A 72,089-nucleotide genomic window follows, 5' to 3' on the forward strand; every position below is an offset into this window, starting at 1 on the left:
TATAGCAAGAAACAATAATTTATATCAACTTTTACAGCAGAGGCTGAATACATAGCTACAGGAAGTTGTTGTGCTCAAGTGCTTTGGATTAGAAATCAACTAATGGACTATGGCCTAATATTACATAAAATTCCTTCATGTGTGACAATACTAGTGCTATATCTATAGTAGTTAATCCAGTGAACCATTCTAGAACAAAGCACATTGATTTAAGGTACCATTTTATTAGAGAACATGATACAAATGGTACCATTGAGCTCATTTTTGTTCCAACAGAAAAACAATTAGCTGACATTTTTACTAAACCTTTGGATGAAGCAAATTTCACTTGAATTATAAGTGAAATTGGAATGCTTAATTCTTCATCCTAAGGCAAGAACTCAGCTAATGTGTTGCAGCAGATTAATTTCTAGTAAATCAAAATTAATTTGATTTAATTTGAAATTAACTAAAATATGAATTATAAATATTTCAGAAATCTCTGCATATTTATTTTTTTAAATAAAATTTTAACTTGGAATTTTTCAAATTCTAAGTAAACTTCTTAGTTGTTAAATTACATCATTAATACGTAAAATTAACACAAGACAGACTTAAAATTGATCAAAGTATATAGAGAACTGAGTTCTCGATAAGTCTAACTGACTTATCAACAAGTCATTTTAAGACTTCTCTAGTGAGTTCTCGATAAGTCAATTTACTGACTTCTCGAGTGACTTCTCGATAAGCATTATTATGACTTCTCGATAAGTCGTTATAGAGTTCTCTAGTAGTGTAAACTTACAGAGTTCTCTACAAGTATATTTATAGACTTATAAATATCTCAGAACTAAAAATAATTTAATTCAATAAATTATTTTGGTAAAATACTTTTGGCAAAATTTTTCTAATTTTATTTGAATTTATTCAAATAAAAATTGGAAACAAATTCAGTCCATTTTGGACAAACTGGGTATTTATTTTACATCTCGATAAGCTTATTTTTTAGTTCTCTAAAGAATAAATAAAATGACTTATCGATATGTTTTTCATTTCCTAAAATGACTTTTCGATAGACTAATTCCAAACGTCTATTTTTGAGTTCTCAACAAGTCATTTGCTTTTACTATAAATACCCAGACATTTCAATACATATACATACTTACAACTTTTGAGATCTCAAGTGACCTAGCTTTTCAATCCAAAACCGATTTCTCTCTCGTTTTCACTTCTTTCTCACTAATTTCTTTTACCCACTAAACTTCATACTCATATCAATGGCAGCCAACAATATTGTACCCTTCATCCCCAAGGAGACTAACTTTCTTGCATTTCTGGATGCAAACCAAGCACCTGAGATTTTCCAATGATTTGTTAAGTTCCTCTCTGAGACCTACTTTGTAGGTGCTCTTACTGCTAATCATTTGTTGTATTTGGATGTGTTAGGGGATTTTTGGAATACAACAACAACAAGGACAGTTGTGCATGAGAATCAAGCTACAACCATTGTGATAAACTGCCCAATCAAGGGATAATAGGTGGAGATTCTTGAGGATGGTGTCAATAAGGCTTTGGGCATTCTATTGACAAACTGGTGGAGGCTCAAACTCAGGATGAGTTATATAAATTCATGGACTTCATCAATTATTCTGAGAAGATCAACCTGGACAACATGAACAAGAAACATTTATGGAGTGAATGATCATTTTTGTTTGACTATGTGATAAGGGCATTCACCTTTAGGAAGTCAGGGTTTGACAACATATCAAGTGTTGTCTAGAAGCTGCTCTACTCAATGGCCCTAAACAAACAGATAAATGTAGGACACTACATACTAGAGGAGTTGAGCACCAGGCTAGCTATGCCATTGGAGTCAAGAGGTAAGGAAATTTTTCTACCTAGATTTATTATGTCAGCTTTAAATTATAAAGTTAATGACATACATATGCTAGAAGGAGTAAATTGGTCACTAATTGGCAACTGTAAGCAAGTATCCAAAATTTTATTTGGATCACTTCTTACTAAGAATGAGGTTTTAGTAAGTCTTAAGTTAACACCTTTCATGATTGAAAGATTTAAGACTTACCCTTATTATATGCCAGACATGAGAACTAGTACAAGTCAACTTAGTGCAACAATGGTTCCTGAGCCTATGGAAGCACAAACACAGGCACACCCACATGAACCTACCCATGTTGAGCCTGTTCCTTCAAAACCATTAGTAGCTAGGAAACCAACCACCTCATCTTCTCAAAAGGATAAGGTGAGTAAAAGGAAGAGAAAGGAGCTAACCTTAACTGTTTTGACTGAGAGTGGTGAAGACCAAACAGAACCTGAGTCACCATTGGTCAAGAGATCAAAGAAGAGTAAGAAATCTGAGCTGGCCACTCAAGCCACCTATGTATCCCCCTAACAGGATGCAGTTGTAAAAATGGGGACTAAACAGACTCTAGATACATTCTCTCAACAGGGTGTGTCTATTAAAAAGAGCATTCACCCCAATGCACCATGTATAGAGTCTGCACAGCCTGCACCTGAAGCAATTCAAGTGTATGGTAGGAGAAATAAAGATGGCACACACAGTGAGGGCACATCTTTTGAAGCTCCCTCATCCATTCACGGAGAGCTACCAACACTCACTACTGACCAACAACTTCTAATCTCACAAATTTCTTCTCTACCTAAAGCACTTGAATCCAATTCTCAAGTGCAAACTAACTCAAGTGACTTGGTTCAAGCAACCTTGCTCACCACCCAGACACTATATTCAGATGGTGAAAGGCTACTAGCTGGGGTAGACCTTGATGACACCATCAAAATCATGGGGGATTCATCAGTTTTTACTGAAGACCCCATGGAGATACTAAATGCACCTTCATGTTAAAATCAGTCTTCACGGACTATAAGGTTTGAGGGTAGTACTCCTGAGGGGGAGCTATATAAATCCTCTCCAATTCAATTGGAGATTCCTCGTGTAGGGACAACTCCCCTCAAAACCCTAGCAGAAATTGCATTTACAGTTTATGCTAGGAGTACAATTGTCAATGATCCTGCTATGGGGGAGGCAAGTTTATCGCATTCAAGTGACAGTGCTTTGTAAGAAGCATAAGGGTTTGAGACTGGTGCACATGATAGTAACCCGATTAAATCCCCTCCACTTCAATTGGAGGTTCCCACTACAAGTGGAGGACAACACATTGTCATAAACACAGAGCAATCTGTGAGTAAAACTGTGACTTCAGTCACTGGTGGTTCTGATCCCTTAACAGCTCAACCCTCAACTTCACAACCTCAACAACAACACATTCTATCTCAATGGCTGCAAGAATCTGGTTCTCAACCTGCATCTATAGATGATCTTCTAGTTGAACAGATTTCTAGACTGGAAAATATCTCACAGCATCTCCTAACTTCTGATATGAGCAATCAAGACTATCAAGCCATCATGCCCACATACAATGAAGATGTTGAAAAATAGAAGGAGAAGATTGTGAATGATACAGAGCAGGATGGGAATATAAATGTCTGGCTATCTTAGGATTTTATGTTGGAGATGGATCAAGTCTTGGCTAGATTAGGGATGAGTATGTTACAATTTTTGGGAGCAATGCCAAGGCCTTGACTCCACAGGATGTCTATGATGCAGTCACTGAGGTCTACAAAGCTCAACTCAAAGTTTTTCACCTATTTGGTAAAGCCCTAGAACTCAAGTTGACTGGTCATGAGGACAAAATAAGGAAGCTAGTAAAGGAAAAAATAGATGAGATCATCCCATCTCAAGTACAGATCACTTCCAAGTTTAAGCATTTTGATGATCAAATGTCAAGGATGGATCTTGCTACAATTGAAAAGGAAGTCAAAAATCTCAAAAAATCCTTCATCTCTCTTCATACAGTGCTCCAACAACAAATCATTCATTCAAATGATACAAAATTCAAGCTGGAGCAACTTCATCAAATCAGATATGAGCCTTCAGCTTTGCTTATGGATGGCATCAAACAGGCTGTAGAAGCAACCTTTGGCTCCTCAACATCTACTAGCTCTTATCAGCATGGGTCCACTTCTCCAAATCTGTAAATCCAATCTCTCCAAAACCAAGTCTCAGAATTGCAGACTTCAAATTCCACTCTCAATGCACATGTCCAAGCCTTGACTTCTCTAGTCAATAGTCAACAAACAGTCATTCAGACCCTGGTGGACTCTCATAAGCACCTTCCAATGCAGAATTGTGTTGCTTTGGGGGACATCATGGGGAAGCTCAACATTTCACTGCCTGCTTTACCTGAACAAATAAGGCCAAAGTTACCAACTCCCCTCCTCATGCCTGTCACCAAGACTAAGGGGGAGATTGAGGCTAGGATTTAACAGTCCAGGGATGCAAAATCAAAATCTAAAGAGTCCGTTCAGGTGGGACAAAGCTCAAGTGCTCAAGTTGATATTAGGAAAGAAAGACTACTAAGGGCTGCAGAAGGACCCAATCAAGATCAAAAATTAAATGACCTTATTGTAGCACTAAAGGTATCTCTACAATACAACTATATGGCTTGCATATCTTCAAACACAACTGTAGCAACAGGTGTCTCCAGGTGACTCTTCCATATCTTCAAACTTTAAGAGCATCTGAACTGGATATAATGATTGACAGGGTAAATCCATTTATTCAAGAAGATACTCAACTTCTCCAAGAGCTCAAAAAGGCACAGATAGCAGCTTTTCCAGAAGCCTATTTATATCCACACAAAGGAGTAGTTTATGTCTGTCCAACAACCAATCAAGCAAGACATCTAACTGTTCCTAAATATTGTGTTAAATAAAATATGCGGCTGATTTTGACATTGCAGTCTGATCTAAAGCATAAAAAGAACAAGAAGCAAGAGGATGTGCAGATTATAAGAATCTTGAATAGATACCTTGTCAACGCTGACACCATGCTGTCAAATACTCAATATAATTTAAGGAAAGATGGGGATGATGATGAGCAGAAGGATGAAAAACAAAAGCCTTCTTGCTCAAATCCAAGTCAAGCCTCTAAAGCAGCTGGTAGAAAAGACAAGAGTCAAGGAGAGAAGAAGGAAGATGAAAAGAAGGATGATGAAAAGAAGAGAAGAAGTGAGAGGAGAAGAAAGAAAAATCATGATGGCTCAGAACCACAAAAAACCCTAAAAATCCAAACACAACTAGCTCAACCTTCAGCTCAACCTTCAAAATCAACAATCTCAAACATCAAACCACCCCAAGCCTCTGTAACACCCCCAAATCCGGGGTCGGGGATCCGGGTTGTCACGAGTTCCACTTCCCTTAACAACACCCAATCTTATTAAACAATCAACTACTCTTTACTGTGACCCCACAATATACACACACACACCACAAGTTATAGTCTCAGAGATGAATATCCAAAAATAATCACAAGTCATTTTATTCCACAATTATATGTCAATACACCTTAAAAGGTTTTCTGGATAATTTACATTTCTTTGCCATTATTACAATTCATAATATACATAAGTCTGGTACATTATTAGTTGAAAACTTAGCCTATTGGTAATTTCTACCTCAGCTACAGCGGCCTCAATGCTTCCAGAAAGCTGCGGAACGTTTCATATCCGCTTGCGAATTGGGAGCTTGGTCATGTTCATCTTATCTATCTGATGTTGTGTGATGAAAGAAGAAAGCAAGGGTGAGCAGCAAGCCCACCAAAATAATATGTATAATGATTAACAATATATGAGCCTACTCATAATACTCATGAAAGTCTTGGTCAAAAGAAATGACCCAAGTTTGATATCTTAATGCGATGAAGTCGCAAAATATTCAGTATATATACATATATACTTTTCAAAATATTGGAAGTCCTCTTCCATGCATAATATACACAAAGTCCCAGTGTATAACTGTATATAAAAAAAATATCGTTGCAAGGTGATCTCATATATCTAACCTTGTCTCAACGTTTTTCTGAAAATCTTTGTCATTCATAAGACAATTATTAACTAGATATAAGCTTAAAAGATGAAGTTACCAAATACTTGACTACACTTATATCATTTATAAAGCTACTTGAACTACCACTGTTCAAAGTATAATGAGCTTTTACCAGTTCATCACATAGATGAGACTACAAGACAAGATTTGAATAGATTAAATCTTTAAAATATTATTAAAGGAAATGAAGTTATGACATACTTCATTAAGTTCTGATATATATATATATATATATATATATATATATATCCACATATACATCTTCCTTTATACATTTCCTGAAAACCTCTGTCATGTAAAGTATGAACAGAATTGCAATATCCAATAATTTTGGAAAGGAAAAGAATTTTGGCATAAACCAGATATCTTGCTGATCAGGCAAAGATACCCATAAGTAACTTTTTCTACTAGTAGATGGACGAATTCCCCACTGGTCATCACCCTGGTCGTAATAGGACCTTATGCTGGACTGCCACTCAGCCACTTATGCATTTGATGGACTCCCACTAAGCCACTTACACTATCATGGACGCCCACTGAGCCCATGTTGCTTATGCCGACTCAATAGATGGACTTACTTCCCGAACGTTGGGTAAGTAATCAATTCATTTACCAAAACTGCAACCGTGTTGCGAATATAAAATACACCACAGAGCCGGATCCCTCAGGTTTTGAGCGAGTATTTAAATCCCCTTAAAAGAAAGATCTTAAATATAAAAATGAGTTTTGGGATTCGCTCTAACTTTTAAAAATCATTTTGAAGACTCGAAAACACTTTATAGAGTGTTTGGAGTAAAGCTGATTTAATGAAGTAAATCAGTCCCCAGAATATTTAGAAAATGACTGAATATTATTATTTAAATAATATTCCCATAAAGAATAATCTTTATAAAAATAATTGAAGTAGAAGTATTAAAACTTATACTTGAAACGAGTATTAAATAACCAAAGATATACTTATATGAAAGTACTATCTTTATTTGAATAATCAAAAATAAGTTTGATTATTGACACCTTATTCTTTAATAAAATAAAGAATATATCTCAGCAAATAATCGGAGTCATAGATCCCCAAATGAATATTCAAATAATATTCATTAAATAATATAAAAGAGTCATAAGCCCTCGGATGAATATTCAAATAATATTCAGATAATAAAATAAAAGGAGTCATAAGTCCTCGAATGAATATTCAAATAATATTCAATAAATAATATAAAAGAGTTATACGCCCTCGAATGAATATTCAAATAATATTCAGATAATAAAATAAAAGGAGTCATAAGTCCTCGAATGAATATTCAAAATAATATTCATTTAATAAAATAAAGAAGTCATAAGCCCTCGAATGAATATTCGAATAAATATTCAATTAAGTAAAATAAAGGTATCGAATAAACCTTATTCGATCAATAGTTTTAAAACTATATCCATATATATATAAATATATATATATATATATATAATATACTCGGGAACATCGACTCCCGGTTTAGAAATATGTTCACCTTTGGGTCCCTGTACTAAGGGTATATGCAAATTACCGCTATCCACTAGCATATGTATTATCAACTGAATCAACAGATATATATGGAAAGAATACGAAACAGGCATGCATATATATATACCATAGCAGCATGCTTCAATATATTGCAACATTTGCTAATTAACCAACATGCATCCATCGCAAGATAATGCAAATACATATACACATCACAACAACAGTTATAACTGGTAGAAAACTTGCCTGAGCGACTGGGGGTTACGAATGGCTCGGGACGAGTCTGGTAACCTATAAGCAACAAGTAAGTTGGAATTAAACCAAAGTCACTTGTAAATCTATACTCTAACCAACTCAGACTCTAACGCTCGTTTTGCGCTTACTGATTCACTTAAGTCACTCGAGTACCCTCGGCTCCACCATTTTTAATAATTTAACCTTTACGAGTTTTAAGGCGATTCCTTTGCGAGTGTCTTACCAACTGCCTAACACACTTACCTTAAATGTTTCATACTTCAATTAGTCCTTTTTGGTCTTTAACCTATGTTTCAAAGTAAGGCGAGGGGAAAAGTTTCGTTCGCGAAACGCCGTTACTTGAAACGGTCGTTTCTCCTAAACCGTGCATCGGAATCGAACGAACTACATATCAAAATGAAGCTCGTAAAATGAGCTATCTAGACATGGAAATGGTCATAATATAGCAGGGGGTTCTCGGGTCCTAATGTTATGCACAAAAACAGTCTAAAGAAAATCGGACGTTACGACGGCTATGTTTACGCGATTTCCCAATTTTAAACCATTCAAAACCAACCCAATTCAACCTCAAATCCAACATACAACCAACATCCATCCTTATCACATCACAACAACCCCAACCAATTCAATTTTAACATTCATACTTATGTCTAAGCTTAACTTTAACCATACTTAAGTTCTTTTAATCAAAACAACAACATTTACCATTCCATTTCACTACCATTTCAAATCCCAAACTCTAAATCACAACATCAAGCTACAATATCACCCTACTAATCAAAATCATCTTATAATACATAGGAATCTAGGGTTTGGAGATGATATACCTTCCTTGAAGTGGTGGGAGTAGCTAGGAAGCCTTAAGAAGCTTTGAGAAGTCTTAGGAATGCTTGGATCTTCAAGGAAAACAAGAAAAATATCAAGTTAAAAACTTGAAAACACTATTCATTGTCTTCTTCTTTGATTAAATGAAGAAGATTGAGAAGGAATTGATGGCTTAAACTCATGATATAGCCCTAACTAAGCATAAAGATGATTAGGGAATTATCTTACCAATTTAGGAGGCTTGGATCTTGAGTTTTGAATTCTTGCCCATTTGCAATAGTAAAAAGCCGAGAGCAAAGATGAACAATACCTTGGTTGCTTTTTGATTTTGATGAAGAATGAATTTGCTTGGCTTGGTTGATTTGTTTTTGTGTTTGATTTAGTTAATTACCTTGTTGCCCTTGATTTTGTGTGGTTAAAAAGCCACCACATCTCCTTCCTTCCCATGTCATGCCCATGTCATGTTGTGATGTCATCCTTCCCTCTTTGTCCTCCTCTCATTGGTTGGGTGACATCACTCACTCTAATCCCTTTGATTAACTTCCTAATTGTTTGCCTAATGACCGCTGATCTGTTATACGGTTCGCTTAACTTTCGTTCTCGTTTTTCGTTTGAAGGATCATACCCGGGATCTTATTACTTAGGTTCCCTTAACCTTTCTCAATACATTATATTCCTTTTTATGATCCTCTATTATAATCCTTTAATTTAAATCCTTTTTATCCTGTTACCTTATACTCAATTCTCTCCGTATCTAGTGGGTTTCCGGGAAAAATCCAAGTGTTCGGATTTGGATTCTGACGATCTTTACATACACTTATATCCCATATAAAGTACTAATAAAATCTCAGAATATCCATATCAGAACCCCTACATAGTGTGACATTAAAAGTTTTCTCATTCAGCAAAAACACTATTCCTAAGGGTTTCAAAATTTCCCAAAAATTGGGGTTATTACAGCCTCTAAGCCTAAATTTCTATACAAACAAACAGCTAACTCTTTCCTAAAAATTCCAATCACCACAATCCAAACATTTCTCAAGAAAATCACAAACTTACCTTTAGCTAAGCCTTCACTAAAAGTCAATCACAAAAATATTGGGAGAAAGACTAAGAAAGCCAATCCTATAGAAAAAGTAGAAGTCACTGAAAGGGTCATCTGGAATTGTTTCAAGCAAACTAACTTTCTACCCTTGAATTGGTGCATCTCAGAGGCAGATTATTTTCAAAAACTAGCTGAGGAAATAGTTATAGTCTGGGTTATATCTTTAAAGGAAGTCAGAATTTATTATACAAATGGGTCATTTAATTTTTTTGGATGTGCTTTAATGGATTCTCTCTCTCCCACATAAATCAAGAGAGTGATAAATTTGCTAAAAGACAAGGATACTGCTACAAGAGCATAGAGATCAGTTTTGGCTGAGTGGTTGATTGAAAGGGAAGAAAGAAGAAAAAGAAATGAGGCTAAATATGAGGAAAGAAAAAGAAAGTATGATGAAGAAATTGAAATGTTCATGAAAAGATCAGAAGAACTCAAGGCTAAAGGAATGAGCAGAATTTCAAAAGATGGAAAGTTTCTAAACATCAAAGCTGGAAAATTCTCAAGATTTGGAATTGATTTACTAGACAATGGTTATCCCAAGGCAGACATGATCAAACTAGTAGAAGCTCTAAGTGGGACACCTATTGTAGAAGAACTTGAAATTCTTATTTTCTTAAAGAATCTCATTAGGGAATAAACAAAAGCAAAAATAGTTTTTACCTAATGCTTGTAACCATTTAGACTTTGTAAATCTTCTAATGTATAAAAGGTGTAATTATGTCATCTTATGTATTAATCTTATTTTCCATCACAGCTTGGGTTTAGTCTTGTTAACAGGCATGAATTTGTGTTAAGCAATCTTCCCACAAATTGGGGGAGATTATTGTGCAAGACATGCTTGTACAATAACAAGACTAAGTCAAATTGACAACCTAAAGTAAGTTGTTTTGTAATCTTAGTTTGTATTTTATACTTGTAACATATAAAGTCTGTAAAAATGTCAAAGGAGCAGACTGGTTCTTTTTCTTTAAACAGTATCAAGCCTAAGAATTCTATCTGGAAGAAGATCTAGAAGATCATGCCTCAGAAGAATTATGAAGAAGATTGGAGTTGAATAAATCTATTTTGGGAAAAATGTTCTAAGTTAAGATCTCTACAAGTCACAGATTTAGTGTTATAGAGAAGTCATTCGAGAACTCTAGAATGACTTATAGAACTAGAGAACTCAGAGATATCGACAAGCCAAATTGAAGACATGAAGGTTGGAGATATCGACAAGTCATTTCTTCACTCGAGAAATCAGAGTTATCGACAAGTCAAAATTCATTAGAGAACTTTGAGTTATCGATAAGTCAAATTTCACTAGAGAACTCAGAGATATCGACAAGTCAAATTTGACTAGAGAACTCTGAGTTATCGACAAGTCAATAAGTCACTAGAGAACTTAGAGATATCGATAAGTCAAAGTGAAGATATGAAGATTAAAGATCTCGATAAACCAAATCCTCTTATAGAGAATTCAAAGACCTCTACAAGTCAAATCATCTATGGAGTATTAGAGATCTCGATAAGTCATTATACTTATCGAGATGTCAAGACCTCTATATGCCTAATTGGAGATCTCGAGGTAAAACCTCAAAGTACAATTTGCAGACCAGTTCAATATCCAAGATTTACAATCAACAAACAATTCAACCAGTTGGATTGACAAGTCTATAAAAAGCAGCTTGAAGAGTGTGCAAGATCAAGGATGAAGATTAACTGACAAAGAAAGATCAAGATTAACATAGTATGCAAAGATATGCTAAGCCAGAAATTGAAGATATACTTTTCCTAAAATGGAAATGAATAGTGACAGTTTACTAAAGTGAATAGCATCTCTTATTATACACTGTGTACACCAGGAGTTAACTAAAATATAAAGTTAACATTGATCCTTTATTAGAAAGTAACAATTAGATCAGAAATTCTTGTATTTTCTCTCTAGTAGAAGCTAAGCTCTTTATCAACAAAGAGCCTAGAAATTTTGTAGCAAAACATTCTTAATTTTAATATGAAATTAAGTGAGTTTTGAAAGATCTGTGTTATTCATAGCTGCATGTTTAATTTCTGTTATAACACATCTTAGTACAAGAATTATTTTACTTTGTTCAAAACCAAAATAACAGTTTAAGAAAAGCATAAAAATACTAAAACACATTCACCCCCCCCCCCCCTCTATGTGTAATTTATTACCTAACACTATACATTTCTGTAAAAGAGAATGAAGGCCATTATCGGCGATTATCAATAAACTAGACTGGACACAAGTTCGCACCTATATCCTGCTGATCGGTCAGGATACAGTGCAGATCTACACCTCTATGTATAGATCCATTTGGGTACCCAGGATCTACGGCCCAACACAAGGATCCAGTTAATTACCGGTCCTTAGGATATACCTGATCCTAATCGTCACTATCTAGTCCACGGGTGAGCAACCGGAATAATCGGTATGCTTTGATGTATCCCAACATCGGAATATATTAGGATATATATATAATATATTAGAATATTAATAGAGTATTCAAGGAATCAAGAGAAATCAGGAATCGAAATGAAATATGAACAAAGGAATAATAATTGTGTATCAATGTATATGAACAGGAATTATCGGTGTTTAAATGTGATGAGAATCTGAAAGTAATCCACTATTCTGAATTTTAGAATAGGGGAAAAACTTGCATGTCACGTGATCTACCGCAAGTATACCACAACTCTCTAGCACTGGCTCAGTCCGCCTTGTAGGCTTCGTATCTATCAGAGAAAGATACTTATTTAGTCAACTCGTATTTCAATCGCGTCTCGAACCGACTTCACGTAGCCCTTATCGTCTACCCATACGTTTACAATTGATTCGCATAATAATTACTAACAAATAAAACTCGATTAACCACATAATTCACTATACACAGAAGTCACATAACCCTTTTTAGGTTTGAAAATAATTTTTGGAATCAAAATCGACTTGCTATTCGCATTATTGAACAGTATCTTGCTCGTATTCTAATTTACAGAATTTATTGGACTCGTCTCTATAAGTAATAGGGTCTCTAAATGAATAAATATCGAAATCCGACTTGTTTCCAAAATAAATTAAGGTTTGAAACTATTTTTAATGAAAACAAATCATTTTTCTGAGGCATAGGGCTTTCATTTCGTTTAAATCGGATAAATGGTTCAATTTATTATTAAATATAATTATTTATTCAAAATAATTGAACCTCAAAAATATTTTTAAATAATTATTTAGGAAAAATCAGAATTAAAAATGATTTTTCCATAATTTTTGGAATTAAAATGAATTTATTATGATTTATTGAAAATAATTTGATTAATTATCAAAATAATTAATCATTTTCTAATATTTAATAATTAATAAATAATTAATAATTAATTAATCTCAAATTTTAGAAAATATTTTAGAATTATTTATAAAATAAATCAATTAATTAAATAATTAATTAATCAATTTAAAAATAAATGAAACTGATTTTATAACTAATAAAAATAAAATAAAAATTAAAAATATAGAAACATTTGTCAAAAATTGAACTTCTAACAAAATGGATCAAAGACGGGTCAAATTAACGGGTCAAACGGGTCAAATCCGGGTCATGAAGAACATGACCGGAAAATTCCCTGAATCCGGCGACTAGCCAGGATTCCAGTAGCTCGTTTTCAGGCCAATAACAACATCGTTTGATGTGGTTTTTACAGGGTTTTCATTCCAAATCATCCTAGCAATCCAATTTCGGCCACAACATCACAGAATCACCCCTTCATCAACTTCTCCGTCCAAATCAAACCAAACTCCGGCCAACAATTGTTTTTCTTCATCTGTACATGAAACTTTGATTTTAATAGCTCAAATCAAAACTTATAAATTGTATAATCACATCCCTAACATCTAAGGAATCAAAGATTCTTCAAAATCAAAATCGTATAAATCAAAAATTGGTATAAACCCTAATAATCGAACTTACATAAACATGAATCGTTTGTTCAATTAACTACTATAAATCGACTGTAAACATTTAAACAAAGCTATATCAATCATCAAATCACTCTAATAACCCTAGCTACAAAATCCCCCAAATCAGACATGAACCCTAGAATTTGAAATTGAAAAATAACGAATCAAAACATAAAATTGATACCATAAATCAAAAGAATAGATCAAAACATTCGACTTGAGTACTTACACGACTTGATTTGGTGTGGAAAATTGATCAAAATTACTGGTTAATTCTTCGACCCGATTCTGGAAAACCGAACCGGAAAATAGAGAATATCTGATTTTTCTGTATTTTTAATAATTAATTATAAATAATTAAATAAAATTAGGCTATTTATAGTAAGTAAAATAATACTCCTAATTAAAATTAAGGCCCTAATTATACATCTAATAAAATTAATTGGCCCTTAATTTTATAATTTTTGAGTATTAATTTCTAATTTTTAAATATTTAATATATACAATATATATGCCGAAAATTCCCAAAAATTGTGAATAAATCAAAAATACAAAGAAATGGTATAATTGAAAGTCCCAAAATTTTATAAAAATAAAAATATGATTTTTGTGGGGGTTTTAACACTCAAAGGGGCTCAGAAAAGTCATTTTTCACAAAACAAGAAAATTTATAAAATAACTGGATGTTCAGAATAACGCAATTGAACAAGCCATTCTAGGAAAAATTAGGCCAATTATTTCATTTGAAATATCAGCGATTAAAACAAAGTTCGGGTCGTATAACTTTTGATACGAAAGTTTTTAACACGAAACAAAATACATGATAAATACCCGAAAATACCCTGACAATACGAAACACACTTAGCATATAGCAGTTAGGGTTTTATGACTAAATACACATAATAACATAATAAAACATATAGTTTAGCTTTATTATGATATAATATGAGCGTAATTTCCCAGTCGTTACAACAGATGTCTACATGTGTCTCTCTCCAATCTTCAAAATTTGAGAGCATCTGAGATGGATGTAATGATTGATAAAGTACATACATTAATTCCAGAGGACACCCAACTGCTAAAGGAACTCAAGAATGCTCAGATAGCTACTTTTTCTGAATCTTATCTTTTTCCAATCAAAGGGATTTCCTACATCTGTTCACAATCCATAAAATACAGATACTTCACAGTTCTAAAGAATTGTGTAAGAAATAATGTGAGATTGATAATGACCCTTGAATCTGATCTCAAGACCAAGATAAACAAGAAACCTGAAGATGAGTAAATGATCAGAATCTTGGGGAGATACCTTCAAAATGCAGAGACCATGTTTCCAACTCACAATTCAACTTAAAGGATGACAAGGATGATGATGAGCAGAAGCAAGATGATCAACCACCTTCTAGCTCAAATCCAAGTCAAACTTCTAGAGCAACTGGTAGCAAAGAGAAAAAAGAAGATGGGAAAAAGGGAGATGATAAGACGAAGAGTGAAGAGAGAAGAAAGAAGAAGGAAGACAGTTCAGAACCACAGAAGAAAACCCTACAAATCCAAATCAATCACGCTCAATCCTCTAAGCCAACAAACTCAAACACTGTACCACCTCAAACCTCTAAGCCCAAATTTCTGTACAAGCAAACTGCTAACACCTTACTGAAAATCCCAATCACCTCAAGTCAAACCTCTCTAAAGAAAATCTCAAACCTACCTTCTTTTAAACAGCCAACCAAAACTCAATACAAATCTGTTGGAAGAAAATCAAAGAAAATGCAAGCTACTGAGAGGGCCAACTGGAACTGCTTTAATCCAAAAGATTTTCTACCTCTGAACTGGTGCATCACAGAAGAAGACTGCTTTCAACAATTAGCTGAAGAAATGGTCAAAGTTTGGGTTGTATCTTTGAGGGAAGTAAGAATCTACTATCAAGATGGATCATATACCTTACTTGGCAGAAACTTAATGGATATATTTTCAACCACGGAGATAAACAGGGTGATAAGCAAAGGCATGAAGGTCTGTATTGGTTATATGGTTGGTAGTAAGGGAAGAAAGAAGAGCAAGAGAAAAGGCTGAAAGAGAGGAGAGGAAAAGAAAGTATATTTAGGAGATGGGAAAAGAAGGTTGGCAGATTTTGTTTATTGAATGGTTATCCATTAGATGATAAGCTCAAACTTGTAGAAGCTCTAAGAGGGACACCAATCATAGAGGAACTGGAAGTACTTGTAGAGTTAAAGGACCTCATTAGAAAAGAAACAGGAGATGAAAAATTTGTCTGATGAATGTATCTTTCAAAATCAAGAAATCACTTAATGTATAAAAGTTATATTTCTGTCAATTCTTATGTAATGTTCTATTGTTCATTATAACTTGGGGTTAGTCTTGTTACCAGGCATGAATTTGTGATAAGCAATTTTCTCACAAATTGGGGGAGATTGTTGTACAAGACATGCCTGTACAATAACAAGACTAAGTCAAATTGACAACCCTAAGAATTAGTTGTATGATAATCTTAATTTGTATTTTGTATTGTATTTCTTGAGTCTGTAAAAATGTCAAATATTAGAGTGGAGTATTTTTCCAGTAAACAGTCTCAAGCCTAAGAATAAACTCTGGAAGAAGATCAAGAAGATCATGCCTCAGAGAAATTGTGAAGAAGCTTGAAGTTGAATAAATCTGTTTTAAGAAAAATATTCTAAGTCAGGATATCTACAAGTCACAGATCAAGTCATATAGAGAAGTCATTCAAGAACTCCAGAAAGACATATCGAGAAGTCCAAAATAGCTTATAGAGAAGTCTCAGAGATATCGACAAGTCATTTCTGTATTTGATAACTCAGAGATATCGACAACTCAAAATGAGGATATGAAGATTGGAGATATCGACAAGTCAATTTTCTCATTAGAGATCTCAGAGATATCAACAAGTCAAAATGCCTATAGAGATCTCAGAGATATCGACAAGTCAATTCCACATGCAGAAATTTGGAGACCTCGACAAGTCAAGTTCAGTTATAGAGAACTCACAGACCTCAACAAGTCAAAGAACTTATAGAGAACTAAGAGATCTCGATAAGCCATTATACTTATCGAGATGCCAGCTCTCTATTGTTCAAACTGGAGATCTCGATATAAACCTCAAGTACAGAATGCAGACCGGTTAAAGATCCAAGATCATTAATCAACAAACAAATCAATCACTGATTTAAAAAGTCTACAAAAGCAACTTGAAGAGTAAAAGATCAAAGGCCAAGATTAATTGACAAAGAAAAGTCACAGACATGCATGATTTGCAAAGATATACTAAGCCAGAAATGGAAAGCTTTAGATAACTTAAAGTAGGGTTTAGTACATGCTATTGCATGTTGTGTAAAACCTGTGTTTAATGATCTATAAAGTAAACACTGGTCCTTTTTTTTTAGTTGTAACAAATAGATCTAGATTTTCTTATAACTCTCTCAAGAAAGAAGCTGAGTTTTTTATCAACAAAGAACCCATAAATTTGTAGCAAGACATACTTGATTATAATATAAAATTAAGTGAGTTTTGAAGATACAGTGTTTATGTGCATGTTTATTAATTTTGTTTAAACACTATATCTCTAAAAGTTAAACTACTTTGTTCACCATATCCAAAATAGTTTTAAAAAGCTTAAAAATCCAAAACACATTCACCCCCCTATGTGTTGTATTTATTACCTAACATCCGGTACACTCAAACTTATTAGAGGTATATGTGTTGGATTAACAGCAAAAGGCTAAGCAACCAAATGATTTCATATCTTCATATGTTGGTGCTTTCTTGTATAACAGTTCATAAGGAGATTTTTTATTCAGAACAGATGATGGAAGTCTATGAATACTATAGACTGAAGTTAGAACACACTCCCCCAATACAGGATTGATACTCCTGACTGGAACTTCAATGCCCTTGCCATATTTAAAATATATCTATTCCTTCTCTCAACCCGGGAATTTTGTTACGGGTTATAGGGGCATGATGTTTGATGCAGTATACCAATGGCAGCATAAAATTCAGAACATGATTTATCTTTAAATTCTAATGCATTATCAGTTCTCATCATTTTAACAGCAACATTGAAGTTAGTATGCACATAAGCATGAAAAGCCTTAAAACTAGTCAAGAACTCAGATTTGTATTGTAGAAGATAAACCCATATCATTCTGGAGTAATCATCAACTAATGTCAAAAAATATTTATACTTGCCTTTTGTAGGCACCTTGTATGGCCCATCCACACATCAGCATGCACTAAATCAAACTCTTTGAAAGCATGTGATTTACTTAAAGAAAAAGGCAGTTTGGTAAATCTTGCTAGAGGACAGGTTATAGATATATAAGAAGGAACTGAATTTACCAGCTCTTTTATTTGTGCAATTCCCATAATCTTTGACTCTAGAGCATATCCCAATATGTTATGCCAGATTTGATATTTAGACTTCACAAACTGTTGTACAGCATTACATTTAGCTTCACTGTAGGAATTTACCAGATAGTATAATCCTTTCTTTAGAACTCCCATGCCTTGCACAACATCAGTTGCTTGATTCATTATCAAACACTTGTCTGAATAGAACATTACTTGGGAACTATTGTCTTGAGCTATGAATTGACAACAAATTATGATTGAACTCAGGCACACATAGCACTCCAAGTAACATTAGTCCACTCTCCATTCCAACATCTCCAACATGAGAAATGGCTGCAGTATCTTTAGTGGGCAGTTTTATAGTTAACCTTGAGGTTACTATTGTGACATTGCTTAACAAATGCAAATTAGATGTCATGTGATCTGTATCCCCAGAATCCATGATCCATTCCTCCTTATTATAGCAGTCATAATTTCCAATGGTCATGCCAGAAAAAGGACTATCCAACTCATTTGCATCCTCTCTTTTTTCTGATGTACATGTAATAACATCAGCAATTGTTCTAATTATTTGGCTGACAGAATTACCTGATCATCACCAAAATTTTCATCTCCATCCAGAGTAGTAATAGAATTTTCCATTCTAGCACTAGAACCACCATAATTCCTATTTGCCTGCCATTTACCCGTGTTACCACTCTTTGAAGTCTTTGAAGTTCCTGAGTTTCAAGGTCCTTGATTCTCTTTCTTATATCTGCTATGCCATTTAGGATAGCCAACAATACTCCAGCAATTTTCTTTTGTGTGACCTCTTCCTCCACATTCTGAACACCTCTCTATATGACTATGTAAAGCACTCGATGAACTATATGAATTTTGAGATTTACTGTACATAGCAACAATCTTATTTCCTGCACTAGATTTACTATTTTCTCTCTGTGACTCCTCTTGTTGAATCACAGAGCAGGGTATCTCTACTGTAGGAAATGGTATCATCGTCAATATTTGACTCTTCTGTGGTCCATATTCATCATCCAAGCCATTTAAGAAGTGAAATAACTTGTCTTCTTGTTTCTGATTAACTATTATCTTAATTAATGCATTCATCTCAGCAGTAACATCAGTGATTACAGGTAAACTATTCATATCATCTAGTTCTTCTCAAAGCATACTTAGTGCGGTATAGTACTCAACCAAAGTTATGCCATTTTGTTTGATGCTAAACAGATCTTTACTTATTTTATACTTTCTTGAACCGTTTGTTACATGAAAATGACTCTCTAACAATTTCCAGATCTGACTCGCAGAATTAACAAATAATATCGATTTCTTGATCGCATCAGATACATTATTATGAAGCCAAGAGATTACCGTCGTATTACACGTATCCCATTGCACAGCCTCAGTTGCATCAGTCGCACTCTTGATCTCTGTTCCAGTCACAAACCCTAGCTTTCGCTTTGAAGCTAATTGAATCTCCATTGACCTCTTACAAGTTTGATAATCACCTGATCCTTGCAGTTTTATAACACTAACTGAAGTCGGTCCATCACTTGGATGAAGAAATAATGGATTCTGCAAATGAAAATCGACTCGCCACCATTATCAACAACTTCGATCTTATAATATACACTCAATTAATCACAAATCTACTCTCATTTGATATTCTTACACAAAGATTATAACGATTTCACAAGCTTTTTAACATGTCTTATGACTTTAGTGGAGTAATCTCACATTCTCAATGACTCGCTCTGATACCATAAAGAAAAAGATGAAGTCACAGAAACGAGAAATACACAATTAGTCATTCATGATCTTAAGCTGTATTTATCAATCTCAATCCTAAAAAATGTTGCTTTCACTACTTTTATACAACCAGCCTCCTAAAAGAATCGATAGCCGACTTTTTTATATGAAGTGACTATTTACCTAAACACCCTTTGACCAAATAACTACTTGACTAACATGGACTTAGTAAGAGTAGTGTAGCAGTAGTAGCATTTCATGTCCCATTAGCCAGGTGCATATTTTTATAGACTGGAATGGAACTAAATTTGTGAAATATATAAATCAAATTTCACCAGTCTAATTGAACTCTAGCAACTCTTTCATTATGGACTATTTGAATAAATTCAGACAGGTATAGATAAACAAATCACAATTTTCAAAAAAAACAATGAATGTACAGAATTAGTCGTACTACATGGATCTTGACACTTCTCCAAGCAAATAAATGTAGTAATTAAATCTAAAATTGTGACCGCATCACAGGGATCAACTTTTTATCAACTTGGAAAGCCTTTTCCAAAAGGTCACTAGGAATCGAAGGGTTTGACCCAAACAATGCATTAGCAATTGTAATAACACCAGGGTTCTGGCTGTTTAGAGCTCCAATCGCAACTGCATGAGACTTTTCAACATTTTTCTGGTAATGGATAAGACCCTCGGGGAACACAAACACATCTCCCTTATTAAGTATCTTGGTAATGAGCCGATAATCAGGGTTGGAGGTGATAAATCCAACTTCGAGAGTACCTTCAATAACTGTAAGAATTTCAGTAGCACGTGGGTGTGTGTGGAGAGGGTTTATGCCTGATGGTGCTATGTCAAGGCGCACCATTGAAATGCCAAGGGTGTTAAGTCCTGGTATATGTGCAGCAAATGCAAATGCAGGTGTCGCCTTTGAGCCAACAGCATTCGAGGTGTCACCAAGATGAAGTCCAGTTAAAGAAAAATCACGGGCTGTGATAAGCTTAGGATCCTTGCTTAGAGTTGTAATCAAATTAAATTTGTTAAACTATACGCTAGAGATATTTTCATACATAACGATATAAACCATCCATGGAAAATCACTATATAAATATGTACATTGTGCACTTCAATTTGTATGACTAATTAAAACTGTTTAACCTCATGTGATAAATTGTGATTATAATCTTACCGGAACTCTTAAGATCAGCAACACAAAAATCTTGTAGAGAACTACCATCACTGGACAAAGCAATAACGAACATCATTGCCAACAAGCCTAGGTAAATAAATTTTATAGCCATTAAGAATGAATAAAAATATGGAGTACAGATTAAAGAGAAAGGTTTTATTGAGTTGTGAGTGTTTTAAAAGAGTTAAGTAGTTCAACTTTGTGCCAAAATTTCGATAATGAACAAAAGGAAAAGATACAACATGAAAATTTAAAATTGCATGCCGGCCGCTGACAGATTTTGTGTGAAAGTGTTATTTTCATAGTTATGGAGTAGTTATGGAGACCAAGTATTGCAGTTACTTGACCTTGTCCACCTTTAATTAAAAACCATGAACTTGTCTATATTCAAGAACAACTCAGAAGAAGCTGTGTAGCTAAGCTATATGCAGGCAGACCATTATTCCCCTTGTTTCATTAGTGACTGCAAACACGGCATTTTCTCCCTTTAGTCTAACTTAACTAGCATAACGGTGTTAAATTTTTATTTTACTACATTTGCCAGAGAAGTCCGGTCGATTTTAAATTTTTTGGCACAATGGAGTAGTTCTACGACAGGTAGCTAGTCAAGAACAATTTTCTCTTCCTCTATAAGTAATAATCTTTCCATGGCAGTCGGACATACTTTTACTCACCAAGAACTCTATTTACTTCAATTATAAAATTATATCAACATTGATGTTACACACATAATATTAGGAGGTATCTGATAACATTTTCTTTATAAAATAAGTGACGCGGCGTTAACCAGCAAGAACCCTCGTAAGTAATTAATTTGCAAAAGGGTTTCAAAGGGTAAGAGCAATCAAGTGGAATCAAATTTGTAATCTCAAAACGTGGTCACTTTCAAATGGCATTTGTATCATGTGGAAATGATATAACTGCATCCATTGTCTGGTTTACAGCTACTTAATTTGCACAAACATCTTAAACAAAAGTTTTGTGAAGTGTTACAGTCACAAACACATGTATATAAGACCTTAAAATCTCTAACTTCTCAAGCAACTAGTACCCTCTAAACAAGTAACCTCAAGAGTGACTTAAGATTGGCCTCAACACCGGGTTTTCTTAGTGACTGGCCGTGGAAGCCATTGGGAAACTTCAAGGTATTATACATTTATACATAAATAGCATTTTGTCATCTAATTTTGTACATTATAATTTGAGTTAATTGTTCTTGTTTTCTTTTGATAGTATGCACTTTTGGTGCCATTCGTAGCACATAGCATCTAAGTTTTCGCTACAAATGAAGCAGGAGACATAAACCTCTTCAATGTTCTTGTTTTTCCATTTATGTTGTGGAGAATGATTCATAGCCAGATTTGGATTTCGTATTCTCGTTATCGAACAGCAAAGCTCAGAATTGTTGACAAGAACATTGAGTTCGAACAAGTTGATAGAGAAAGAGATTGGTATTCCACTTTTGCACGCTTATATTTTTTCCAACAAGTTGAATGAGATTTTTTTATCTATTGATGTCACAGGGATGATATTATCTTGATGGTCTCGTTTGTTTACTACATAAATAGTTTCGTTGATCCAGCCATTGCGAAAGTGCCATTGTGAAAGTGCCATTGTGGAGGGCTGATGGTGCAATACTTACTTTTTTGCTTCATGTTGGTCCAATTGAGTTTCTTTACTATTGGTTCCACCGATCACTTCATCATCATTATCTATACTCTCGCTACCACTCTCAGCATCACTCTTCAATTGTAACAGAGCCTATTACATGCAAGATTATGCAACATTACTCTTTTTTACGTGTTTTCTATGTGTGCTACACATGCTCAATGGAAGGTGGCTTATGAAAGTCGGTTACTAATTTCGTGGAACTTACTAAAAATTTGCAGCTATTGTTCATCCATTTGCAGAGCATTTAGCATATATCACACTCTTTGGAGCACCAATGGTGCTTCTAAATCTCACAGGGGACTGCATCAATTATTGCTATATTCGGCTACATTGGAATATTTGATTTCCCAAACAACTTGGGACAATATAATTTCGAATTTGTTCCTTACTGGATATTCAATGTCTTCCTCCCCTTAAGTACTTATTGTACACACCTTCATTCCATTCTCTTCATCACACTCAATTCAGAACAAATCTCTCACTTTTCATGCCTATTTATGATCACATCTACGAAACAATGGATATTTGTAGTGAAACTTTACATCAAACATCTCTAGAGAAATAAAAAGACAAACCCGATGTTGTTCACTTAACTAATTAAACTACTGCAGAATCTATTTATCATCTACGCTTAGGATTTGCTTCTGTTTCGTCTGAGCCACAGAAGTTGAAATGGTAACTAAAGCTAATGTCTCCAGTGACATAGTGGTCAATGATCATCACTTTTTTTATGGAAAAACAGTCATTACTTAGAGGAATCAGTTCGGAAAGCTCAGACTTCAGTCATGGACAATTCCTAGATTCAATGTCCAAGTATGTTTAATTTATCTAGAGACTGATTATTACTATATATTCTTTTTATAAGTCTAATTGCGTAACACGATGATGCTAAATTGTTGATTTGTATATGCAGTACTTTCCGAAACGCCAGTTAACTGGCAAAGAAAAGTGATGACCCCAAATATGAGCCATGTTTATGTGAGAAACAATACTCTTTATTGATACTTATTTTTGCAACCATTTACAAGTGAGACCATTGACCTATATTTATAAGGAGCCTTTTTGGGCTTTTTGCTGTCTTTTATTGGGTTTTTTATTACAAACTCCTATTCTTCTAAGGTTCTAATTTCCTATTTTGAGTCATTCCTCTTTCTTTGGCCCAACATTTGTCCCACACGAACATTGTTGCAATATCTTTAGATTTGCTATTTGTTCTCTAATTACAACCTACACATCCAAATTAAAATAAAGCAAAAGAGAAAATAATAATTAAAGATTTATTTAATTATTGTTTATATTTTATTTTTTGTTATTTGTTTTTGTTCCTTTTCTTATTTCTTCTCTTCTCTCTTATTATTATTATTATTATTATTTTTATATGAGCGGGATGGGGGGAATAGTAGGATGAGTAATATATTCTAATTTGAATATAGGGAGTCTCTTCAACTTCCCTTTCATTTAATCAAAAGGCAGACTGCGGTATTTGAAGGGCATATCTTCTCTCCATCTCCTCCATTTCTCCTGTAAGTTCATCTTTCTTCTAAATTTCCTTGCTTTTTTGTTTAATTAGCGGCTCGTGTCTAATAGTTTCTCAGTTCAAACATAGTTCTTTAGATAATCTATTTCTTGTTTTACTAGTTATTGGTCTGGTTCTTGAATTAAATCTTCCATGGCCGATTTAGGATCTTCTTCTTCGAAAACCAACCCTTTTCGTAACCCTGAAAAACGTCCCCTAGAGGAGGGAGACGAGAAATCTGTTATAAACTTAGATAATTTAGAAATTCCGAATTTAAATTCTTGTAAATCTTTCGACTTTATGAATGAAGAAGAGCTTTTCTCCGGTGTTGAGATAGCATCTAAAGCATCTCCGCCGATAAGTCCTCGTACTTTAGCGTATAGGAATCGAGTTCTTCAGGAGAGTCGGGAGTTGGGTTTTCTTGAATTTCCCCGTGGCTGTAGTCTCGACTACATTAGCCATTTTTCTAATCATAAATTAAATATGACTAAATTGGGATCTTGGGTTGATTTAAAAAATGGGTATAAGTTACGAGTTCCGGGAGCCGACGATAGGATATGGGTGATGCCGGAGTTCGGGATGCACGGTGTGCCGTTGATTATGTTCGAATATGGTCTCCGGCTTCCGATGCATCCCTTTCATCTGGCGATGTACGAGGCTATAGGGTGTGGGATAGCTCAATTGTCGTCCAACTTCGTTGCTCAGTAAGTAGCTTTATAGCCTTATGCAACGAGAGGGATCGAATCCCGTCGGTTAAGTTATTCTTTTCTATTTATCATGTCAGGTATCATAATGGCCAGGTATATTTTGACACTAAAGTAAGCGACCTAAGATTTTTAGTGTCAAGTCTTCTAACTCAGGTTACCACCCTAAATGGGTATACTTAGGTGGGAAAGATTTAGAGTTTGTCAGGCCATGTCGCAAAGTACCTCAGTTGACTCTCGACTATGTGAATAATCTAGATAAGTATGATGCTGCGTATCTCGACGAATTTCAAGGGTCGAGGCCCGTTTACACTAACAATGACTTGAAAGATAGTAAACTCGTAGAAGATCACCATCGGAAGAGACTTATTATTTATATTCTTGAAACAAAAAAAACTCCTTTACACTGCTTACTTCTTCCTCTTCTCTTTTTCTTGTATTTATTATACATTATTTGAAATCTTTTTCCTAAAAATTACTCTTCTATTTTAGTTGCAGGTCAACCTTTGAAACGGTTCTTAGAGAGTGGAGTATTGGTTGAAATGGACAAGGCCATGATGATGCTTGTTAAGAAGTCGAGGGTCGGGGCTGTTGACATGCCAAGAGTTGATGAAAATACTTCGTCAAAGATGATTTCTATTGAGCTTTTAGACGATCGTGGAAATAAAGTTGTTGGCGGATCTGAGCGTGTTACTTGTGAAGGAACGGGGAATGCTTCCCGGAAAAGGTCACGAAGTGTAGCTGTTGAGACCCCTGAGATCGCTGGTAAGAAGACTTGTGATGATGCTGCGGGAAGTGGTGTAAACAGGACCTTAACCATAATTGGAAACCGAGGAATTATGCTCCCCACTGTTGATGTCGAGGCAAGCCAAGAAGTTATTCATGTGGAGATCCGTCCTTCTGAGAGGTGGCTTGCTGGGACGGCTCCTCTGCGGGCTTTCCGAGTCTTCAATCTACCTCAAGATTCCAGCGCTTATGCTAAGAGGTCCAGATCTGAGCTCGTTGATCGATGCCTGGGGAGAGCTGGGAGGGTAAGCATGTTTTATCATAGGTTTACTCGATATCTATTTATTTTACGTACTTGTAGATCCCCCTTTTTATCATACTTGACTTGATGTCTTCATTGCCTGTGGTTTATGTCTAACCAGTATTTATCCGATGTGATGCATATTCTTGAAGAATATAAGACTGGTGAAAGAAAGAGCTCCCCCTCGAAGGTGGAGGAGGAGCGTGATTTACTAAAGAGAGAAAAGAAGAAGCTTGAGAATGATTTGAGTGATGCTAAGAGTCGAATTGTCGAGCTTTCGAAAGCTAATTCAGGTTTCCGGGCCAAGGTATGTTGTTGTTTTCGCTTTTCTTTTCTTCTTCCTTTTTATTTTTACTATTTATTTATTACTATACATATAATAATAATAATTTTGATATGACGGTAAATTTCTTAACTTGTCTTCCCTACGTATTTCTTATGTACTTTTAAGTATATGATTGTTGTATTTTCTGTGTTGTTGATTCACATATAAGTGAACTAGAGTTGTCCAATGGTCGACTAATCAAAGAGTCAGAGGATGTTGGGTCTCGAGTGAAGAGCCTTGAGACCTCGCTTGGTAAAGAAACAAAGAAGCGTGAGGCTCTAGAGGTCGAGCTGACTGCCCTTCGCGAGAAGAATGAGACCTTAGAGATGGCAAATCTGAATTTGAACTGGAGGTAGAGAAAGGTATCGAAGATATAGCTGGGGCCCTCGGAGATGGATATGGGAGTTGTATTAAAAGAATGGAGATTTCCGGCTTCGATGTGAGTGGGCATGGTTTCGTGGATTACCTCTGAAACTATGATGAGGAGCATAAGGAGAAAGATGTCGACCCTTGAAGGAGAGGAATTTCTCGTTGGTCGATGTAATTTCAGAAATATGTTTTAATTTGATTACGTACGTTCTGGTTTTATGACGAATTTGAATTTAGTCATCTCTCATGAAGATGATGTCTGACTTATTTTGCTACCGCGAGCGTATTTTCGACTTTACTATAAATTTTTATTAAGGTTAGCTGTTGGTTTTGTTGGATTTTAAACGCAGCGGGGGCATGGCAAAACACTTTTACACATACAAAATCCAAATAAAAGCATACAGATCATGAATAAAAAATTCGAGGGATCGAATCTAACCTTTAAAATTAATTCGGAGACAACTATCAGAGATCCTTAGCAGTTGCTCCTCAAGTGTGAAGCACTCCACCGGTATCCATCAAGAAAACGATGTTAAGGAGGAGGAAGGAGGTGGAGAGAATTAGGTTTTCCAAACTTTTTGGGTTTTGGGGTTAAAGGTTGGAATAAAATTAGGGTCTATAAGTGTATTTATAGGAAAAAAATTCAGCTGAAATTTTCCCATAAATATTATTATTATTATTATCCCATTTATTATTCTCATTAATAATTAAAACACATTTTAATTATTAATCCTTTTTCTAAACACTTTAGAAATAATTCTCTCTCTTGATTTAATTTCCAAAAATTAAATCCTTAATTAATAATATTAAGAACTTTTCTTAATTAATTTATAATCAATTAAATCTCATTTAATCAATTATTAAATTTTCCAATTAATTATTTATTTCACAAATAAATAATTATTACCCATTATTAATTAATTCCTCCACCATTAAATCATTCTCTTTTAATGGTGTGACCCTGTAGGTTCAATATTAAGCCGGTAGTAGAAATAAATAATAATAAAACTATTTTATCATTATTTATATAAATTCTCTAATTTATTAAATATGATTAATTAATTAATCACATTTATTCTACATCGTGAGGGATACTTTTCAGCATATCGCGACTATCCGGATAATATGAATTCACTGCTTAGAATACCAAGAACCTATTCAGTGAATAGTTACCGTACAATAAACTCCTTCTACCCTACAATGTCCCGATTAAATACAAGGCATGGATCTCGTGTCAAGCCTATCTAATTCAATCACTTGCTTACCATTTATTATGCTTAGTTTTATGCAAATTAGAAACTCCTTTCTAATTTCATTTACTCTGGCCAGAGATTCCTGAACTAGCATAAGTGGATCAGCCTTGAACATTCGCTTCCTTCACTGGAAGGGGTAGATCCTTTATTGATCATACACTATCTTCGTGTACAAATTCCTATACCCAGAAGAGCCCTAATAATTGTCCCTGGAGACTAAGAACTAAACCAAAGCATAGTTTAGTGTACACAAGATGACTATGATGACCTCAAGTCTAAGGATACTTGTACAACTATCACTATGTGAACAACTGCTGACACGTGAGTGAACTCCATCAGTTGTTCAGCTGTGCGAGTCATGTTCAGTGAACTTATTCTATAATAAGCACCTACATACTAGCTATAGTGTCACCACACAAATGTCTATGAGAACAGACATCCTTCATAATGAAGCAAGCATAGTATGTACCGATCTTTGCGGATTATTAATTACGAGTTAGTAATCCTATGACCAGGAACTATTTAAGTTTAGAGTTATCATCTTTTTAGGTCTCACTATTATGATCTCATCATAATCCATAAAAAGCTTTACTCTAAACTATGGTATATCTTATTTAAACACTTAAATAGATAAAGCCCGTAATAAAAACAAAACAAGTCTTTTATTAATATCAATGAAATCAAAACAGATTACATAAAAGTTATTCCTAAATCCTCATACATTATTAGACTTAGGACATATTCCTTTCAATCTCCCACTTGTACTAAAGCCAATCACTCTGGTATCTAATACCCATCTTGTCTTTATGACGATCAAAGTGACTTTCATAAAGTAGCTTTGTGAGTGGGTCTGCTATGTTATTATGTGTGTCAACTCTAATTCAATACAATACAAGAAATGTTACCGCGCTCCCACTAACCCTTTTGTAGACGCATGGTTCATCTACGTTTTTGATAAAATCAAACTCTTTGATTGTCTCATCAAAACGAATGTTCCATCTTTCGAGAAGCTTGCTTTAAACCACATATGGTTCGCAGCAGCTTACACACTAGGTTTTTATTTCCCTTGGAAAGAAAACCATCTAGCCATCTGCCAGATTTCATAGTCGTAGTAAGCAGCATTCGCAAGCAAAATCCGAACTGATTTTAACAGGGCTACAGGTAAAAGGTTTCATCAAAGTCAATCCATTGCCTTTGTTTGAATCCTTTTGCCACAAGCCTGGCCTTATAGGTCTCCACCTGGCCATCTGCTATAATTTATCTTTTATATACCGTATACATAGATTCCATTCTGGATTTCATGGCACTATGCCATTTCTCTGAGTCAACACTACTCATAGCCTCATTATAGGTCACAGGGTCGTCATCATCAATGATCGACAACTCATTGTCATTCTCAATGACAAGGCCATATTAACTCTCAGGTTGGCGAGACACTCTCCCTGATCTATGAATGGGCTGTTCCACAAAAGGTTGTTCAGTCAGAACAGGTGTTTCCACTTGATCTGTAGTAGTTTGTGCTTCTTGAACTTCATCAAGTTCAATTTTGCTCCCACTGTTTCCTTCAAGGATAAACTCCTTTTCCAAGAAGCTAGCATGTCTGGAGACAAACACCCGATGATCGGTGTAAAAGTAATACCCTAAAATCTCTTTAGGATATCCCACAAAACTACATTTTACGGATCGATATTCCAGCTTATCTGGGTCAACTTACTTGACATAAGCTGGACATCCCCAAATCTTAACGTGTTTAAGACTCGGTTTCCTTTCTTTCCATATCTCATACGGAGTTTGAGGAACAGATTTTGGAAGGCACCATATTCGGTAAATATACTGAGGTTTCCAATGCATAACCCCATAGGAATACTGGAAGATTTGCATAGCTCAACATGGACCGAACTATGTCTAACAAAGTTCGATTTCTCCTTTCAGATACCAATCTGGAGGCATCCACTGGGAGACTATACCATTTACTTTGAGATAATCTAGAAACTCTCCATTCAAGTATTCACCACCTCGATCTAATCGAAGAATTATAATACTATATTTGGTTGTTTCTCCACTTCATACTGATATTCTTTGAACTTTTCAAAGGCCTCAGACTTGTGTTTCATCAAACACATATCTGAATCCAGATCTATCATCTATGAAAGTAATGAAGTATGAAAATCCACCCATGGCTTGCGTAGACATTGGTCCACATACATCTGTGTGTACCATTCCTAGCAAATTTGAAGCCCTCTCTCCATGTCTACTAAATGGAGACTGCAGTGCCATAATGAAGTGAGAATTTCATCATCCCTTTTCTTTTATTAGTTTGTTCAATCTGAAGTAAATTATGTCACATTTATACAGACCATTATTTAAAGTACCATGTCCATAAAGAATATTATCTCTAAGAATAGAACATTCATTATTCTCAATAATAAATGAAAATCCAGCCAAGTCTAACATGGGAATAATATTTCTCACAATCGAGGGAACAAAATAACAATTATTTCAAACAATAGTCTTGCCCGTAGGCATATGTAAATGAAATGATTCTACATCTTCAGCAGCAACTCTTGCTCCATTTCCCATCAGTAGAATCACCTCCTCTTCCTCAAGAGTCCTACTTCTCCTTGGTCCCTGCAACAAATTGCAGATATGAGAACCATAGGCGGTATCGAATACCCAAGTAGAAATGACATATTCACTTCTATCATAAACATACCTGAATCAGAAGCGGCAGTCTCACTACCCTTCTTCTTCAATTCTGCAAGGTAAACCTTGTTGTTCTTCTTCCAGTGCCCCCCTTGTTACAGTGAAAGCAAACAACTTTGCTCTTGGGGTCTTCAGCTTTTGGTGGAACCGGCATTTTCTCACCTACTTTCTTCTTCTTGGAAGGGTTCCTCTTCCTTTTCTTAGGATTGGAACCTTCACCAATTAGAAGAACAAAACTCTTCTTAGGGGAAAATTCGATTCCACAGTCTTCAACATGTTGTGGAGTTCAGGCAGGCTGACATCCAACTTATTCATGTGAAAGTTCACAACAAACTGTGAGAACAAACTCGGAAGCGATTGCAAGACCAAGTCTTGGCTCAGCACCCCATCCATGGCAAAACCAAGTTGTCCAAGACGTTCAATCAAATTGATCATCTTAAGTACATGGTCATTCACAGATGATCCCTCAGATATCCTACACCCGAACAGCTCCTTCGATATCTCATATCGAGCTGTCCTCCCCGCCACATTATACAACTCTAGTAGATGCATGAGGATAGTGTGAGCATCCATATGCTCATGTTGCTTCTGTAGCTCAATGTTCATGGAAGCTAGCACGATGCATTGAGCAACATTTGCATCATCTATCCACTTACGATACACAACATGTTCATCATTATGTGCATCACTAGCAGGTTCAGTAGGCTTAGGTGAGTCAATCACGTATTCCAGCTTCTCAATCCTGAGAACAATTCTCAAGTTTCGAAGCCAGTCAGCATAATTAGGACCAGTCAATTTATGAGCATCTAGTATGCTCCTGAGTGACAGTGCAGAAGACATAATGTAAATTGTAAATCTGTAAATGATAAACACATAACAACACTTAGCAAATATTCGATTTCATTTCAAAATACTACATTAATCGGGTTTTTATTCATAACTGGCTCCCACTAGTTTATCTAATTTATTCAACCCTCTACGTGAAAAATTAAGCATTCATAATGCTAGTGGGAATAGGGATCCTACATTACATTACACAACCCTGGCTGTAGCACGAACCGCCATGCAATGTTCAATAGGCAGACAACTCTTGTCAATTACATCTTATGTTATTCCCTAATCAAACTTTAGCCTCTTGAATAATTGAGTCTCGGCTGTAGCACGACAAACTCAATATTCTAAGTCAAGTCTAACCCAACATTCCGTACAGTTGAATCAGTCCCCAAAGGCCCACGGCTGTAGCACGTACCGACCTTTAGATTCTTATTCAATGTACACATCTCTATGTAATAGACAAGTATTTATTATTTCGAAATCAAAGCCCTCGGCTGTAGCACGAACCGACAATGATTCAAAAATAAGAACTACTTTTCTATCATGTTGGAAGGCTATGACCGACACAAGCCCGTTGTGTCATTGGCCAGTTACTACTTGATATTATTTATTTTTAGAGAGATTATATTACGTTACAATCATAATCATATTATAAAGAAATTCTTCCTTTAAAATTAAATATTTCAAATCAATAATCAATAATCAGATGATTCCCAGATCGGGTGGAGCATTGTCAAGAGGCGTCACTTAATAACCCTTTCTTACAGATAGAAATCTGTTGTTGACAGAATCATCCTTTCTCTCATATCGAAAATTCATATTCAATTACATGTTTCATAAACACAAGAATCTCATGATTGTATTCATAATATTGTTTTTAAGGTTATGAAACTATTTCACTATACTAGGTTGTCTAACAAGCGCCTTATGTTCATTTAAGTTCACTTAAATCTATCATCGCATGATAAACTAAGCATATATCACATATATCAACATGAATAAACATCAAGGTAGGCATGTTACATCATCTAGCACATTAGTCTAAGCATTATACATCTCTACGTATCACATGAAGCATTTAAAATCAATTGAAACAATCAAAAACAGCTTTAAAACACTTCATGGAAATATAAACAGTTCAAAACTTTTATATAAACTAAAATTGATCACTCCATTAGATCCGTCTCGGAAAAACGAATCCAACGGTATATTGCACGCCCAAAACGGAGTTACGAAACTCCCAGAAAATCAATTTTAAAATCAACAGACGGGCTGTAACGCATTACAGGAACGCGTTACAAGCCCTGTAACGCATTCCGGTGATGCGTTACACCCCTTTTAAGCCATTAAAGGGTGTAACGCATTCCGTGAATGCGCCACAGGTGTGTAACGCATTCCCGGAATGTGTTACACCCCTTGTTTTTTTTTGTTTTTCAGCCGCCGCCGTCCTCCTCGAACTGTGTGCCTGACAACGCCTGACAGCCGACAAAAGCTTCTGCTGTCTTCTTTGCTTTTCACAGGTAATAGCAGATAACAGACATAATATATATATATATATATATATATATATATATAACATATGATATATATATATATATCTATATTTTATTACGAATTTAATTACAAGAACTTCAAAAATTCATAATAAAAAATCTATACATCATAAAATTATGAAAAAAATACCCAGACGATCTACAACACTTGTGGAACCCAGATCAACAATGAAAATTATTCTGAGAAACGATTTCTCATCAGAAAAAATTAATCCATAATATAACTTGTAAAAATCATAATTAATTCATACAAGCACATAAAATTCTGAAATTTTTACCACAGATCTATATGCATACAACCTATGCTCTGATACCATTGTTGGATTTTAAACGCAGCAGGGGCATGGCAAAACACTTTTACACATACAAAATCCAAATAAAAGCATACAGATCATGAATAAAAAATTCGAGGGATAGAATCTAACCTTTAAAATTAATTCAGAGACAACGATCAGAGATCCTTAGCAGTTGCTCCTCAAGTGTGAAGCACTCCACCGGTATCCACTAAGAAAATGATGTTAAGGAGGAGGAAGGAGGTGGAGAGAATTGGGTTTTCCAAACTTTTTGGGTTTTGGGGTTAAAGGTTGGAATAAAATTAGGGTCTATAAGTGTATTTATAGGCAAAATTTTCAGCTGAAATTTTCCCATAAATATTATTATTATTATCCAATTTATTATTCTCATTAATAATTAAAACACCTTTTAATTATTAATCCTTTTTCTAAACACTTTAGAAATAATTCTCTCTCTTGATTTAATTTCCAAAAATTAAATCCTTAATTAATAATATTAAGAACTTTTCTTAATTAATTTATAATCAATTAAATCTCATTTAATCAATTATTAAATTTGCCAATTAATTATTTATTTCACAAATAAATAATTATTAGCCATTATTAATTAATTCCTCCACCATTAAATCATTCTCTTTTTATGGTGTGACCCTGTAGGTTCAATATTAAGCCGGTAGTAGAAATAAATAATAATAAAACTATTTTATCATTATTTATATAAATTCTCTAATTTATTAAATATGATTAATTAATTAATCACATTTATTCTACATCGTGAGGGATACTTTTCAGCATATCGCGACTATCCGGATAATATGAATTCACTGCTTAGAATACCAAGAACCTATTCAGTGAATAGTTACCATACAATAAACTCCTTCTACCCTACAATGTCCCGATTAAATACAAGGCATGGATCTCGTGTCAAGCCTATCTAATTCAATCACTTGCTTACCATTTACTATGCTTAGTTCTATGCAAATTAGAAACTCCTTTCTAATTTCATTTACTCTGGCCAGAGATTCCTGAACTAGCATAAGTGGATCAGCCTTGAACATTCGCTTCCTTCACTGGAAGGGGTATATCCTTTATTGATCATACACTATCTTCGTGTACAAATTCCTATACCCAGAAGAGCCCTAATAATTGTCCCTGGAGACTAAGAACTAAACCAAAGCATAGTTCAGTGTACACAAGATGACTATGATGACCTCAAGTCTAAGGATACTTGTACAACTATCACTATGTGAACAACTGCTGACACGTGAGTGAACTCCATCAGTTGTTCAGCTGTGCGAGTCATGTTCAGTGAACTTATTCTATAATAAGCACCTACATACTAGCTATAGTGTCACCACACAAATGTCTATGAGAACAGACATCCTTCATAATGAAGCAAGCATAGTATGTACCGATCTTTGCGGATTATTAATTACGAGTTAGTAATCCTATGACCAGGAACTATTTAAGTTTAGAGTTATCATCTTTTTAGGTCTCACTATTATGATCTCATCATAATCCAAAAAAAGCTTTACTCTAAACTATGGTATATCTTATTTAAACACTTAAATATATAAAGCCCGTAATAAAAAAAACAAGTCTTTTATTAATATCAATGAAATCAAAACAGATTACATAAAAGTTATTCCTAAATCCTCATACATGATTGGACTTAGGATATATTCCTTTCAAGTTTCGGAATTTAATGACTTCGAGTTCAGTAATTGTATCCTGAAATGGTTCTTTAGATGTTTTATCTTCATATATTGCTCATCTTTGTTTCCATACTCATATCCCATGGCTTTCTTTACGTAATTTACTTGTTCTTGTATAACGTTTTTGGATTTTGTAATTTTTTATAATCGTATTTGATTGTGTGATAGTATTATTATCTTTGTTAATCTTTCTTTCCTTTTTTATATTGGCGTGATGTTTTGATTTGCCGATCTCTATTACCTTGAACTTCTAGATTTGCTCAAAGGTGTTATTTTTCGTAGGCAAGCTTAAAAGGGAAGATTTTTCCTTTAACGGGGTCTCATAACAACCCCCTTTACGTTAAAACCAATTTATATAGTTCAATTTGACTTTCTTGTTTTTATTACCACAACTTAAGTGGCTTAATCTAGTGACAATATTTCTTCAAGTGGATAGCATTTCAGATAGTTTTGATTGGTGTTTTCTCCAGTCTCGACAGGTGATAGTTTTCCTGGTGCAGCGACCCCCGTTACCAAATAAGGTCCTTCGACCCTCGAGGAACTAGGTCTCCTCCCAGAAACTGCTCAAACTTTACTTTTATGCATGTACTTTCTAGGGAGCCCTAATTTGGTGTGCTAGAGTTTATTAGTGTAACGAATATTTATATTTACGAATTATACGACAATTGAGAGTAATAAATTGCATTGATAATTTAGGGTGGTGTTTTAACGGGGATCTCATATCAACCCCTTTTCGTTAAGACTAATTTTTAATAATTAAAGGTAGTTCTGATTCATACATTTCAAATAAACTCATTACTGATAAAATTTCTTCAAGTGAATAGCGCTCCAAGCATTCTTGAGAGGCGTATCGTCGAGCGTCAAAAACCGATATGTCCCTGGTGCAACGACCCCCGTCACTTGATACAGTCCTTCCCACGGGGCTTTGAACTTTCCTGTTATAGCGGGTTGGGATGCTTCCGACTCTCGAAGGACTAAATCCCCAGCCGAGAACTGTTTAACCTTCACTTTCTTGTTAAAGTAGGTTGTTGTGCGCGCTTGTTGTTCGAGAACTCTTTTCGATGCCTCGTCTCTGACTTCTTTTATAAGAACATTGTGAAGCTGAATTCCTTCATGTGATGCTTCAGCATCAAAATACTCGACCCTTGGGGAGTTGAGAGACACATCGACGGGCGAGACAGCTTCCAAGCTAAAAGCCATTTTAAAAGGAGATATACACGTTGAACTCATAGGGGTCATTCTATAAGACCAGATAACATTTGGCAATTCATTGACCCATGGCCTTGGTAACTCATCGACCCTTTTCTTGAGCCCTTGTAGGATTATCCGATTAGAAACTTCAACCTGTCCGTTGGCCTGGGGATAAGCTACCGATGACTTGATGTGTTTTATCTTCAGTTGTGAAAGTGTTTATGTGAACTTCTCTCCCACAAATTGGGTTCCATTGTCAGTTACAACGATTCTCGGTACCCCAAATCTGAAGACAATGTATTCCATCAAAAATTCAATCATCCCCTTCTCGTGAATCTTGGCCAGAAGTCTAGCTTCAATCCATTTTGTTGTATAGTCGACAGCCACGACAATGTATTGGGCTTGATTCTTAGATTTTGGGAAAGGGCCCACGATGTCAATTCCCAACTGAAAGAAAGGGCATGGGTTGATCACCGGAATCATTTCCACCGAGGGTTGATAAGACACCGACTCATATAGCTGACAAGACTTACATTTCCGTACAAAATTTTCACAATCACTTCGCATTATAGGCCAAAACAGACCTTGCCTCACTATCTTAAGGGCTAAATTTTTGCCCCCTAGATGGTCCCCACAGATTCTAGTATGGACTTCAACCATCGATATGTTAGACTCTTCTGGCCCTAAGCATCGAAGCAGTGGTTCTACGAGACCGCGTCGATATAACTTGTTTTCTAGCACATAATAGTTCTTTGCCTTGTATGATATGGATCTAGCGTCACCCTTATCTTGCGGCAACTTGTTCTGCAAAATGTATTCCAAGATAGGTTGATGCCAATATGCAATAGAAGAGATTTCATTGACTTTCAACATGTCAGGGGACGAAGATTCCATATCAATATAGGGGACCCTTCTTTCCTCGATATAAATTGCCTCTGTCGTTGTGACGACAGAAGATGCTAATTTGCACAAGGCGTCGACCCATTGATTGTCTTCCCTACAAATGTTTTTGATCGTCCATGACAAAACTTTCTCCAGCAAGGTCATGGCCAGTTTCAAATATGTCGATATTCGAGCATCGTGTGCCTTGAACTCACCTTGTAACTGTTTTGCGACGAGCTGCAAATCGCTTCTAAAATCTTCACCTCCAACTCAATCGCTAGGTGCAACCCTGCTAACAAAGCTTCATACTCGACTACATTGTTTGTTACTGGAAATGATAATTTCAAAGCCTGTTGTATTTTGAATCCCTTTGGACTGATTAAAATGACACCTGCACCCCCTGATGATGACATTGATGATCCGTCAACGTAAAGAGTCCAAGCCTTTTGTGGAAATGATGTTTTTTCAATTATAGGATTGTCAAATTTGCATTCTACGATGAAGTCTGATAAGATTTGGGACTTCACCATATTCCAGGGTAGATACTCAATGTGAAATTGGTTGAGTTCCACTGTCCAAGCGGCGAGGCGCCCTGTCTTGTCCGGTTTGTGCAAGATACGCTTCAGGGGTTGATCAGTCATGACTTTTATCAGACGGCCTTGGAAATAGTGACGGAGATTTCTGCTTGCTATAACAAGAGCATAAATTAGTTTTTCCACATGTGGATAACGAGTTTTAACATCTTTTAGGGTATGGCTGATGTAGTAAACTGGGGCTTCATGTCCCTCTACATCTTTGACCAAAACAGAGGCTACCGACCCATTAGAGGCTAAGATGTATACTTTCAGAGTTTCACGAGGCAATGCTCTTACTAAAACTGGTGGGCTTGTCAAAAACGTTTTTAGTGCCTTAAAGCTTTCTTTACATTGGTCATCCTATATCAACTTCTTGTTCTTTGAAGCTTCTTTGATAACTTTGAAAAAGGGACTACATTTTTTGGAGGACTGTGGTATGAAGCGCCGAAGGGCCGTTATGCAACATGTGAGACGTTGAACCTCTTTAATGGTCGACGGGTCTTTCCTATCTGATATGGATTTAATTTGCGAGGGGTCGGCCTCGATCCCTTGTTGGGAGACAAGAAATCCTAAGAATTTTCCAGATTTTAAGCCAAACGAATGTTTTAACGGGTTCAACCGCATGTTACTACGGCGAACATTCTCGAAGGTCTCTCGTAGGTCGATGACATGACAGCTTGAAAATTTTGATTTGGCTATCATATCGTCGACATATACCTCGAGGTTCCGACCCAACTGATTTTTAAATATTTCATCCATCATGCGTTGAAATGTTGCACCAGCGTTGATTAACCAAAAAGGAATGTTCCGATAAGCGAAGGCCCCTCGGTGTGTGATAAACGCTGTTTGTTCCCAATCTTGATCATCCATCCTGATTTGGTTATATCCTGAGAACACGTCCATGAAATACAGCAGTTCATGACCGGCCGTTGCATCGATAAGTTGATCTATATTCGGCAAAGGATAATAGTCCTTAGGACATGCTCTGTTGAGGTCGGAGTAATCGACGCACATTCACCATTTCCCGTTACTTTTCTTTACCAGGACGACGTTAGCAATCCATGTAGGAAATTTTACCGGCTCAATGAAACGGGCCACTAAAATCCGATCAAGCTCATCTTCAATAGCTCGACACTTTTCTTCTGAAAATGTGCGCCTCTTTTGCTTAACAGGATTCTTTTGGCGGTCGATATGTAGGGAGTGTCTCACTATGTCGGCTGGAATTCCTGACATGTCGGATGGCGACCATGCAAATATATCTAAGAATTCCCGAAGCAGCCTTATTAATTCATCTTTTATCTGAGGATATAGATCTTTTCCCACTTTAATAGCTTTACCCGGGGAATGCTCATATATCGCCACATCGACCGTTTCACCGACAGGTGAAAACGAAGGATCCCTAGGGATGTCGATGATGCTACTGGGGTCTATCTTAATGACCTCGTTGTCAGTTTAAGAATCACTATCTTGCTTCTTGGGCAGAACGGTAGTAAAGTAGCATTGTCTCGACACCGCTTGGTCGCCACACATCTCCCCTACTCCAAACTCAGTCGGGAATTTCATCTTTAAATGGGGAATCGACGTAATGGCTTTTAATGCTGATATTGTCGTTCGGCCTAGAATGGCATTGTGGCTTGAGTTTGCACTAATTACATGGAACTTAACTATCCATACTTGACAAGGCATCGTGTCGAAAAGTACCGGCAAGTCAATTGTTCCGACAACTTTTACCTCATTACCCGTGAAGTCGTAAAGAGGCGAATGTGTATTTTCTAGTTTTCTGTCTCCTGTGTCCATTCGCGCAAAGGCGTGATGATAGAGGATGTCGAATGAACTACCGTTATCGACAAGGATCTATTTTACTGTATTAGTGCCGATTTTGGCAGTGATAACCAGCGCATCCTGATGACCTCTTATGATATTTGGAGAATAATCTTCATCTTAGAAGGATATGACAAGAGATGGAGATGGTTTGTATTTCTTAGGACATTGAAGATTAACATTACACACCTCTCGGGCGTAAGACTTTCGAGAGTTGTTTGACATGCCTCTGGCGGCGTAACCCCCGAAGATTACATCGACTACTCTATCATCTTGTCTTTGCTGAGTCTGGCCCTGTCCTTCGATGTAATGGATGAAGTGGCCTTTTCTGATTTTAGATCAATGAGATTGCTTAGTTGGTAGCATTGTTCTATAGTGTGTCCCATATCTTCATGATAGTCACAGTATCGAGAACTCGGAGGACGTCCCGGCTTCATCGGCCTCGGGGGTCGAAAGTCAGCATCTGTCTTTAAAATGGCCAAAATTGTTGCTTTATCGACTGTGAGTTTAGTAAACTCTTTGTCTTTTCTGTAACTGGGCTACCATTTTCTATCTGAAATGGACCGTCACTGATACACTTGAGTTCTCGAGCTTCGAAACTCTTTGTTATTCCCTAACAATATAACAAGAATTACAGAGGGGATGTTGAATGTAATTCTGGCTACTTTTTGAGATTTATGAAAAAATGGTTCTAACTCAATTTATATCTAATTGTTTGATTTGCAAGGTGCGGAATACAGAGTTAAGTTAATCAAACATAAAGTAATAAAAACTCAAGTCTTTAAAACTTTCTGGTGGATTTGAATGTATCCACCAGAGATATATATATATATATATATATATATATATATATTTATATTTATATCAAGAGAACCTTGTGAAGCTTGAATATCTCACAGCTGCTTTACAAGTGAACAACTAAACTTGCAGAGAAATGCTACAAGATACAGCTTACAAATGTTTCTCTGAAAATGTGTTTTTGCTTAGTCTATTGTTCATTGTTGTTCTACTTGCGGCACTTGGTTTATATATCACCAAGTTTACATAGCAAAAAGACAAGATAATAAAACAAAACTATCAAGTCTAGCTCTATGCTACTTCATTACTCTATTCTAGCAGCTTTGAAAACCTTCATAGCTTGCATGAAAATGGTAATGCTTATTTGTTCTCATTTTCCTGCTAAACAGGATGCCACATTCCTTTTGCAAATACCCAACGCATGTGACTGTGTTGTCACTGTCAACAGATGTTTGAATTGATCATCCGCCGGGTACATGCTTGTTATCCGTCGGGTAGCCTTGTTGATCATCCGTCGGGTAGCTTTGTTGATCATCCATCGGGTAGTCATTTATCACTTGACTCTATTTTATTTGTGCAGAATTACAAAACATCTTATATTTACATTTAATCAACCTATATTGCACATCTACTAGCAGTCTACATGATTCATAAATTACTGTAGAATTTATACAAAGATGTTTGCAGAAATGTGCTACATTACTTATTGTTACATAAGCTACTCACCCGATGGATATCAATTAGTCATCCATCGGGATTATATTGAATCATCCGTCGGGACTATGATTGATCATCCGTAGGTTGCTATAAAATTCACTAAGTTAAATCTAGTAAGGTGTTTTGTTTAGCTTATCATCAAGTACATAACATATTCTTAACAATTTCCCCCAATTTATGTCTACTGGAATTGTAGCCATAAATTAAGAGAAACTTGATGATAACAAAACATCCTGAAGATACAATTTGAGAAACAGTAGATAGAATTGATAAGTGCTACAATATTGCTGAAAGTTGAACAATGCATAGTACACAAAGAAATTTCTCATAATTGTTATCAAGATGCTCCTCTAGTTTGAGCAGATAGATCTATTTCCTTGATTGTATGGATTTCTTCCCAAGCCTTCTATTATTTTTTTCAATTTGATTCTGAAGTTGTCTGTGGAATTCTAGTTCATCAGTTTCTGAGAGATTTAGCATTTCCTGCATTTCTAAAAGAGTCTCATTGTTAGAGATACTTAATTGGTCCTCCAATCTGAAGAATCTTTTAACACCTTTGTCATCCATGAACTCCATCAGCCAATAGGGCCTTATATGCACTCTCTTTCCTGTAAAGGGAATAGATAGAGTTTTTGGAAGTGCATCTTTGGCTCTAATACTCCTTAGTTCCTCAATCCTCTTTAGAACTATTCTTCTTACAGTCACATTGTATCTAAAGTTCTTCTTGAAGGATGAGTAGACTTTAATCAGAACATATTGGCTTTCTTGGAGAATCCTGTGAAGAGGCCATGTCATCTCTTTCCCTCCCTTGTATTTAAATACCAGTCTTTCAGGAAGATGTCTGTAACCATCAATTCCTCTTACTTCTTCCAATTCATTCAAGTAGAGATTCAAGTATAAGAATTCCTTGATATCACAAATATACATGAGATCTCTCTTGTTAACTGTAGGTTGGGATTTGATTAGAGCTTTGGATTTGAGAGATACAGGCTTCACTTTCTTGCTGGCTCTAGTCTTTGTCTTCTTTGTCTTGAAGATGGGCAAATTTAGCTCAGGAATTGGTAAACTATCCCAGTCTACTGGCTCATCCTTGGGAACAATTAGTTCACCATGAATATTTCTTTTTGGATCAACCACTTTGAATTCTTCAAATACCACTGAGGGTTTTGATGTCTGAGTTGTAGTTGTAGGCTTTTTGGGAAGCTGATCTTCCAATTCATCTTTATTAAAGTTCGCTTTCCTCTTGGAATGAAGTTTATATCTAAGCCTTCTTTTCTGCTGTGATTCTTCTTACATTTTCAGATCCTTAGGTTCAGTGATTACAGTTGGTTGTACAGGAGGTTCTGTCGTGGTTTTTACAGCTTGAAGCTTGGCCAAGATAGCACTTTGTTCTTTCTTTTACTTTTTCTTCTTAGCATCCAAAGCAGCTTGCTTCTTCTCTAGCCTGATTCTTTCTTTATCTTCCTTCTTAGCTTCCACAAACAGTGGGTGTCCAACCACCACACAAGTCTCCTTACCATTTCTGTAAATTTTGGCAATTCTTCTTTTTAATGCTGAATCAGCTGGATCCTTGTAGAATGCAATAGATCTTGACAACAGTTTCTTTTCATCTGGTTTTGGTGTTTCAAACACTGTATCCATAGGATTCTTGTCTGAAACCTTAGGATAGTTCCATTTGGCCTTCATGATGAGATCTTTCTTTAGAGACTTGACACGGGAAGTTTGACCCCTTTCCAGATAGTTCATATTGATATCATTCACAGAGATTTTCATGACTTTAGAGTGATGATTGAAAACTTTTTCTGGCTTTTGTGTTGGGCCAAATATCTTCTAAATGTTCTCATCAATTTTCTTCCAATTGATTGGACTCAATTGCTTCTTTTCAGCTGCTCTCAAATTGGTTGTTGCTTCTTTGATTAGATATATGCTATCTTTAGCAAGTGGCTTTGTGAAAACAATTGTTGGCACAATTTCTTTACTTACTTGAACACTGAGCACTTTTTGCTCCCCCTCACTTCTTGATTCCCCTTGACTGAATAAGACAATTGAACTTTCTTTCTTTCCCTTAGAAGAGGTTTCTTTCTCCCCCTTTTTGTTATCAAAAAGTTGAGTAGAAGAGGAGGTTTGTACTGCCACTAGCCTTTGAAGCAAGTCTGTTTGTTATGTTTGGTGGAGATGAATTGCTATTAGAGAGGCTTCCATTGATGTCATTCTTGTATCCAAGGAATTTATCTTTGTGGCAAGATCAAAATTCTTCAAGAGTTGTCTCTTAATTTCAAGCATTGTAGCTTCTGGAAGTTTGGAATCCAATCTTCTCTCTTTGCTTCAGCAAATTGAGGGTGTCCGGCCACCACACAAATTTCTTTACCATTCCTGAAAACTTTAGCAATTCTTCTTTTCAATGCTGAATCAGCTGGATCCTTGTAGAATGCTATGGACCTGGCCAACAGCTTCTTTTCATCAGGCTTTGGTGTCTCATACACTGTGTCCAAGGGGTTCTTTAGTGAAGATTTTGGATAGTTCACCCTTCGCTTCAAAATTAGCTTAGCCTTTGGAGATTTGATGCAGGATGGTTGTCCTCCTTCCAGATTCTTCATGCTCATTTCATTCACAAATATTTGCCTAACTTGAGAGTGATGAATGGCTGATTTTTCTGGCTTCTTTACTAACCAAAATTTCTTTTGTATATCCTCATCAATTTTCTCCCAGTTGATTGGACTCAACTGCTTCTTCTCAGCTGCTCTCAGTATGGTTGCTGCTTCATTTATGAGATCAATACTGTTTGTTGTTGGTGGCTTGGTGAAAGTAATTGTAGGCACAATTACTTTACTGACTTGAATGTTAAGTTGTTTCTCCCCCTCACTTGATCCTTTCTCCCCCTTTTTGTTATCATCAAGTTGTGTGGGAGGGAGTTGAGCTACCACCAATTGTTGGAGTAATGCAATTTGAGCTTCTTGATTGTTTGGTATCTTGGCCATTGACTTCTCTACAGCAGATAGTCTTGAGTCCATGGCCTCAACTTTCCTGTTTAGATCACCCTCCTTCCTTAGTTTGTGAGCAATTTCAGTCATGGTGGTTGCAGGGAGTCTAGCATCCATCCTTTTTATAACATCCTGCTTGACTTCAGAAATTTCCTGCTTAATGGCATCCACACTCTGACTGTATTGGAGGGCTTGAATCTTATGCAGATGGAGTGCTTCAAGATGTGCTTTGAGTAGTTGCTTTGTGCTAGCATTGGAAGATGCTTGAATGGCTGCTTGGGTGTCATGAATCAGCTTAAAAAGTGTTGATTGGAGATGTGAGTAGGAGCATTCTTTAGTGAGCATTCAGGCAGGAATATCTACATCTCCCCCTATGTCCATGCTATCTTCCTCATCATCATCACCATCATGCCCAAAAGAAGTTTCATTCAGTTCCAAATCACTGCCAATATTGGAAGGCATAGCAGTGATTGCATCATTTGCTCTTTGTAAAGATTTTGTTGTATGCACCAAGTTCAGCAATCTTTCAGCCTCGTCATTGCCTGTACAGCTAGAGTTTGGTAAGCTGTCACAGGGTGAGTAAATGTCTCAGCATCCGGGGAAATGGAATCTATAACAGCTTGATATTCTTGCTGAAATAGCCTTTCCCTTTCTGCATCATTGACACTCATTGACTCCTGTACCTGCATTTCTCTCTTGATCTCTTTTTTGTTGCATCAAGTCTCACCTTGGCTCCCCACCCTCACACCCTAACCTTCACCATCTAAGGTGGGACTCCTCTCACTCACTTTTGTCAGTCCTGAAGAAATGGATTGCATTAGATCACTCTTTTCCTCTCCTTTTTCCTCGGAGCAACCCAGACTTTCACTCAAATCACTCCCTTCCCTCAGTCCTAGGAGTGATTGCACTACTACTAAGTCTTCTGCACTTGTAATAATTAATAAAATTTGAAGTTGTGCAGAGACACCCGACGAATGAGGAATATCCATCGGGTTAGCAGTTTGACTATCCGACGGATGACTGTTGTTAAGCTTATCCGTCGGGATACAATCACTACTCGACAGATGAAAGATATCCATCAGGATAGAAGAAATAACTGAGTTTGGAGTGGAGACTATTGTGGACTCTGTGCATATTGATGAAAATTTTGGCACAGATGTCTCAGCAGTGTCAGAAAGAAATGGTAACTAAGCCAACAAATCATCTAGAAGATGATGCTCACTTGCATGGATTTTTGGATTCTCCAAGAGAGTTAAAGATGGAGAATTTGGAAGTGATGTGTTTATCATGTCAACATCCAAAGAGTGTGTGGGAGAGTTTGGTGTATCAGGTGCTTCAATTGTTAGAGATTTTGGCTGTGACTCCACATTTATTGGAGCCACATCAACCTGACTTTGAGAAGGTGCAGTGACTGTGTCTTTAGCACCAGTTTGCACAGTGTGTGAACCCTGTGCATCCCCAAGGGTTTTTGATTTCTTCTTTCTAGTATAAGTTTGGGGTGAGCTTGTGTCCCTTATCCTTTTGGCCTGTGCTCTTGGTTGAGAGTTTGTTTCAATGGTAACATCCTTTTGGGAGGATGAAACCAGTAATGAGCTAGTATCCTTATTAATCACTGCAGTTTCTTGAGAAACTGCAGTGTGGCTAGGCTGGGAAACTCTCACCTTTCCATCCTTATTCTTAGGGCTTCTTTGATTTTAACCCTATCCCTCACCTTTCTTACCCACCTTCACATCCCCCTCTTTAGGTTTGGTGGATTTTACAACTGATTTCTTTTGAAAGAAATCAGAGGGGGCTTTCTTAGCTTTGGATTTAGAAACTTTTGTTGGTTTGGTAGCTTGGGTAGGCAAATGTTGGGTCATTGATACTGTTGCCATAGCTACACTAGAAAGCAAAGAAGTTTGTGAGGTTGGAAGAGTGGAGACAAAAGAAATTACTTCACTTACCTGAGGTCCCTCCATTACTGGAAAGTAGAATAAGGGTACCTCCTTGTGATGGTTTGCTCTAATCTGCAATTATCCTTCTTTCTTGAACCCAACAATTCAGCTTGTTGGTTGGGTTCTCAATTACAATTTCCTCAACAAGATGGTTAGCAAGTATCATTAAAAATATAGCATAATAGACATTTCTACCTCTCTTATTGACCTCTCCTAACTTGAAGCCTAACTCAAACAAAATCAAATCATTGAAATTAAAGTACTTATCATTAACTAGCATGTTAAGCATAGAGATGTTTATAGAATCAAAGTTACTAACTTTACCAGAAAACACCTTAGTTACTACATCACACAAATAACTCCATTCTTTCCTAAGACCCAACCTCCTAATTTCACTTAATTTAGAAGTAGAGAGTGCATAGCCCATGGAATTAAGCATATTAACAATGTCAGTGTCTGTGTGTGAGGCAGTTACAGTATTATCAGGAATCCTGAAGCATGCTTTAATAACATCACTATTTATGCAAAACTGCTTACCTTTCAAAGTGAATGTGATGGTTTTGTCTGTTGAGTTGTACATTGCAGTTGTCCATATCTCTTCAACAACCTCACAGTAAATGGTGGGTGATTCCAGCATGGCATAGTTGAGTTTGTAGTTCTTCACAAAATCCATCATTTTGTGATAGTCACCAGACTGTTGAATCTCCTTGTTCACCAAAGCTGAGAAGTTGTTTTTCTCATAGATATAACCAGTTTGTGACATGATTTTCACTACAGGTGCCATTGTTAGAGATTTGGAATTTACAGAGAGAGAGAGAGTTTGCTTTTGAGAAAAAAGAAATTAGAGCAATTGAATCTTGAGAATGATAAAAGAAATGAATAAAAGTGAAATTGCTTTTATACTATCTCAAAAAATAACTGTCAAAAATAATAACGTAAAATAAAGTGACCAATAGAAATTGCTCAAAATAGTCGTTTAAAACTAAACTGTAAAAATTCCGTCACTTATCCCTCGTGTTATGCTTACAAACTGTAAGTATACTCGACGGATAATGTTCAGAGAATCAACGACTAGGATTGAGACAATTCGACGGATGAGGATAAATCAGTTATCCATCGAGTTATAAAATATTCCAGAAAAATAATTGATTTTATTAACAAATTGTATTCCAACGGATGATCGAACTCAATGGATAAAGATCATCCGTCGGGATGTAAATTTTGACTTAGCCAAAATTTCATCCAAAACTGAAAAATCAATTAAATTTCTTGCTGCATTACAACTTGCAAAATATCTGAAATGATTCAAGAATAATTGAGCATACCTAACTCACTTACCAACCTTGAGAAAGTGGATTCATCCAGTGGCTTGGTAAATATGTCTGCCAACTGTTTTTCACTTGGAATAAAATGCAGTTCTACAGTACCATTCATCACATGTTCCATTATAAAGTGGTACTTGATGTCTATGTGCTTTGTTCTTGAATGTTGTACTGGATTTTCAGTGATGGAAATTGCACTTGTGTTATCACATAAAATAGGAATCATATCCACTTGTAGACCATAGTCCAACAATTAGTTTTTCATCCATAGAATCTGTGTACAGCAACTACCAGCAGCAATATATTCAGCTTCAGTTGTAGAAGTAGAAACTGAATTTTGCTTTTTACTGAACCAGGACACAAGCTTGTTTACTAGAAACTGACAGGTTCATGTTGTGCTTTTCCTGTCTATTTTACAACCTGCATAATCTGCATCTGAATACCCAGTTAGATCAAAACCGGAATCTCTAGGGTACCAAATGCCAAGTTTTGGTGTTCCCTTGAGATAACTGAAAATTCTCTTAATAGCTAATGAGATTCTCTAGGATCAGCCTGAAATCTAGCACAAAGACAAGTAGCAAAAATTATATCTGGCCTACTAGCTGTTAAGTACAGAAGTGAACCAACCATGCCCTTATAACTTGAAATATCCACAGACTTTTCAGTAGTGTTTAATTCAAGCATAGTTGTAGTGGCCATGGGAGTTTTTGCAGATGTGCAATCCATTACATCAAACTTCTTTAAAAGATCATGAATATATTTAGTTTGAGTAATGAATATTCCATCACTAACTTGCTTAACTTGTAAACCAAGGAAGTAAGTTAGTTCTCCCATCATGCTCATTTCATACTTACTTTGCATCAATTTGGCAAACTTTTTATAAAGTTTTTCATCTGTAGAGCCAAATATAATATCATCTACATAGATTTGAACAAGTATACTAGATCCATTAACATTTCTAAAGAATAAAGTTTTATCCACAGTACCTCTTGTGAAGTGATTTTCCAAAAGGAACTTTGATAAATTGTCATACCAGGCTCTAGGTGCTTGCTTCAGTCCATAGAGTGCTTTCAAAAGATAGTAGACATGATTTGGGAAATTTGGGTCTTCAAAACCAGGAGTCTGACTCAAATAGACTTCCTCCTCCAAATCTCCATTTAGAAAAGCACTCTTGACATCCATTTGATAGACCTTGAAATTTGCATGGGCTGCATAGGCTAAGAAAACTGATAGCTTCAAGTCTTGCAACAGGAGCAAAGGTTTCATCAAAATCTATTCCTTCTTGTTGATAATAGCCCTTAGCAACCAATCTAGCTTTATTCCTGACTTTTATGCCATTTTCATCCATTTTGTTTCTGAATACCCATTTGGTGTCTATTGGATTCTTTCCTTTAGGCTTGGATATCAGCTTCCATACTTTATTCCTTTCATATTGGTTTAGCTCGTCCTGCATAGCTAAAATCCAATCAGGATCCAATAGAGCTTCTTATACCTTCTTTGGTTCTTCCTTAGATAGGAAGATGCTATATAGACATTCTTCTTGAGTTGCTCTCCTTGTTTGTACTCTAGAAGATACATCACCAATGATGACCTCAAAGGGGTGATCCTTTGTCCATTTGCTTTGTTGAGGTAGATTAGCTCTAGATGAAGAGGCCTCATTGTTATCTTGATGTGTGATTGAGTTTTGATTATTAGAAACTCCTCCTGAGTTTATGGATCTTTGATTTGAGAAAGGGGAACTTTTTGTGAGTGATCTATTCTGACTTTCAGCTTCTTTTGATGACCCGACGGATGGTGTATTTTGAGTTCCGACGGATAAAGCTGATTATCTCCCGACGGATAAAGCAGATTGTCTTCTGATGAATGAAGTATTTTATAACTCGACAGATGTTGAGATTTGTGCTTCATTAGTAGTAGATTTTTCTGCAATATCCTTTGTCATTATTTCCTGATCACTTTTATCATCACTATCATCACTAACCATCTCCACATTATCAAATTTGAGGCTCTCATGGTAATCTCCATCTTGTAGTCCTTCAATCTTCTTATCATCAAACACAACATGTATTGATTCCATAACAATGTTGGTTCTTAGATTGTAGACTCTATATGCTTTACCAACAGCATATCCAACAAAAATCCCTTCATCTGCTTTAGCATTAAACTTTCCATTTTGATCAGTTTGATTTCTTAAGATATAACATTTGCAGCCAAAGACATGAAGACAATTTAGGATTGGCTTCTTGTTCTTGAACAATTGGCAGGGTGTCTTACACTTTGCTTGATTAACCAAAGAAATATTCTGAGTGTAGCATGCAGTATTTATAGCTTCAGCCCAGAAGTATGTTGGTAACTTTGATTCTTCAAGCATTGTCCTTGCAGCTTCAATAAGTGATATGTTCTTTATTTCCACTACTCCATTTTGTTGTGGCGTTCTTGCTGCTGAAAACTCATGCATAATCCTATTCTCTTCATAAAATGCTCTCATAACAGAATTCTTGAACTCGGTTCCATTGTCACTCCTGAATCTTCTGACTTTAAAATCAGGATGATTGTTGACTTGCCTTATGTGATTGATGATGATTTCACTAGCCTCATCTTTAGACTTTAGGAAATATGTCCAAGAGAACTTTGAGAAATCATCTACAATTACTAGGCAAAATCTTTTCCATGAGATGGACAACGCATTGACTGGTCCAAAAAAATCCATGTGTAGCAATTGCAGAGGTTCTCCAATTGTTAAATCAAGCTTCTTTCTGAATAATGCTTTAATCTGCTTTCCTTTCTGGCAGGCATCACACAGTCCATCCTTAGTAAACTCCACTTGAGGAGTACCTCTAACCAGTTCTTTCTTGACAAGCTCATTCATGGTCTTGAAGTTTAAATAGGACAGCTTCTTGTGCCACATCCAACTTTCATCCTGACTTGCTTTACTGAGAAGACAAATGACAGATTCTGCATTTGATGAATTGAAGTCAACTAGGTACACATTTCTTTTTCTCACTCCAGTGAGAACCACTTTGTTGCGCCTTTTGTTTGTCACAACACAAGCTTCTGAATTGAAGGTTACTGAATTGCATTTATCACAAAACTGGTTGATACTTAACAAATTGTGCTTGAGACCATCCACTAAGGAAACCTCCTCAATGTTGACATTGTCTTTTGAAATCAAGCCATATCCCACAGTATAACCCTTGTTGTCATCTCCAAAAGTAATACTTGAATCAACTCTCTCCTTGAACTCTGTGAGCAGGGTAGAATCTCCAGTAATGTGTCTTGAACAACCACTATCCAAGTACCACAGATTCTTTCTGTTTCCCTGATTACTTGAAGAACTTATCTCTGTTTCATCAGACTTGGCCATTAGGGCTAGATTGACATAGCTGATATTTTCATCTTCATCCAACCCATCTGCTACCCATTCATTTTCTTGTGTAATAAAAGCCCTTTCCTTTTGTTTGAGCACAAAATACTTCTGTTTATAATCCACAGGCTCAAACTTCTTCTTGCTAGAATCTGACTTTCTACACTCACTGGAAAAATGCCCTGCCAAGCCACATTTGAAACATTTGAATTTTGATTTATCCACCATGTTTCTATTTGGCTTGGCTGCTCCAAAGTTCTTCTTGAACTTGAGCTAGGAAAATCTTGGGGAAAGGAATGCAAGATGTTCATCAATATCATCCATATCATCTTGGCTCAAAGAGTCTTCATTTTCTGCTACCAGCCCCTTGCCCTTGTTTTCACAGACCTTTGAAGTAGACTCAACAGCTTCTACCTTCACCTCTTTCTCTTTCTCCAACTCAGCAACCAGTGCTATGGACCCTCCTTTATTCTTTCCTTTCTCCATCATCTCATCTTGCTCTATTTCAAGCTCATAAGTTTTCAGGATTCCATACAGTCTCTCTAAGGTAAACTACTTGTAATCTTGTGAATTTCTCAGTGAGACTGTCATTGGTTTTCATTCCTTTGGAAGAGATCTAAGGAACTTGAGATTGGAGTCTTTTGTCTGATAGACTCTTCCATGCAACTTCAGAGCATTTAGTAGTTTTTGAAACCTACTAAAAATGTCAGTGAGAGACTCACTATCTTCATAGTGAAAGTGCTCATATTGCTGAATTAGCAGCTGCATCTTATTTTCCCTTACTTGCTCAGTACCATCACAGATAATCTGAATTATATCCCAAACCTCCTTGGCAGTTTGGCAATTAATGATGTTATCAAACATATCACCATCAACTCCATTGAACAATATATTCATGGCCTTCTTATCTTTCCTGACTTGCTCAATATCAGGATCTGAACATTCATGCCTAGGCTTGGGAACAGATGGTTCATTCCCTGTTACAGCTCTCATTGGTACATGATGACCTCTTTCTATGCAATCCACATAGGCCTCATCTTGAGAAAGAAGATGTAGGTGCATTTTCACCTTCCAATGGTGATAATTATCTTTGTCCAGAAATGGAATCTTCACTCCAACATCTTTCTTGTTCATCTTGTTGTTTTGTTGTGATCTTTAAACTCTTTGTACTTCAAGAGCTTGCTCTGATAGCAACTGTTATTCCCTAACAATACAATAAGAATTACAGAAGGGAGGTTGAATGTAATTCTAGCTACTTTTTGAGATTTATGAAAAAAATGGTTCTAACTCAATTTATATTTAACTGTTTGATTTGCAAAGTGCGAAATACAGAATTAAGTTAATCAAACATAAAGTAATAAAAACTCAAGTCTTTAAAACTTTCTGGTGGATTTGAATGTATCCACCAGATATATATATATATATATATATATATATATATATCAAGAGAACCCTATGAAGCTTGAATAGCTCACAGCTACTTTACAAGTGAACAACTAAACTTGCAGAGAAATGCTACAAGATACAGCTTACAAATATTTCTTCAAAAATGTGTTTTTGCTTAGTCTATTGTTCATTGTTGTTCTACTTGCTGCACTTGGTTTATATATCACCAAGTTTACATAGCAAAAAGACAAGATAATAAAACAAAACTATCAAGTCTAGCTCTATGCTAATTCATTACTCTATTCCAGCATCTTTGAAAACCTTCATAGCTTGCATGAAAATTGTAATGCTTCTTTGTTCTCATTTTCCTGCTAAACAGGCTGCCACATTCCTTTTGCAAACACCCAACACATGTGACTGTTTTGTCACTGTCAACAGATATTTGAATTGATCATCCGTTAGGTACATGCTTGTTATCCGTCGGGTAGCCTTGTTGATCATCCGTCGTGTAGCTTTGTTGATCATCAGTCGGGTAGCCATTTATCACTTGACTCTATTTCATTTGTGCAGAATTACAAGACATCTTATATTTACATTTAATCAACCTATAATAGCACATCTACTAGCATTCTACATGATTCATAAGCTACTCACCCGATGGATATCAATTAGTCATCCGTCGAGACTATATTGAATCATCCGTCGGGACTATAATTGATCATCCATCGGGTGGTACAAAATTCACTAAGTTAAATCTACTAAGGTGTTTTGTTTATCTTATCATCAAGTACACAACATATTCCTAACACTCTTCCTTTTCAACATCTCTCCTTGGGGGTGAACGTCGAGGGGATTTGGAGTTATATCTCCGAGATCTCGGGGTCTGGGGGCTATTAGTTCTTGATCTGTCATACTTATAGTTAGAGCGTCACAGAAATCTTATACTACCCATATCTTTTTGGAGTGTCATTCGGTGTTCAACAATTTGGAACGCCGCATGCAGGTGTTGAGGTTGTTTTTCTATGAGTTCTTCCAGTAAAATGCCATGTCGGCTTCCATCAATGCCTGTTGCTAAATAATTCACCACCAGAGGCTCCTCCAGGTCTATTATCTCAGATATAGCCTGATGAAAGCGCCCTAAATAGCTTCTCAAAGATTCGCTAGGCCTCTAACGCATCATAATCAGAGATGCCATGATTTTGCCTCCTTTGTAATTGCTTGATAATCTTGTCTGAAATTTAGTCTATAATATAGTCCAGGAGTCGATCGACCTAGACGGGAGATTATTATACCAATGTAGGGATGTGCCCTGTAGGCATGTAGAGAAGAATTGGCAACGGGCGACTTCTGAGTGTCCGTAAAATGCCATTCGACCATCAAAGGTGTTAAGAAATCCCGATGGGTCAGTTGAACCATCGAATTGATCAAGTGCTGGAGTTTTCAGAGTCCTGTCTATCTTGGCTTTGTCGATGCTTCGGGAGAGAGGGCTTTCCACTGGTGCCTCGAATTTTGACTGAGTTTTAACTAGATCTCGCAACTGAGCCATATCTTCCTGTATTTTCAGGAATTCCTCCTATGATATTGAATTTGTTGACATCGAACCTTGCGGGGTTCCCCCTGAGGAGACTGTCTTGGGGCGTCGGGGTCTTGAATATATAGACTCAGTAGAGATTTCCTCTTCCTCATAATAATAATCCTCATCATCCTCCTACAGCTCCACATAGCCGAGTTCCTCATCACCACCTTCCTTAATCGACACATATTTTAACTCCTACTGTAAACGTTGAATTTCTCTTATTTTCTCTAGCTTCGACTCTAGTCTTTTGGTTTCAGCCTCTAACATCTTCAGCTCCTCATCTAAACCTTTTATACCCTCTATTTCCTATTCTCATATAAGCTTCCTCTTCCTCAACTTTTGTAAATGCAATCTAGCATCACTGGAGAGCACTTGCTTTCCCTTTTCTGTTAAAACATGAGAACGAGTATCTTTAACAATTCTCCTTTTACGCTTGACTGGTGGTCTCTGCGCCTGAGAGCCCTCGGGTGGGGGGTTTTCCTCCACCGGAAATAGCCACCTTGGCTTGAGGGTCGACGGTGCCTTATCATTTCCCGCTGGATCAGCGTGCTCTGGTTTTCGAACAGTTTGAATCTCCATGGTGTTTTCACATTTATCTGGATCTGCTTCTTCAATAATCATGTTGGAGTATCAAATTTAAGAGCTCCTTCTAGAGCCAAATGATGTCCCTAAATATGAGCCAGGTTTATGTGAGGAACAATACTCTTTATTGATATTTATTTTTCCAACGCTTTACAAGTGAGACCATTGGCCTATATTTATAGGGAGCCTTTTTGGGCTTTTTTCTCTACAATTGGGCCTTTTATTGGGCTTTTTATTACAAACTCCTATTCTAAGGTTCTAATTTCCTATTTTGAGTCCTTCCTCTTTCTTTGGCCCAACAAAAAGCTATCAATGGATACATAGAAATTGTCGTTCAAGAAGCAAAATCAAAAGGCACTAAAGTCTTAAGCTTAGGCCTTCTAAACCAGGTGACAAAAAGTGTCCTTTTTGTACGTCTTTATGAGTAACTTCTAGCTTAAACGTTACTTATAAGATAAGTTTTTGTCTAAACATTTTTAAGTATATTTTAGCTCCTATTGAATTTCTCACAAGTGTGTCTGTGTGAGTGCAGAGTGAGGAAGTAAACCAAAATGGTGAGTTTTACATACAAGAAATTCCAAAATTGAAATTACAAGTTATGGATGGCAGTGCTTTGGCCATTGCTATTGTCCTTCTGAACGTTCCCAAAGGCACAACTCAAGTGTTGTGGATGGAGATGAATATGAAATGCTTTAAAAAGCCACCAAGTACAGTGATAATTTGATCCGAACAAGCGATTATGAGAAAAAAGTATGGCTAATTTGAGAAGGATTAATCGAAGAAGAACATTCTAGAGCAGATAAATGAACAATTTCATTCCATTTTGTTCATTACCCCCTGTCAAAGTTCGTGCTGATTGCATATACCATCACACACTAGCAATGGTCATCCCTTCCTCTCTTGAAAATGTTGATTCTTGTGAGGTTGGTAAATTACCTAATTATATTTTCTTCATATTTGATCTCAGAGATTTGCATAAAATGTACCCTGAAGAACTTATGATACAGTACAATTTCCTCAACGTTACATTGACGTTTTAGAGAGTATGTGATACCGTCAAACTCCTCTTTTAAGACCTTTAGATTAAGAAGAGCTGGTAACTTCTCACATTGATTCTTGAAATTTTTAACATTAATGATAACTACAATTTTTGGGTATTTATGGAACAGAACTGGCTACCAAGAAGAGTCATGAGCATAAATGTGGAAGCACCATTTTAAACATTGTTGTAACCAGCTGAAGCTATGTGGGCCAAGTGGGCTATTAATTGGGTCATCCACTTATTCAAGATTCCAAGGATAAGTCAAGTAAAGCCCAAAGAGCCTAACTATGTATACTGACCTTGTCTTGTTGAGCAGTTATCGAAGAATAATTGTCTTTGTTTTTATTTCATTTCAGTATTTCACATTCAGTTATTTCGATTCGAGTACTTTTTCAGCTTAATGTTTTTTTGCACCTTCAATTCCAGTTTATCATCTTTAGTATTATCAGTTTCACTTTATCTTAAGTATGTATTCTCCAAGTTATTATCCTGTTCATTACGTTGCTTATGCTGATGGACCCATTAATGATTACAATTCGGATGTTAATCATCCAGTTGATTACAATTGCAAAAGTTTGGGGAGCTTGTCTAAAACATGGATTCCAACCACTAACGGCATTGTATTGACCCAGAATCATGGTTATTCTGTTCAACTTACTGTGAACTACTATAACAATGTTCCAAACGTGTTTTCCCAACGAAGAATCATTGAATACAATATTTTCATTTTGCATTTGAATACAACTATTTAAAATTAAGAATTATATACATTTAGAAAACAATGTTTATAATTATTTTTGAAGGCTCCAAAAGGCAATTTCTTTTGTAGCATTTTTGATCCGGTGACATAGACAGTCTACCCCATTCCAAGCAGAGTTATAGGAATTTATTCATAGGATTGATTTTGTACGGAATTTGTGTAACATCCCCAAATCCGGGATTAGGTGTTACCAAACATCAGTAAACAATATAAATATATATATTATAATAAATATACAGATGACCCCTCCGATTTGGATCGTTCACATGGTATAAAACCAGAATCTAAACATCTAAATTTTATAACAACTAACTCGGATATTATTACCTCTTTACCATCTTCCTCCTCTTATTTATTCTGACATATCTAACTTTTTGAAGTTGAGGTTCTCCATTTTGCTATCTATTATGAACTCTCTGTAGAGCTGTAAAAATAAGAGAATAACAAAGCAAGAGTGAGCCAAAAATGCCCAGTATCATAATCGGTGTCCAGGTATCATTATCAAAAGAAACTCCCGGAAATAATCTTTAATTATGAACATATTTATTTATTTTAACAATTGAGCGAATAAAACAACGGCTGTTATTAGCCTTCAGTCATATATCAAAATCAACGAACAGTTCACTGATTCATTTCCTGAATAAATTCTTTTTTCGATTTTGTATTTATAAAATTTTAAAGAAGAATGTCGTTAATGGAGATCAACAATAAATTAGACTGGATACTAGAATCAACATATATACTATACTCTGCTGATCAGTCAGAATATAGTACGAAACAATGCCCATCCGTATAGACCCCCCATCATATCTGGTACCCAGGTCATTTGGCTTAATAAATCATAGTGTACAGGCCAACCCTAACCTTACGGTCCAGCCCATCCATGGCCCTTATCGTAACCATCCAGTCCATAGAGTATTTTCATACTAAACCATTTTGATTAAAATATCATGATTCAGGGTTTGCAAATAACCCAGAATTATAAGTAATTGCTCAAGAGATCATAAATCATAATAAAATAACAAGAATAAGGGATACTTGCATAATCCAGATTTATTACAGCTAAATGTAAAACATTTAACTATTCTGAATATAGAATAGGGAGGAAATACTTGCCTCAATTGATCCGCTTTTTAACTTTTCATCACTATTATGTGTTCACTTATACTCTGAATTTAATCGTCCCATTTACCACATATAATCAAGCTTTATTTTTCATTTCTCCATCTAGCCTTGAACGCCTCAAAATATGCATATATATTATAAAAGATACTATTTCAATTAACTGACAATATATAATTGTCTAGTATATACGTTTATCCTTATCATCTACCACCCGATACTAACAGATAAGGATCACATTTAATCATATAAAGCTTAAAAGACACGTGGACTCATAACTTACAAAATACGTAAACACATAAGGCACTTATCACATAATTCATGTAATATATGATTCAGTTCGTCAAAATATTCGACCCGATATGTTTATAATTAAAATCGAGACGAAAAATAACTTTTCGATAGTTATGCGACTCAAAAATGTTTACAAAATCAAGATACCTTTTGAAAATAAAGTATTTATATTTCGAAAATATTTTTAATTGAATCAGAATATTTTTCTGAGTCTATACGTGTTTGTGTCGTATTAAATGGGCGAACGGTCTATTTATTATGAATAAAACAAGAATAATTCAATTAATAATAATAATAATTGAATTTTAATACCTTTATATAAGTTTTAAAAATTTAAAATGATTTTTAAATCATTATTTAGCTAAATTAAAAATAATGACATTAAATAACTATTTATATATAAAATTAATTAAATAAATTAATCAATTAATTAAATCCATAAATAATTAATTAAAATAAATTTTAGATAATTAAATAAAATTAAGATTTATGAAAATAATAAAATAAAATAATTTTCTAGAATTAAAATAATTTAGTTAATTATTTAAAGTAATTAACTAAATTAATTTTGAATTTAAAATCAGTTTTTTGGAAATTAGAAATGATTTTTGAATTATTTTAAAAAAGAAAATTCCAAAAACAGAATTTGAATTTGGGATTAGGTTTTTAGAAGATTAAAATCGGGTCGGGCTTAGAACAAAACGGGTCCTGAGGAACAGCTGTCAGGTCGGGTTGAAGCCGACCGGAAACTAGATTGAACCAAGAATCCGGTGACTTTTTCCGGACTCCGACGAGCTAAAAATGGCTCAATTGCTTCATTTTTTTCTGTCCTACATACTCAAAACAGCTCTCCCAGTTCAGCACAAGCAACAAAAACATTCATCTCCTCCCCGTTCATCTTCTCCGATCAAAACCGATCACTATCCTCGATTTTTCGGCCAAACGCCGATTTCTCCCATTCCTTAACCAAAATCGATGATTTATATGGCAAAATGAAGCTCAGGTTAAATACAATCTAGTACTTTCATCACAAAGATTAAACAATTAACATACAACACTGAAAATTGAAAATTAAAATCAATAAAATTCAAGAACTCGACTTATGCTTTCCAGTAATCGTTTGGTACATTAAAATATACGAATCAATTAAAAATCACCTCAGGAAGCCTAATCAAACATCAAAATCAATCAATAATATTAGAATCAAAAATTCCCAGTTCAAACCATAAACCCTAAAATTTGAAATTAAAATTTACTAACATGACATGATTTGCTTCCAGGTCACTTCAAAATCATGCTTTGATTCCAAGAATAGTTCTTGAAACCCTAACCCTAATTTCAGAGAATTTTATGAATTTTTTTATATTTTTATGATTTTATATAATTAAATAATAATTAAATAATAAATAAATTCTATTATAATTACAAAAATAAGACCCCAAATTTATTTATGGCCTAATTATATCATTTAATAAAATAAATAGCCCAAAATTAATAATTAACGGGGAATGATTTTTAATCTAATAAATACAAAAATTATGTCAAAATTTCCCAAAAATTACGAATAATCAAAAAATGCAAAAAACAATATTGAGTATTTGACAGTCCTAAAATTTTATAAAAATATGATTTTTGTGGGTTTTGACGTCCTGCTAGGGGCCCGGTAAAATCATTTTTCACGAAATAGAATATTTTTTAAATTAATTAGATGTTCCAAAAATTAATATAGTAATTACCGTATTACGTGAAATAAGGTCAAACGCCCTACACGCAATAACAGTTATTAAAATTGATTCCCGATAACATAGTACTCAATACAAACACATTTAACACGTAATAAAATAGTCGAAAAATATCCCGAACCACACTACATATACTCAGCACATAAAAGATAACATCTTATGATCAATCATAGTTTATAATATAATAAATCACATAATACTCATTTAATATAACATAAAACAGTCATAATTTCCCGGTTGCTACATCCTTCCCCCTTAAAAGGATTCAGTCCTCAGAATCACACTAAGGAACAAGTAATAATACTTTTCAAGTATCTCACTTTCAAATTCTTAGGTTGATCTCACAACCTTACAATTTCTTCATAAACTTTAACTCACAATGTCAAATTATTACTCAACAGCCTTTTGCGGACATAATATTCTATCAGTTGTTCATAGAACCCAACTTAATTGAGTTTTCGACACACACACGTATATATATAATGGAGATAAACAACACTTCTTGAGTATAAATATATAAATACCCTATAAACACACTATATGTGTGGCGGTAAAGCCAACTCACTCACAATCTTCCCTGCATATCTTACTATCTCGAAAGGACCAACATAATGCATACTAAACTTTCTTTTCTTGCTAATTTTACTCAATTATGTTCATGAACGCTTTCAACATTTACTGATTGTTTAACTTCAGTCTTCTCGTACTTTTTCGTTTAATTAGCCTAATTAATAACTGCTTCCAAACGCATTCGGAGCTCTTTAATTATTTTCTTACTCTTCTCATCCATCCGCGAATGGTACATTAAGCCCATGGTGTATTTGGTCTCTAAACGTTCTCGAACTTAACTCCATAATTAAGAATTAAAGAGAAAATATCGGTTGGATACTAGTGACATACAAATTTATTATCCTCCCATATATCCTTTAATCATACATTAATTTATTCCTCGAGCAAAAATCTTTTACTATTTAGAAGAAAGTATATGAACCTGGAGACATCACCCACATATTCTAACTCGTATTATCATTTATTTTGGTTCTAGGAAGTCCCCAAACGAAATTTATTGCAAGGCTCTTCCCTCACGTTCAATCACATATAACATTTATTCCTGTCTTCATGTCATATTATCAAAAGATCTTCTTCTACATTTATATCCTTCATCATATTCTCGGAACAACTTAAATCTCACGACCTACATGGTGCCCGTTCATCCATGGGTGATATATACTATTTTGATTCACATGGTTCACAACATTCTCAATACCTCTGTCAACATCTTAAATCAAGTAATAATATCGATCAGTTAAAATCAGTACTTGAATCTGATGACGTACCACAATCTCCTTTAAGCAGTATCGAACTTACTTATCCGGTAAATTGTTCATTGATAAAATAGAATGATTAGGTTTGGTTAACATATCAATAATAATTCAAATAACGCTTTCTCGGCTTTGGTTATCAAGTGATTTTACTACAATGTCCCTAAACGAGATGTACTCATTTTCGAAACGGTTACAATAATATATTCAGCCTTGGATGCTGGCATTGATTCTTTGATAGATATAACATTTACTTATATGTTCCACCATGTCCTTTCTCCTACCAAGTCAACCAATATTTCCTTTTTAATCCTCAGTTTTTAATCATAATCTCATAATGAATTTCATATCTCACGTTGTAGAAGTTTCATTACGTTCTTTACTTTAGTTCTGTTATACATGATATCCATATCTTAATTATACTCTGGGGCAAACATATAGAGTTTCTTTATCATCCTTTCTATTCTACTTTATTTTCTAGTTAAGTGCTCCATTCCCCTGGCTCATTATTTCTTCGTAACATATCTGAATCTTTACTGACTGGTTCAGCATTAAAGAAACCATTTTTGTGGCTGACTCTAGAATGAAAGTTTTCAAATCCTGACTATTTGAACTATTTTACTATCCTTGCCAATTAATAAAATCAAACTTTCCTTTTGGCTGAGACTATCAGCTACCTCATTAGCCTTGCTCAGATAACTGTTAATCGTGCAACTATCATCTCTAATCAATTCCAACTATCCTCTGGCTCATATTTGACTTTCTCAAAATGATGATATATTTCAAATTATTGGGGTTTGTATAAATTATATACTTTTTCCCTAAATACACAATACCTTTACATCTACAACTCACATACTATTACTGCCAGCTTTTATCATATGTTGAATACTTTTATTTGTGAGTCTTTCTATATTTAAGAATATTTTGAATAGTTTTACCATTACTTTATCACTTTGCATAGGTATACGACCAAATTTTTCATATAAAATATCATTGTAGATGATAAAGCCTCCTTGATCGTTTAACCATATCCATATTGGTGAAGTCACAATTTTCTTCTTTCTTATTTATTCCTTTTTATTTCTCTCTTCATGCCCTTAGATCTTGTATTGAACCTTTAGTTCTTGAATATGTACTTCTCACGTGTATATACAAATAAACTTTTCATTTCTACCGTCTCTTACAAAAAGGGCATATCCAATTAGACAAAGTCTCGAATAAACTTATGGTCACCCTATTTTCTTCAACTTCTGAATCTTACTAATTTCCTCTCTCTCTCTTTGAATCCCTAATCGTTTGGGTCTCGGATCTGAAAGTCGCATCGTAAATTAACTTAATCTAATTGGAATCGATCTCCGTCTAACTGACCATTAGTTGATAAAATTAATCAATTAACTCTCTTTAATTGATCAATTGAACCAAGTGATGACCAGCTAAATAAAATCAAAGACCAATTATATGAAGTCGATTTTGCTATAAAAAAGCCTTTTTCTAAAACCGAAATCGCAATCATTTGAAGTATCAAACAGGAATATCAATAACACATGGAAGTGCGCTTTATGTTTTAAAAGTGTAATATTTTTAGAAAAATTTGGGCAGCATCTCCCCTTTATTATTGACTTCCAGTCGGACTCAAGCCGACACCAACAAATATATCAATCAACTGCTATCATCCAACTCCTCGTGTCTCGATACTGTAACACGTAACATACTGATAACCATATATATTACTAACCAACACAACAAACATCTTTAATTAAACATATGATCATAATGAACCATTAATTATTATAACCGTACCTTTCCTCATTTCTTTCGGAATGTAACAGAATATCACCAATGAATATAATTACAAATTGTTCTACTATTTCTTAAAAACTTTATTCAATTATTTCAGAATTCTCCTAATTCATGTTTCAATCCAAGCGTTCTGATTAACAATTCATATCACGTATACCGGTTCCTAAATCCGTTTTAAGGATATCTTTTAATCCTACTTTCCACTGTTGATACTTATATGTAGTTATTTTTTAAGAACCCATCCTGCATCTTTCAAATGATCAAACAAATCCTCTATTCTCGATGATATATACTTATTCTTGTTAGTTAAATTGTTTAACTACTGATAACGAACATATAGTCTCAACCAACATTATCATCTTCTGTAAAAATTTATTTGGCTTTAAAACGTTAGTTCTTAAAAGATTTCGCAATTGAATCGCTCTTTCATCATCTTTACTTGTGTCTTTTAATATGGAACCTTCGTCGCTGACTAGGTTTCTAGTGTCAAGTTTACCATAACCCATTTGATTGAGCTGGAAAACCTAACAATTTCCCAAAGAACACATTCAAAATTTATTCATAATTATAATTTCTTCGATTCTCGAATCTTCATGACAAGCATCTCTCACATGATTGAGGTAGGCTTCGCCTGCTAAACGTATTAATCTCTTGTCTGGGTTATTATTAAGAATTTCCTCCATCTGCTTTTGCTGTCTAGTCAGTCGTTTGCCTTATCTGGTGTACGCAATTTTTCTTTCTTATTTCTATGGTTCATTCACCTTATATGGTTCTCTATCTAGTCCAGTTCATGCCAAAATCTTAAAATTGAAATATATCCTATTAACATAATATAGCGTTCTGTTAAAATTACCACAACAAAATAATCATGTATAATAGATGCCCGCTTCTGATTTTATGCCTTCGTAGCAACCACGTTATCTACATAATGATTCTTCTTTGCGCGTAATTGTTCACCATTTATTGGCTTGCAATCATATCTATATTCAACATGTAATTCAAGCCACTATACAGGATTATTTTATTTCTTTTGAAACACTCAAATAATAGACCTCACAAAAAAAGGGAATTTGTGTATATGATTCTGATTGGAAAACTTTATAAAGAACAATAGTGCAACGAAACAATCGGAAGGATCCATAAGTCAATAAATTTATTATAGAAAAAGAAAGAATGGATAATGATTTGGATGTGAAAGAGACAACCATATTTGTACTTAAGATGGTCAGACTTTCGTACTATATGGCATACAGCACATGATTAGGTGGCGTCCCACCAGACTCTTCGTCATTTCGACAAAGCGTCACACCACAACACCACTTGTCTCAATCAGAAAGTAATATTTTGAAGGAAGAACGATTTGAAATGGATACAATAACCTTATTTCCCTTATTGCCTCATAAAATTTATTAATAAAAGAAGTTGAAGGGTATTATTCTACACTACGCGCAACAATGGGACAGTTATATAATCATTTATAGTAAGAACATTCAATTAAACCAAATAATGAAACAAAACATGAAGGCAAAACAGCAAGATAAATTAGTAAATGAATTGACAAAGATCGAATAGAACACTTAGCTCTTACAGAAGCTTTATCAAGTCTGAAAAAACTATAAACAAGTGAGGCGCCTAGCCTTCGAGAAGTATAGACTGTTCTTGAAGAGATTATTGCCCCACTTACGCTGTGTTAGGTTGCAGTAATATCACTTCTAGGATACAACAGCTCAGAGTACTTCATCCACAGATACGTAGCACTCAACAGTGACCTGTACCTTAGTTCGCCCAGAAAACCTATGCTATATTTTGTATATTGTGGTAGAAAGAAAAAGAGAGAAGTAGCTGTTAGGGTTTTTTATGTATTTAGTTCATGTATATCTATTCCAAACATTTTGTTTAGTATATTATACAACACAAAATGTTACTGAATATATTACATTAATTAAAATAAATATTCAGACTAAAATCACATTTAATGAATATTTCCAGAATCGTAACAGCCAACCCATCAGGATTTGTAATCAGCATCAACGGATAATGCACTCAACAAATCCTGATCCAGTGGTGTCAGGATCAGTCTCAGCATCAACAGATAAGGCACACTGTCTATCAACACATAAATAGTTCAGTGCATCAATGGATAATGCACACTGACCATCAACGGATATTCAGTTCAGTGCATCAACGTATAATGCACATTGACCATCAACGGATATTCGGTTCAGTGCATCAACGGTTAATGCATAACTAATCCTTACTGTTATACAGATTTAATATTCATATTAAAATAATATAATAAGTCAATAAATATTTTAATTAAACATTAAGTAAAATTTCTCGCCCAGGTCGCCTCGCGTACGCGAGACGCCGAGACATTCGCCCAAATTTCCCTTCGACCCGAGTCGTGTCATGTCATGGCGCGGCGATGCGATACGAGGTGGCGGCGCGCGTGTGTGTGTGCACGCGAGGCACACGGTAACACCATGCACACCCATATGCCTTAGTAGTCGGTATACTACTCTTGGACATGGTACTATATAAAGTACTACACCCTTCATTACTTAATCAATGTGGGACAAACCCACACAACCCTTTTCAAGCTACTAACTTCAACTCAATTTCTTTATGGATTACACTAAGAAAATAACTTAGATCCAAACATGAAAGTTTAAGTCCTCATTACAAGAAACCACCTCCAACAATTAGTTTTAGGAAATTACATCAACAACATGTCTAAATCATGCCTCAACTTTCTATTTTCTAACAATCCCCCACAAATTAATAGAGAATGCATATCAGATTTTATCATGACTTACTTTTTAAAGTCGGTACCCCTCCCGGGTTTAAACCTTCCTCAGTCCCCTTCTTTGATGGCTACCGGATATAGATGAAATGTTTCACCTTGAACCTCTATATGTTTGGTGTAACTACACTCCATAGACGATGGCAAGTTAAAAGGCTATGATGCAGATCTACGGCTTTGAGACGTTATGGTCTTCTCTCGATCATATTCGTCGAATGCTTCTAGGAATAACCCTTTCCTCTAATTGCGACCTCACAATTGTATTCGCTTAGTCGGGCATCTCCAAAGATGTACTGCCAACATATTGTCTTACGACTTGACCCCATTCAGAGATTATAAATCCTGACACGGTATTTGGTCCATCGGGATTTATCAAATCCTGATCCAAAACTGTTTCCATCAGAGTTTATTAAATCTCTTGCTAACTCACAGTTCAAGTACCTCTTAAGGTTTATAGGGGATAGACTCAGATACATAAGTATCTAAATGTTTATGGTAGAGGTACTACCAATTCATCCTTACAACTTGTTATTACCACATTGAATACACTTCAAGGGATCTCATCTCAGGTGTATTATAATGGGTTATCAGTCCCATCCCCAACCTAGACTTAAGGACTACAGCATGCTCAAGCCCCTTAGTCAGCGGATCAGCTATATTATCTTGAGTTCCTATGAACTCTATAGAAATAATCATATGAGACACAAGACCCCTTATAGACTTCAGTCTAACTTGGATGTGTCTCTTTGTTTTAGCATTATACTTAACACTTCTGCTCTTTTTGATAGTTGTTCGGCTATCACAATGAACAGAAATGGTAGGGTGCGGCTTTCTTACTATAGGTAACATTCTCATGAGTCCATATAACCATTCAGCCCTCATCCCCATGGAACCAAGTGCATATAACTCGGCCTCAAAAGTAGACCGAGTAATCAAAGTTTTTCTAGAAGACTTCCAGGAGACTGCTCCACCCGCAAGGATAAACACATATCCAGTCACATCATTGGAACCAGATTTCTTAGCTATCCAACTTGCATCATTGTACCCCTCGAGTACCCCAGAAATCTCTGATAATGCACGACAAGAGAAATAGTTCCCTTTAGATATCTAAGAACTCTATCAAGTACCTCCCAATGAGTCTTGTTTGGATAGCTTATATATCTAGCTAACTTAGACGCAGAATAAAAAATATCTGGTCTAGTCACATTAGCAAGATATTGTAAACTCCCAATAATCTGAGAATACCTTAACTGAGACACTGGAACTCCTGAATTATTCTTGACTATGGCAAATTTTGAATTATATGGTGTACTAGCGATTCTACAATTTGAATAACCGTACTTCTCAAGTATAGATTTCTCAAGTATAGATTTCTCTATATAATTTGACTAAGGTATTATTGGGATTAGTTGACTGAGTCAACTTGATCCAAAGAATCACACTAGCTTCACCATTATCCTTTATTTTAAAGTGCCTCTTCAAGAAACTTTTTTGGTCATTAATAATCTCAATATTGGTTCCAAACAACAGAATATCATCTACATACAAGCATACAATCACACAATAGTTACCTCTAACCTTATAGTAGACACACTTGTCACTTTCATTAACTAAAAAGTTAAAGTCTAAAATAGTTTCATCAAACTTTTGATGCCAGTCTATAGGAGCTTGTTTAAGGCCATAGATGTACTTGACTAGTCTACATACTTTCATCTCATTACCAGAGGCAACAAATCCCTCTGGACGATCCATATAAATCTCTTCTTCAAGATCATCATGAAGAAAAGCTGTCTTTACATTTGATGGATGACAAGACCATGTACAGAAGTCAATGCAATAAGCATTCTGATTATTATCATTTGGGCAACAGGAGAGTATGTATCAAAATAGTCAATGCCTTCCATTTGCCTAAAGCCCTTAGCAACTAGCCTAGCCTTGTACTTATCTATTGACCCATCAGGGTTAAGCTTCCTCTTGAAGATCTATTTACATCCAATAGCAGAACACCCATGAGGGAGATCAACTAACTCCCATGTTCCGTTCAAAACAATTGAGTCAATATCACTCTTTACAGCGCTTTTCCAATAACTTGATTCCGAAAAATCCATAGCTTGACGGAAAGTTAAAGGCTCATCCTCGACATTGTATGTGATGAAATCACTTCCAAAGTCCTTGACTACCTTTGCACACTTACTCCTTCTAGGTTCCTCTACTTCATTAGGAGTAGAGCTACTACCAGGATCCACCCCCACATTTGTCATCTTTTCCACTTGATCAGGAATAGAACTCGATGTGTGAGTGGGATCATCCTCAGAATTAGCCACAGGTATACTAGTCTTCATAGGGAATACTTCCTCAAAGAAAGTTGCATCACGAAACTCAACTATCGTATTCACCACAATACCATCTATGTCAGATTTTAATACTAAAAATCTTATAGCAGTAGTGGTTTCAAGATAGCCCAGAAAGATACAATCAACGGTTTTCGGGCCTAGTTTATTTCTCTTATCTTCAGGGACAAGCAACTTAGAAAAGGACCGCCACACACGAAGATAACTCAAACTTGTCTTACGCTTTCTCCATAATTCATATGGTGTCTTGTCCATATGTTTTAGAGGGACTTTATTCAGAATTTGGAAAGCCGTATACAAAGCCTCTCCCCACATATACTTAGGCAACCCAGAATTAATTAGCATACTGCTAATCATGTCTTTAAAAGTTCTATTCTTTTGCTTTGCCACCCTATTAGACTCAGGTGTGTTTGGTAGAGTAACCTCATGAACTATACCATTGCTTGCAAAAAATTCATTAAACAAGGTACTCGTATACTCACCACCACTATCACCTCAAATATTTAAGTACTTTGCCAGTTCGTGTTTCAGCTTCATTTTATATATAATGAATTTATCTAGTGCTTCATCCTTATGTTTAAGCAAATAAATATAACAGTATCTACTACAATCATCAATAAAAGTAATAAAATATCTATAGTGATCCTTAGTCAACACACCACCGAATTCACATATGTCCGAGTGAACTAAATCTAACAAGTCTGAATCCCTAACAATATTATGAAAAGGTTTCCTTATTTTTTTAGCAGTTACACACACTTGACACTTAGATTTCTTATCAATGGCATGCTTTGGAATCAACTCTAAATTCATCATATTCTTTAGAGCACTAAAATTTAAATGACCAAGTCGTAAGTGCCACAAGTCAGATGATTCTACATAATTAACAGAAGGTGCAACACTATCATTAATAAAACCACCCAAAACAGGTTCAACATTTATTAAAAAAACCATCAGACAAGTAACCTTTGCCAAAAAATGTACCAGTATGCGTAATAACTACTTTATTATATTTCAAAGAAAGTTCAAAGTCGTTCTTAACTAAACAACTTCCACTTATTATATTTTTACGAATAGAGGGAACATGATACACTCTAGTGAGAGATAGAATTCGCCCAGAAGCAAACCTCAGGTCCATGTTTCCTATTCCAAGCACTTGTGCAGCACTAGCATTCCCCATCGTCACTGTCACTCCATGACTCTGTTGATAAGATACAAATAAACTAATATCAGCATAAATGTTGGTGAGACTGAGTAGCTTTATGAACAGTTACGTGATAACTCAACACGAGGACAACACTAAAACAGGGCAGGTTAATAATACTATGTCTACACAAGAAATCAGAAGAAATGAAGACAAGGAAAATACAAAGAATCAGAAGATTAGAAGAAGGATTGAAGTATGTTTACAAGTCACTGAAAGAAGCTCATTAATATGTTAAAGACTTTCAGAGTTTTAGAAATGATGAAGATTCAGTGTATAAGTGTCACAGGAAAATTTCAGTGTATTGGCATTGATTGAAGATAGACAGTGTATGAAGCATAAGAATCTGAAAAATTGAAGACATGGTATAGACAGGGGTTAAAGAAGACAACTGCAGTCTTGAAGTTATACTCATTGACGAGAGTTCATTTATATGTTCAAGCGTCAGTGAAGAATAGTGAATAAAGTATTCAAGATTGTAGTAGCAATGAAGATGTTGTCTAAAGTACCAGAAAGGATTCCAGTAAAAGTACAGTTGTTTGTTGACAATCAGTGTTTGAAACGATAAAGTTGTTGCAAGCTTAACAATGTAATCAAGGCTATAGTACGAAGACCTGAATCGGGGTTAGTCGTGTAACACCCCCAGATCCGGGGTCGGGGATCCGGGTCGTCACGGTCTTTCTTTCCACAATATCACTTCACTTAATTAATAATAATAACCTTATGCTGTGACCCCACACTAACACACACCACAACCCGTTATAGTCTCAGAGATGAAATTGAAATAAGTACAAGTCTTTGAATCCACCATTTAACAGTTATTACAACCCAAAATGATTACTTGATAAATTTACAGTTAATTGCCATTATCTGCCACAAGTTATAATTATACATAATTTGATTCTCAAAAGTAGATGGTCTGAACTACAATAGATCTACCTCTACAGCTATAGCAGCTACAACATCATCGGGAAGACGCGGGACGCTTCCCACGCGCTTGCGCTGGGTCTGCTGGAGTCTGGCCATCTCTCCTAACTGTTGTTGTGTGATGAAGAAATAAAGCAAGAGTGAGCCTTACAGCTCGCAAGATAATACATAGTGATAACAATAATGTAAGTATCTAAATGGATACTTAATAGAATCTTTATCATGCGTAAGATAATTACTAGATATAAGTAAAAACAAGGAATGAAGTTACCAATACTTCACTACAGTTATATCATTTATAAAGCTACTTGAACTACCACCGTTCAAAGTATTATAAGCTTTAAAAAAACATCCCATAGATGAGACCACAAGTTAAGACTTGAATAGATTCAATCTTTGAAATATTATTGAATGAAATAAAGTTACGAGATACTTTATTTAGTCCCGATATATATATATCCACATATATATCTCTTAAACATTTCCTGGAACCTCTGTTATGTAAAGCATGAACAGAGTTTGAAACATCCAATGAATTTTGGAAAGGAAAAGAATTTTGGCATAAACCAGATATCTTGCTGATCAGGCAAAGATACCAATAAGTAACCTTTTCAACTAGTAGATGGATGAATCCCCCACCGGTCATCACCCTGGCCACATAAGGACCTTGTGATGGACCGCCACCCGGCCTCTTACGCGTTGATGGACTGCCACCCAGCCACTTACACTTTGATAGACCGTACCCCGGCATGTCGCTTATGCCGACTCAATTAGATGGGCTTACTTCCCGAACATTGGGCAAGTAATCAATTCATTTATCAAAACAGCAACCTTGTTGCGAATATAAAATACTCCATAGAGCCGGATCCCTCAGGTTTTGAGCGAGTATTTAAATCCCCTTCGAAAGGAGGATCTTAAATATAAAAATGAGTTTTGGGATCCGCTCTAACTTTTAAAAATCATTTTGAAGACTCGCAAAACATTTTTAAGAATGTTTGGAGTGATGCTAATTTAACAAAATAAATCAGTCCCGATATATCAGAAAATATCTGAATATTATTATTTAAATAATATTCTCATAAAGAATTATCTTTATGAAAATAATTGAAGTAGAAGTATTAAAACTTATACTTGAAACGAGTATTAAATAACCAAAGATACACTTATATGAAAGTATTATCTTTATTTGAATAATCGAAAATAAGTTTGATTATTGACACCTTATTCTTTAATAAAATAAAGAATATATTTTAGTAATAAGCGGAGTCATAATACCTCGAATGAATATTATAAATAATATTCAAAAAATAAAGGAGTCATACATCCTCGATTGAATATCCAAGTAATATTCAATAATAATATAAAGGAGTCATAAGCCCTCGAATAATATTCGAAATAATATTCAATAATTAATATAAAGTTATCGAATAACCCTTATTCGATTAATAGTTTGGAAAACTATAACCATATATATATATAAATATATATATATATATATATCCATATCCATATATACAAAATCTACTCGGGATCCTCGACTCCCGGTTTTAGAAAATATTTTCACCTTTGGGTCCCTATACTAAGGGTATATGCAAGTTACCGCTATCCTCTAGCATAGGTATTATGCAACTATAAGCATTTGAACCAACAGATATATAAATCAAGAATATGAAACAGGCATGCATATATACCATATCACATGCTACAATATAACGCAAGAATTTGCTAATAACCAATATGCATTTATCGCAAGATCATGCATATACACATATTCATCACAACAACAGTATAACGGGTAGAAAACTTGCCTGAGCGACTTGGGGTGATAAAAGGCTCGGGACGAGTCTGGTAACCTATAAACAACAAGTAAGTTGGAATTAAACCAAAATCACTTGTAAATCTATACTTTAACTAGCTTAGACTCTAACGCTTGTTTTGCGCTCACTGATTCGCTTAAGTCACTCGGGTACCCTCGGCTCCACCATTTTTAATAATTTAACCTTTACGAGTTTTAAAGCGATTCCTTCGCGAGTGTCTTACCAACTTCCTAACACACTTACCATAAATGTTTCATACATTAATTAACCCTTTTTGGTCTTTAACCTATGTTTCAAAGTAAGGCGAGGGGAAAAGTTTCGTTCGCGAAACGCCGTTACTTGAAACGGTCGTTTCTCCTAAACCGTGCATCGGAATCGAACGAACTACATATCAAAACGAAGCTCGTAACATGAGCTATCTAAACATGGCAGTGGTCATAATCTAGCAGGGGGTTCTCGGGTCCTAATGCTATGCACAAAAACAGTCCAAAGAAAATCGGACGTTACGACGGCTATGTTTACGCGATTTCCAATATTTTAAACCATTCAAAACCATTCCAAATCAACCTCAAATCCAACATACAACCAACATCCATCCTTATCACATCATAACAACCCCAACCAATTCAATTTAATCATTCATACTTATGCCTAAGCTTAACTTTAATCATACTTAAGTTCTTTTAATCAAAACCACAACATTTACCATTCCATTTCACTACCATTTCAAATCCCAAACTCTAATCACAACAACAAGCTACAATATCATCCTACTAATCAAAATCATCTTATAATATATAGGAATCTAGGGTTTGGAGATGGTATACCTTCCTTGAAGTGGTGGGAGGAGCTAGGAAGCCTTAAGAAGCTTGGATCTT

General features: G+C 35.4%; 1 protein-coding gene and 1 pseudogene across 1 annotated transcript; one reads left to right on the forward strand and one right to left on the reverse strand.

The window, feature by feature from the left end:
- Nucleotides 1-20,239: 20,239 nt before the first annotated feature.
- LOC141719732 (putative germin-like protein 2-1) lies at nucleotides 20,240-21,044 on the reverse strand. Its single transcript, XM_074522111.1, has 3 exons — nucleotides 20,933-21,044; nucleotides 20,828-20,843; nucleotides 20,240-20,756 (listed from the first exon to the last, which is right to left on the reverse strand). The coding sequence occupies exons 1-3, from the start codon at nucleotides 21,042-21,044 to the stop codon at nucleotides 20,240-20,242; spliced, it is 645 nt and encodes a 214-aa protein (XP_074378212.1).
- A 777-nt stretch (nucleotides 21,045-21,821) lies between these two features.
- On the forward strand, nucleotides 21,822-54,748 carry LOC141665232 (very-long-chain aldehyde decarbonylase CER1-like; annotated as a pseudogene).
- The last annotated feature ends 17,341 nt before the right edge of the window (nucleotides 54,749-72,089 follow it).

This window comes from Apium graveolens, chromosome 1 (genome assembly GCF_009905375.1).
Source record: "Apium graveolens cultivar Ventura chromosome 1, ASM990537v1, whole genome shotgun sequence".
NCBI lineage: Eukaryota > Viridiplantae > Streptophyta > Magnoliopsida > Apiales > Apiaceae > Apium > Apium graveolens.

Bases quoted from the DNA above. Each gene is read 5' to 3' on its own strand.
- LOC141719732 (XM_074522111.1), bottom strand. From the start codon at position 21,044: ATGGCTATAAAATTTATTTACCTAGGCTTGTTGGCAATGATGTTCGTT.